Here is a 60,948-nt window from a genome sequence, read left to right on the forward strand (position 1 = left end):
GGACCAGGACCACCCTTTTGATCTCTTAATCTTAATTCCAATGTCAAGTTATGTTGTGTTAGATGTATAAATTGGGTTAACGAAGGGATGTCCGGAGACTTCCAGTTCCCTATGAGAAGGTGTCTAGCTGCAGCTAGGATGTGGAAAACTCCCAATCTGTATTTGACCTCTACCTCTTCTATTCCTATATTGAGAAGTGCCAAAGTTGGAGTTAACGAAAATGGTCGATAAATAAAAGATGCTATTTTTTCTTGGATTTTTGACCAAAAAAAATCCAGCTTTGGGCATTCCCATAAAACGTGAGTCAAAGTGCCCAATTGGCCACATTCCCTCCAACACAGATGTGATTGTGAAGGGTAGCACGCTGCTAATTTCCTGGGGGTAAAATACCATTTGAGGAAACATTTTTGGAGCGTTTCCCAGTGAGTGAGGCAGTGGGAGAGTTTAGAAGCAAGTTGTGTGGCTCTGATGATATGTTTTACTTCAATGTTATTGTGGAGATCGTGGGACCAAACTTTAGTGTATTTAGCTAGTAATAGGTGCTTGTCTACCGTGAATGATCTATACCACATTGAGATTCCACCTCTTAAGGGGATAGTGCTGTTTAAAAAGGCATGAATATATTTGGGCAATGGGGGGAAGTTAACTTAGTTGCTTTGATCCAGTGTTTGAGCCTCAGGTATGTGAAGAGCTGGGATGTGTCTAATTTAAATATATGTTTGAGTTTGTCAAATTCCCATAATTTATTACCCTCGTAGATCTCGTTTAAGTACCTAATACCTACCCTGGACCAATTAGAGAAATCAGTATTCCCTATAAGATTGGCTATTGTTTTTAGCTCCAAGCGGATTTGGGAGCTGTGGGCCGGTTTCAGATTTGAATATTTTTTATAAAACTGCCAGGACTTTAAAGTAGCCTTACGTGTGATTAGTGTGGGGGTGGGGAGGTTAGCATCCATAAGAAAGCCCAATAGGGCATCTTTTAGAGCTATCGGATAGCTTGATTTTTCAATTTCCACCCATGCTTTCTCATGTGAGTTTGACCACCAATGTTTGGACATATCTAAGATACAAGAATGATAGTATAGCTCTATATTAGGAAGTCCTAGGCCCTCCTTGTTTTTAGGAGTATATAAAATTCCCATTTTGATTCTTGGTTTTCTTCCTGCCCAAATAAATTTAGAGATAAGACTATTTAAATTTGAGAAAAAAGATTTATTTAAGGGAATATTTATTGATCTGAAGACATACAGGATTTTGGGTAAGACTAACATCTTAAACGAGTTCAATCTACCAGCCCAGGATAATTCCACTTTAACTAGACCTTCCAAATCCTTCTTCACAGAAGCTAATAATGAAGCGTAGTTGGCATCATAGAGGCCAGCAACCGAGTTGGTCAATTGAATACCCAGATATTGGACAGATTTTGAGGCCCAAGGGAAAGGAAATTTATCAGAAATTACATTTTTCAAATCTTGGGATAGATTAAGATCTAACATCAATGACTTGGAATGATTTACCTTGTAATATTATACTCTGGAGAATAATTGCAGAGCCTGCACCGGGTTATTAAGGGAGGACATAGGTTTTGTCAGGGTCAAAATCACGTCATCGGCGAAAAGCCCAATTTTATGTGATTTTCCACCAATGTCAACTCCGTGGATGTCCTGGTTATTCCGAATGGACTCAGCAAGGGTCTCCATGATCAACGTAAAAATTAACTGAGACAATGGGCACCATTGCCGGGTCCCATTCAAATATGAAAGATCTCAGAGTAAAACCCTGACGCATTAATTTTTGCAGATGGGCATAAAAACAGCGCCATTATGCCCCTTAACATATTCCCAGAGAAGCCAAATTTTCTTAAAGGGAACCAGAGAGGATGAACTATACATACCTGGGGCTTCCTCCAGCCCCATACGCACGGATCGCTCCCACGCCGCCGTCCTCCACTGCCTGGATCCGCCGCCACCGGGTCCCGTCATTGCCGCGAGTCGGCAAGTCGGCCGGCGGACGCGGCCAATTCTCCGCATCACAGGGTGCTCTCCCCATACAGATACGCATGTGGCTGCTTACTGCGCAGCCGCACGCGTAAGGGTATGGAGGGAGCCCCTGTGATGCGGACAATTGGCCGCGCCTGCCGGAAGTGACGGGCCTAGTACCGGCGGATCCAGGAAGCTGAGGATGGCGGCGTGGGAGCGATTCAGGCTTATGGGGCTGGAAGAAGCCCCAGGTATGTAAAACATTTTTGCCCTTTTTCACCCCTCATTCCTCTCTGGTTCCCTTTAAGGTATGATCTAAAAAGGACCAATGGACCCGGTCGAACGTCTTCTCTGCATCCAAAGTTAGGAACAGAGAAGGCATCCGGCCGGCCTCCAGGCGATGTAACAGCGAGACCATCCTTCTTGTACCATCCGAAGTTAATCTATTCTTGGTGAACCCGACCTGATCATTTTTACAAGTAAAGGCAGAAGATTTAGTAATCTGTGAGCGAGAATTTTACCATATAATTTTGTATCGGAATTTAGAAGTGAGATAGGTCTAAAGCTGGCCGGGTTGGAAAGATCTTTGCCCGCTTTTGGTAGGACCACTACAGTGGCTAATAGATATTCTTGTGGGATATGACCTGAGGATCTAAATGAGTTAAAGAACTCTGCCAGCTGAGGGGCTAAAATAGTAGCAAATGTGGTTTTCTTTATCCGCCGGGCGGATCGCTCAGAAACAGCCGTATCAGTCTGCAGACAGACTGTACACACGCCGGACTGTCGTTGGAATGCCCACCCAGCGGGAGGTGACGACGGACCCGTCGTTGCCTCCAGTCCGGCGTGTGTACGGACCTTTAGGCACACGATTCATCAAGCAGACAGACAAATGATAGCGCTCAAGACTGCACATGAATTGAAAACCAACAGAGGCAATACAGAGCCCCACTGGGGCTAAATACATGCCTTGAATGCAAAATAGATGCAAATCATGTACTAATTCTAGTCTAAAAATTTTGAATGTAGATTTGAAGCAGTGAATGCAGCTAGCCAATAGTATACTTACGTTAAATTTGTACAGCGGGAGACATGGCAGCGCTTTCAAACAGAAGTTATACCTGAATTATCAATCTGCATGGATGTGCAGAGCTCCAGTAACTGCACAATATTACACACCTAGCACTCAAAACAGGTGCTAGGTATGCAATATTGTCCAGTTACTGGAGCTCTGCACATCCATGCAGATTGATAATTCAGGTATAACTTCTGTTTGTTAGGTACACTATAATAACTCATATACTATGTGAAGTTAGCATGGTGGCAGCTGCTAATCAGTGGCTGTTACTGCTGCTGGCCCCTGTATGTGCTACTGTAACTAAGGCACCGCATGGAATTGACAACTGTAGGGAGCTTTTGGGCCATCAGAAATGGGTTAACAGGCTGCATTTGGCACCCGGGGAACTTTAAAGGCACACAATAAGAAAAAGATTGGGGTGAGCCAACAGATTGCAATGATCTGGTTACACTAAAAGTCTTCCTACACAGTAACCCTCATCCTCATCTCCACCAGCCACAATTCTTTTCACAAGTGCAGGTTTATTTATTTTACTAGATGTAGCTTTACTTTATGCAGTATAGTACTTTGTATTAAACATTTTTTTTTCTATAAATATTTTTGCCTTGTGGAACAAATCAACCGAGTTTCCATTTATCCTTATGGGGAAATTCACTTTGATACAACAGTGCTTTGGATTAAAAGTATTTTTCCGTAACAAATGATGCCCGCAAACCACCAAGGTTTCACTACATTGTTTATTTGCTTGGTCTCTATACATATGATCATGTTTATATACCTAGCTAGTTTTGTTACACATTGGATATACAGAAGGATCTCATTATAGTAAACTCTGATACAGCAAAGCTCTGGTTGTACTAAATTCAGCCTAAAGCAACAGGTTGCTTCCAGGTCATTTATCACCATCCCCGTGCGAGTTAAAAAAATGTAGATCGCCATGAAAGCTGTTAAATGCTTTTCTGCATGCTCTTATAGAAAACCTGAGATGACAAATGTAAAACAGCCCCATAAGCACCACAAAGTCCCTCGCCGTACTCCTGAATGCCTCAGTTCTGTTAGCAGTCCCGGTAACCTGACTCAGTTGTGCCAGTGGGTCTCTTCTGCGCATGTGTGGAGGGGCCGCGCAGAAGAGACCCACTGGCGCAACCGAGCCAGACTACTGGGACCACTAGCAGGAGAGCGGAGGCACTTGGGAGGACAGTGAGGGACTCAGCAGTGCTTATGGGGCTGTAGGAAGCCCCTGTAAGTATCAAATCTTTTCCAGTTGTTGGCACAGGTACACTTTAACCACTTCCTACTAAGGGTTTTTTTTTCCGCCACCAATTAAGATTTCTTTGGGTGGTACATTTTGCTAAAAATTATTTTATTCTAAATACAGGAAAGTTAAGAAAAAAAAATCATTATTTCTCAGTTTTCGGTCATTATAGTTTTAAAATACATGCTACCATATTTAAAATCCACACATTTTATTTGCCCATTTGTCCTGGTTATTGCAAATTTTAAAATATTTCCCTAGTACAATGTATGGTGAAAATATTTTATTTGGCAATAAAGGTGCATTTTTTCAGTTTTGCATCCATCACCAATTAAAAGCCCATATTTTCAAAATTAACCGTAATATGCCCTCTTGATATACATATTAAAAAAAATCAGTCCCTATGTATGTCCTTTTTTCATTTTTTTAATAATTATGGAAAGGTTTTATTTGGGTAAGTATGAAAGTGTGGGAGGTAGTTAGTGTATGTGTATTTTATATAATAAAATAATAATAATAATAATAATATGTAGGTGTAATTTTGCTTTCTATCATTCTGAACACAGTGACAACTGTTCTCTGTAAATGTCATTTTCTACTCATAAGAAATGGAAAGATGAAAAAAAGCCTTTGTATTGCAGTTTGCTAGAGATATATGTGGCATTTAGAATTGGATATACATGTGGCATTTAGAATTTTAGTTAACTTTGATAGTTGTCCTTTAAGCACTCCGCTTTATATGTATGTCATGAGAATATATTACTGTTTTTGCAAATAAGAGCTTGTGATTATTGATAGGGTACAGTGAGAAAACAAAACCAAAAAAATACACCTTTATTTCCAAATAATATATTGTCGACACACATTGTACTAGGAACATAGGTTAAATATTGTGATAGCCAGATTTTAAATATATATTAATCTGCTTTTAAAACTACGTTTTCTGCTTACAATACAAGCTAAGGGGTTAGAGACAATGCAAAAAAGATGGCTCACCCAGTCAATGAAATGTTAAAAGATAGAAGGAAAAATCAACATACAATTCACTGCATGCAAGCTTAATACTATTCCATACTTTACCTGCTGCTTCAACTGCAAGTTTAACACTTGGGATGGTGGCGCGAGTTAAACCATTCAGCTCACGAGTTAGGATGCTGCTTACAAGTGGGTGATTTCCATTGCTTTTGGCAAACACTCTTCAGCACAATAAACCACTTATCCCCCTGCTGCGTAACCAATGCCTTCTAATGCACTTTTTTTTTTTTTTTGGGGGGGGGGGGGGGGCAATGCTTCAACCAATGAGGCCAGCATTGCCCAAAGGTCTGAACCAGAGCACGTGCCTATTGCGGATACCAAACTTATACAAATTGTTGGCTCTCTTAAGGCCCATACTCACGGGCGAGAAATGTGGCCTGTCGCCAGCACACGTGAGCGTGTGGGCGACAGGCCGGCGACAGCTTCTCGCCAGGTCCCTCCGCGTACACACGCGGAAGAGGGACCAGCGGCAAGGCGGAAGCTGTCGCTGACGTTCCTCCTCCCCCCGCCGGAAGCTCCATGTACCTACATGGAGGTTGCTGTCGCTAGTCCGCGTACTCACGCGGACTAGCGACAGTTGCGGCGGGGGGGCAGCGGCGACTGTCGCCATGCGATTGAAAGTTTCAATCGCCTGGCGACATGAGCGACGGGCGACAGTTCGGGGTGCGCGCGTGTGCGGCGGCCCATACTCACGGGCGACCTGTCGCCGCAACATGCGCGCGCCGCGTGTTGCGGCGACAAATGTCACTCGTGAGTATGGGCCATTAGTCTACTTTGAGGGGCAGGGTGTGAGACGGGAGTGCTGTAAAAACAAATCTGGAGTGGTTTTATTGCTGGGCCCTTCCTGGAAATTGCCTGGCTGCAATGCAGATCCTCCAGATAAACTCATAAGGTGCATACACACGACACAATGCCTGTCCCATAGGGAGCAACACACAACTGCCGTTTCAGATGGACCGGCAATTGGCCGTAGCAATGATCCTTCTGCTGCTGGGACGTGAGGCAGCATCTATTACTGCTTAGCCTGTGAGCCTTCCTGTATGTAGCTTGAGCTAGAATACATATTAAAGCTATAAATACTATGTGATCTCTTGGAGATTGGGGTATCCGATCTATTAACTGTTGGATTGGTAAATCAAGTTTCGAATCTCTGGTGCTGGTCATTGAGTGTTGAACATTAGTAGGTTTGTGCCTAGGCGACTGGACCACTGCATGGAACCTGTCTGGAGGGTGTGCTGTCCACTCCTGGTTTCTGTTCCATAGATATTAGGACATTATTATTATTTAGTATTTATATAGCGCCATCATCTTACGCAGCGCTGTACAGAGTATATTGTCACTTAACTGTCCCTCAGAGGGGCACACAATCTAATCCCTACCATAGTCATGTATGTATTGTATGTATCATAGTCCAGGGCCAATTTAGGGGGGCGCCAATTAACTTATCTGTATGTTTTGAGGATGTGGGAGGAAATTAGAGTACCCGGAGGAAACCCACGCAGACACAGGGAGAACATACAAACTCCATGCAGATGTTGACCTGGCTAGGATACGAACCGGGGACCCAGCGCTGCAAGGCGAGAGCGCTAACGACTACGCCACTGTGCTGCCCATTGAAAATGACTTGATCATTGAGATCACTGGTAAATCCGGGCTGCAGAGTAGTAACTCTAACTCAATTCATACAATTCTTAAAAGCGCAATCAAGAACAACAAAACATTTGTCCCATAGGACCCAAAGCACATAAACTTGTCAGATCAGTACATAGTTGCGGTTAGTGATGTGTTACAGAGGAAAAAGTTGTGTGATCAAAGATGCCAGACTAAACAGTTTTCAGTTTTGATTAAAATGCCTTCAGGGTTGGAGCTGTCTTGATTGGGTGTGGCAAGGCATTCCAAAGGGTAGTGGCAACATTACAGAAGGTTCTGGCTCCAAAGGTTTTGAGTTGGACTTCTGGGGGACAGGGCTGGTTCTTTTATGAAGCAAGGTAATACATTTGCATCAGGCTCAGAGATTACAGGGGCAGCATGTTTGTACTGTGTGTTTACACTAACAGCATGCAGTCAGAGAAGGAGAAGTGAGTGGAGAGTGAGGTAAAGAGGTCATCATTGGGGAATAAGCAGCTTGTTGTGCTGTGTGAGGAGTCTGACAGTGAGCGAGGAGGGGGAGGCAGGAGAGCAGCAGTGTTTCAGTTGACATGCACAGCAGAAGGGAGGAGGTGACACTGCTGTCCTGACTGAGGAGGAATGGAGATCAGAACCAGCGTTTGTTGCACCAATGGGTTTGGTGTGCAGAGACCACCCCTGGAGTCACAGGGAATCCACAGCAGACATCAAAGGTCCGCACCATCCAATATTCAAGTTTCTTTATTTATAGCGCTTATAAAAAAAGACATGAGTAAAAACAGGTCATGCAGACCTGTTTTTACTCATGTCTTTTTTATAAGAGCTATAAATAAAGAAACTTGAATATTGGATCGTGCGGACCTTTGATGTTTGCTGAGGAGGAATGGAGGACGGCCGACTGGCTGAGAGTGAGCAGATTGCTTGTCAGACTCCCAGTCAGCCAGCGTGCTAGTGTGTTGAGCTGCAGTATGTCATGTGAGAACATTAAATGGAGCTGAGTAAATTGGCGGGTGCTGTGCAATCATTAAAAATTGGAGGGGGATGGGTCATGCATCCTCACAAGTTTGGCTCAGGCTGCAAAAAGTCTAGAACCAGTCCCGCTGGCGGTGGTCAAGTTATTCGATCCTGTTCATCTGAGGTGTGATGCAGTTGCAACAAATCCATCAGGTGTCCAGGGCCCAGGTTGTGTAGAGATCTGAATGTTATCATGTCAATTTTGAAGAGGATTCTTTTTATGGGTAGCTAGTGGAATGAGCAAAGGGTTGGTTTTTTTGTGGCAATGGCGGCGTGAACAGTTTTGAAGAAGCATTCTGTACAAGCTGCAGGCGGTGTAGGTCTTTATTTGGGAAGCCAGCATAGAGGGCATTGCAATAGTCCAGCCGTCATGTGGAAGAAGGCATGAACTAAGGTTGGAATGGTCTTGAAGGAATGAGGTGCTTAATTTTTTGCAATGATCCTTTAGTGAAAAAAGGAACATTTCACAACTGATGAAATTTGATTCCTGAAGTTCAATTCTCCATCAGTCAGTACACCCAGAGCTGAGACAAGGTCCTACAGCACCCAAGGCTGAGACAGAAAAGTGCGCCCCTCCATCCCTCCCACCCCAGCTGTCACACACTGATTTCTATTGCAGTCACTGCCATGTATCCCCTTTTCTTATTTCTCTCTGCTTCAATCACAATAGGGGAATGATAGCTGAGTGAGTTGTGTGCACCCTCCTACCCTGCGCCATGAGGCTGGAGCCTCTCTTGCCTCTGCCTCGGCCTGGCCCTGAGTACACCTAGGCTGCGCACAGTTGGGCATGCAGAACATAACTTACAGAGAAATGCACATTTATGTTACCTGTAGAGTTGAGGACATGATCTCTTCAGTGACGCTGAGAATAACCCTAATTTATTCTGGTTCTTTTTTGTCTTCTTAAAGGGAAGGTTCAGGGAGGGTGGGTAAAAAATGAAAATCAATTTCCACTTACCTGGGGCTTCCTCCAGCCCGTGGTAGGCAGGAGGTGCCCTCACCGCCGCTCCGCAGGCTCCCGGTGGTCTCCGGTGGCCGCCCCGACCTGGCCAGGCCGGCTGCCAGGTCGGGCTCTTCTGCGCTCTAAGGCCCGGAACTTCTGCGTCCCACGCCGGCGCGCTGACGTCATCGGACGTCCTCCGGGCTCTACTGCGCAGGCGCAGAACTACTGCGCATGCGCCGTAGAGCCCGGAGGACATCCGATGACGTCAGCACGCCGGCGTGGGACGCAGAAGTTCCGGGCCTTGGAGCACAGAAGAGCCCGACCTGGCAGCCGGCCTGGCCAGGTCGGGTCGGCCACCAGGAGCCTGCGGAGCGGCGGCGAGGGCACCTCCTGCCTGCCACGGGCTGGAGGAAGCCCCAGGTAAGTGGAAATTGATTTTCATTTTTTACCCACCCTCCCTGAACCTTCCCTTTAAGAAGGTCTCGGACACGCCCCCAAGGATGGAGATCCAGCTTTTTCATATCGTCATGGGGCCATATGCAATTCATTTTTTCACCTGAGTTTTCTCCCAGGTGATACTTTTACAACTTGTAAATAAAATGCCATTTGCACCATCAGCCAGCAAACAAATACTCTAAATAATTTTGACAGCACCTTTTCACCTCAAGTTCATCGCAAAGTGCTAAAAAGTTATTTTAAATCGAAGATGAAAAATTATCTCCTAGGAGAAAACATGAATTGCATATGGGCCATGATCTCTGTGCCAAAGTTCAGAGCTGGGTGTTGTAAAGATAACACAATGCTATACCCCAGTGACACATGTTGCTATGGAGGGGGAAACAATGACAACAGCATGATGTATGACAGAGTGGATTCTGGCGGGCAGGGTCATAAGGGTTGACACTCGCCTGAGATGATCTAGCACTCTGGATCTTTTAGCAACACACTGACGTGACTGGGCATACTGGATTTAGCAGATTTTAACGTGTGTATAAAGCGCTGTTCCCACCTGGCGATTTTCCCGACGACCAGCGATTTTTACACAACGTCGCGAGGTGGGAACAGGCGCACAATTGTGAATGTTGCTTAGCATCGCACGATGACAAAAGACAGACACGGCAGATTGGATCTTTAAAGGAGTTATCAGGCAAAAAAATTAAATGAGTTTCACTTACCCAGGGCTTCTACCAGCCCCATGCAGCCATCCTGTGCTGTCGTAGTCACTCACTGCAGCTCCGGTCCCCTCCGTCAGATAGTTTAATTTTTTGCCATATATTTTTACGCATTGAACCACTAAAGCGTAAAAACTTATGTGTTAATGTTCCTGCACCAAGAAACAGCCTGTAGCGTGGATCGGGGGGTTGGCCCTAGAGCTGCGCAGCCGCACTCGCGGCTATGTGGACTGCGCAGCCGCAGCCAGCTCCGGCAGCCATATTGGTGCAGGCAGGAGAGCCCAACCCGGGTTGTGGGGTCGGGAGCGGCGGTGACCCAGCGGAACGGCACGGAGGGTGTCCTCCGGGCCTACAAAAGCGAACCATGTATTTCACGTTAGGACACCTACGTTTACCTGGGTACTTCTGTAGGTGTAGGTGACTAAGCATAAGAATGTATTCTTCTGTGAACTAAGACCCCGGCTTTTAACTTAGCAGTAGGTATGTGGTGCCTGGATGAGTAAATCTGCGAATGCATTTGTTTGAACATTTGCATGCGAGAGTGCGAAGGGGTAATTGATTTTTGCTGTTTTCTGGCCACACCCCCTTCAGCACCTCTCTCTCTTTAACTTATTTAATGTCCTAACTACAGGCGATGTGCCTGGATATATGGGTTTTTTTTTTTTCCGTGTAAGTCACGTGACCTCGCGCTTAACTAGCCAACAGGAAGAAGCGTTAGCGGCCTTCATCAAGGGGACATCGCTGGACCCATCAAGCGGCGTGTTTGCAGCTTAAAGAGACTCTGTAACAACATTTTCAGCCTTATTTCTTGTATCCTATAAGTTCCTATACCTGCCTTGTCGAGCCAGGGTGGAATGTGCTGCCTCAGCTGTGATAGGGAGAAGTTATACACGCCCCCTGCACGCTCTGTGTGCTTTGTTTACTACTCACAGACAGAGCTCTCTGAGGGGGAAGGAAGCTGCCCATCTCATGCTGAGAACCCCAGACTGGAGTGCAGATAATTCTCTATGTAATAAAAACTTGTAGTATACTGTAACATGAGATATACATATAAACTTCACTTCCTGGTTAGCGGCCATGCTTTTTGTTTGTAAACACTGCCTAAAACTGGCGATTAAAAGCCAGGATCGTGGCGGGGAGCTGTGGAAACTGCAAAGAGGGGCCCAGGAGAACATAATGAATAGAATGGTGTGCTTTTTATTGTGAGAATTTGAGAATAGAGATTGTCTTTAAAAGGAGTTATCCGGGATAAATGAAGTAAATAAACGCTACTTCCTGGGGGCTTCCTCCATCCCTAAGCTCCCAGGACGTCCCACGCCGCAGCTCTCCCCGCAGCCGTTTGCCGCATGCCCGTCCCAGTCTCCAGCGATTACGTCAGAACGACCTGGAGGCTGCTCTGTACTGCGCCTGTGCGAGCGGCGCTGTCAATCACCACCACGTGGGCCGGAGCGGACTGCGCAGGCGCAGCAGTTCTGCGCCTGCGCACTCCGCTCCGGCCCACGTGGCGGTGATTGACAGCGCCGCTTGTGCAGGCGCATTACAGAGCGTCCTCCAGGTCGCTCTGACGTCATCGCCGAGGACCGGGTCAGAGCTCCGGCGAACGGCTGCGGGGAGAGCTGCGGCGTGGGACGTCCTGGGAGCTTGGGGCTGGAGGAGGCCCCTCGGTAAGTAGCATTTATTTACTTTATTTAACCCGGATAACTCCTTTAAGGCTTTAGCCAAAGATCCTGAACAAGTATGCAGACAGAGTGCATCAGAACACCCCAATGTGCTTTCTTGTTCCATTTAACTGACAAGAAAATAACAGAATTGCACAGGCAATCACAGTAACAGAGCAGCATTTCAAGAAAAGTTCAATAAAAACGCCACAACCATATTGTAGTGTACCAAGTGTATATTTAAATTTACTGTATGCAATCTAACATCACATTTGGTCATAATTTATCGAATATACATAAATGATTGAAGTAGTAAAAGAACTCTTTCAAGAGAATAAGATCTTGTGAAAAAAGGAAAAATAAAATAAAATAATGCACAATAGAATTTAAAGCCAGGTCCAAAAAGGTCTAAGCTCTGAGTTTGCTCCTAATAAAGCAGATTTTTGTGAAATGTATATATATTATATTATTTATATATATTTATATGTATGTATATATTGACAGTTCTACAAGGAGCAAACTATTTATAGGAGTCTGGATGAAAAAAAAAAATGAAAAAAAAATAAGACTTACACTACTTACATATTCACAAAGCATAACATAAATTTCACGTTTTAAAATAGTCTCTTTTTAAACCTTTAAACAAACTAAATCTAATTTTGGACCCCACCAAATAAAAAAAAAAAAAAAAAAGTTTAGATTTTTACATTTAGGAGGTATTATGCTTTCAAAGAGATATATATGTATATAAAGAAAAGAAAATTAGCTTCCAGAAATTCCTATCAAAGATTACAAGCCTATTCTAGGCAGGAAAGGGGACTGTATTTATCACAATGTACACAGCAAACCCGTTTAGTGAGATATTAAAAAGCAGCAGTGACACTTTGCAACAGATATGCAGCAGCAGCAGTCAATCGTGACATACCGGTACTTGTTGCTAGTCTGAAACCATTTCTTAAGTTTCTCCATCTGTGCAGGGCTCATAATCTTGTTCCTGAAGAAATGACTTAAATGTCCTTTAGACTTGTATATAAATATCTGAACAGAGAATTGCATCTATTGGAGCTGCTCATAGCAACCAACCATTCATCTCTTTTTAGTGACACAGCACCACAATGGACAAAAAACAAATTGAATATCATTCTTTTAGGCATGTAATAAAAAAAACAGCCCTTTAAATAAAATAATAAGTAAGGGAACGGGTTGAAGGCATTCTATGCCTGCATGCATAATAACAATAACGAGTGGCAAAACATCTACCTGCTGTCCTCTCGCTTTTGCAGTTTATGTGCTGAACCTACTCTATGAAGAGAAGATGCTTGACATCATATAGTCAGGGAGATGTTACATAAAGTATGGAGGGACATTCTGTGTAAGCAGTAATGATAGTTTATGTTACTGCTCTCCTGCCTCTACACAAATATTGAAGATACTACAAGAAATAGGGTTACGGAGTAAACCAGCTCCTGTTCACAAGTAATTTGGACAAATGTGGAAAAGTTGGCTACATTGAAGTGGACAGCCCCCCACGAAGAACACCATTTTGTTTAGGGATGGTCAAGGAGATGCAAATAATTTCCAGTTGTTTACTATATTTATGTTCAGCACACATCCATCAAATAGCTTCTTATACTATAAAAACGCCTCAATCAATTCCAGTGTCTTGTAGCTTTACGAAGTGACCATCACCATAAGCACCCAATAGAAACAGACTCACCGGACGTATTAGCCACTATTAGACTGGCCAACTATGCACAAGTCCAGGAAGCCTAGGAGCCTCAGGATCCTGGTATCAACTTTGCCAAATGGACACCTCTCGCTTTCATTTTCTTTGGTGCAAGACCTCAGAAAAAAACTTCACATAGCATTATACTGTTACCATTAAAAACACATTTATTTTAAAATTGCACTCACATATTCCACGCTTTCAGATTCAGCACAGTTTTTTCCATGGGCTCTGTGCCAATTCTGAAAGCGTGGAATATGTGAGTGCAATTTTAAAATAAATGTGTTTTTAATGGTAACAGTATCACGCTATGTGAAGTTTTTTTCTGAGGTCTTGCACCAAAGAAAATGAAAAAGAGAGGTGTCTATTTGGCAAAGTTGATACCAGGATCCTGAGGCTCCTAGGCTTCCTGGACTTGTGCATAGTTGGCCAGTCTAAAAGGTGGCCATACATGGTACAATTTTTCATTTTTTTTCAATTAGATAATTTAGTTCGATTATTCCGTTAGATCGATAACGATTTTTAAAGCATGTCCGATCTGATTTTTTCCGCAAAAAAACAACAACAAAAAAACGGGATAATCGTTCAAATTTCTTGATCGAAAAAAAAATTATTTTCAACTTTCGTTTGATTCAATAATTTAGATCGAATAAACGGGATAATCGAACGTTTTTATTGTACCATGTATGGTCACCATAATAGTGGCCAATACGTCCGGTGAGTCGGTTTCTATTGGGTGCTTATGGTGATGGTTACTTCATAAAGCTGCAAGACACTGGAATTGATTAATGAGGCATTTTTAGAAGTATAAGAAGCTATTTGATGGATGTGTGCTGAAGATTAATATAGTGGTTTTCGAAAGATTAACCTGGTCTGGTGATAGCGCACTCTATGGGACACGTGCAATTTATGAGCAACACTATTGCGCTTTGAAATAATTTTAGAAATTTCCAGTTGATGCAGCACTATGCAAAATTATGCAGCTTGAAAATGAACCAATCAAATCCAGCTGAGGTAATAAGACAATTGGTCCATTTTCAAGCTGCATAAATTTGCATACACAATTTGCATAATCCCACATTGACTTAAAGTTATTGGCATCTCACTGACCCTCCCCAATTGTGTTTTCTCTATCTTGCGTAGAAAAAAACCATAATGGTGTTTTTCAGCAGGGTGGGCGCTGGAAGTCACAGACACAGAGCCCCAAGAAAACCCAGCTAGCAATTATAATGTTACAGGAGAGGAGGATCCAGTGAACACGTGATGTACACTTTAGGTGTTCTCAAATCTATATGGAAACCTTAACAAGTAGGCATGTTTTGCAAATCTTCATTGAAAGAGCATACAGACATGTAGCCATTTAACTGTGTCAATAACTACACACCATGTGTAATTTGTTCAGGCAGGTTAGGTCTACGTGACAGTATCTGTTAAATACAAAAAGGACCAGGAGATTGGTTAGAAATAGGCATCATTAAGGGTATAGCTCATGCTCTACATGGAAGGATGGGTTAGACATTTTGGAACAGAGTTCGGGATAAGGCTGAAGAGGTATAGGGAGTGGAAGGAAAATGGTCGGTGCCTGGGTTATATTGAAACTAGGGTTAGGAAATGTGTAAGTTGGGGCAGGACAAGCCAAACATGGATGGGAGAAATTTTTGATTTCAGAATGCAATTATCAAAAATATCCTCGATCCAGTAAAATGAATTTACATATGACTTAAGAAGGAAAGTTAATTAATGGCTTAAGAGAACTGTTCCTTCTCTCCAGAACTCCGTTCTCAAACTTTTATACCTCTGATCCCAAGTGGCACCATTTTAGAAAGAGATGCTAAAGCTCTAAGCTGACATTGGTAACGAACACATTTCAAGTCAAAAAGTAGAGGGCTACCATAGCAACCAGCTTACCACTGACAGTTACAGGAAGAATATGACTGGTGGCTACGAGCAACACCTTTTTTTTGTAGGTCCATCAAATAAACGTCTCAAATAACTTGCAGCAAACAGATTCCAACAACTGTTTGTAGGGCAGCTTTGTGTGCGATTGGTTGCTTCAAGTCACACGAGACATCTCCAGATAAGGTAACCGCCCTCGCTCAGTCTTTTATAGCAATAGGGATTTTGCTACAGTCTCCAAACTATTTACCAATTAAGTTATATCAAAATATCAGAAGCAAGGGAAAAAAAAAAGGTAAGAAAGTGGTGAGGGTGAAACATTACTCAAGCTCATCTATGACTTCATTACTTCTCTAAATAGATAGTCATTGCAATATTGCTCCCCCAAAAATATATATATATAAAATAAATAATAAAACTGTAAAGATAATTGCAGTTTGTACAAATCTGAACAATTCATTCCGACCTGATATTCCTATTAACAGAAGGGACAATAATAAAGCATTTTTGTTAAATAAGAAGTTTGCTCGAGCACTCAGAATTGCCTTGCAGTCTACATACAACTCCAAAACGGCTATCACAACTGGTTTTCAACCTAATATAAAAACAAGAAAATGTTACAATGTGAAAACACACAACATCCTGTATGCCCAAGCTCACATAGTCTCTGCACCACTGACAATGGTTCATTGTTACCAGCAAATTCGCACTAAGAGTTTCATGATGATGAAGGCATGGAAAACCCTCAGACTAACCCTGCTATTAAAAATGAGCTCCAATAGGAAACGCTTTACAGCTAGAAGATTTTACAGGCCCATAAGATTTAACAGTGACAATATCATCTGAATAGGGGCTCAGTTTTAAAGAGAACCCGAGGTGGCTTTGTATAACGTTAGTGGGGCACAGAGGCTGGTTGGGCACACTAACACCAGCCTCTGTTGCCCCATGGTGTGTGTCAAAGACCCCCCTGCTCGCCGCTATACCCCCGCAATGCTGGCGACACGCAGCGTGTCGCCAGCACAATGTTTACCCTAGCGCTGTCTGTCAGCGCCGCTCCGCCGCCTCCTCCGCATCGCCGCTACCCGCCCTCGTCCCTTCCCTCACGCTGATTGGAGGGAAGGGACGAGGGCGGGTAGCGGCGATGCGGAGGAGGCGGGGGAGCGGCGCTGACAGACAGCGCTAGGGTAAACATTGTGCTGGCGACGCGCTGCGTGTCGCCAGCACTGCGGGAAGGATAGCGGCGAGCAGGGGGGTCTTTGACACACACCATGGGGCAACAGAGGCTGGTGTTAGTGTGCCCAACCAGCCTCTGTGCCCCACTAACGTTATACAAAGCCACCTCGGGTTCTCTTTAAAGTCTAAGCCAGCAGCCCATAAAACAAGGCGCATTTAGGAACTAATCTCCAATTGAGACAAAAGAACTAGGCTGAGCTTACGTTGAATAACCAAGAGGAGAACTAATTCATAGTTTTCACCACACCGACCCTTTACCTCCAAGCAGGCTGTGTTGCCAAGTGTCCCTTATATATGCATAGCTTAATTAGTCTAAGAGCCACTTTACACAAAACCCACCACTTCCAACTGTGGTTCTAAAGCAATGACTAGTTGTCTTTGTAAGACTCCCATCACTCCAGTGCACGCCAATTGCTTTTTGTAAGGGCTTGGGAATGCACAGATGCGAGCAGCGGCACTGCTGGGCATGGGTAGTAGTTTGAGGTGCTACAACTGACTAGTTTAGCCCTTCTTTAGCTCCACAAGTGCAAACGGCACCAAGTGGATAAGGATGAAATTAACTGAAAAGGAAAAAATTCTGGGTAAGGCTTGCACTGGGGAAAAATAAATTGACAAAATATGCAAACTCATTGCAGCAGTCTGTGTGCCTGTATTTCACTAACCTTTTTGAGAGGATAGAAAGTGTCTGGAAGTAAAAGGATCAGGCTGCATATACACGGTTACATGTGCTATAAAGTATCAAGAAGGCTTACAAAGGCATTCAAGAGACTTGCAGACTGGCAGAGTCCTGTAGTTTCTGACAGTGCAACTTCACGGGGCAAAGTTTTCGATGTTGCTCAAACTCCTCCCCCTTATCACCCGCTTGAGGTAGTCTTGGTAGAAGTTGGAAGAGGGCACCCTTAAGTGCAGATGAATTACCTAATGCATCCCACCACCTCCCTCTGTACTAAGGAGTGAGAGTTGTACACTAGCTGCAAAACACACGCTCTCAGGGCAGCTACTAGCGTTATGCACAGTTCTTTGGATCGTGCAGATGTGTTTTCCAAAGGGAGTTCTTGGGGCTGCATCAAATATGACAGCTGCATGAATGAAAGCATTGGCTGAGCAAGTCTGACTTTTACAAACAAACAAAAAATTATATATATATATATATATATATATATATATATATATATATATATATATATATATATATATATATATATATATATATATATATATATATATATCAGTGTTCTCCCCAGAATTTTTTCCAGCCGGGTGGCATGAAAAAGCAGCCGGGTGGGGAGAGATGAAAATGCAGGGCAACTGTGCTTACAGCATAGGAGGAGTTGAGGAGGTGAGCCAATGACAGGCGGGTGGTCACCAAATCTAGCCGGGTGGAGCACCCGGCTAAAAGAGCCTGGGGAGAACACTGTATAATAAATATATATATATATATATATATATATATATATATATATATATATATATATATATATATATATATATATATATATATATATATATATATATATATATATATATATATAAAATAGGGCTTTAAACCCCAAATTCAATAGTTCAGCATTGATCACCTTTTGGCAGAAAGGACATTGCAAAAACATTCTCCAAAATGTCAGCAATCAAAGCCAGGGGCTTTATATGAAAAGATTTAATAAAAGTTCTCATTATTATACACTGTGCAGAATAAATCCCTGCCAGTGGCATTTAAATGTGTTGCATTTGATTGTGAAATTATGCAATGATAGCTCAAAAATTATGTTTTTGTTCACTGTGTTATGACTGAAAATAAAGGTTTAGAAAAACTAGAAGTACAGGCACACAGAAAGGCCCCACAAACCCGGTCAGCTGAGGGCATACTTCAGGACTGCTCAGTAAATCTATTGATGGAAAAAAAAAAAAAAAAGAGCCTGTGGGCAGTTTTGTCAAGTGATAAATGTGAGGAATCCGGAGGAGTGAATGGTGCAATGTATCCTTACTTTTATCACAAGGAGAAAACACAACCTAGAGTATTCTATTCTGCCAGACTATAAAAAAATACCATTCAACCATAGGCTGCTAAGTACTTAAATAACAAAAAGAAAAATAAGCAGCAATTTCATTGTCTAACTGAACTAAAGACAGCTCCATTGCAACAGGACATGCTGGCCACTTCTGTTCAGTTATCCCTTTATATGAAACTAGAACACAGTTGCTGATCCCAACAGTAGCTCATGATACGACAAATAACGTGATTTAAGCGCTCCTTATTCAGGGACAAGACTGAATAATCATAGGCTGCTTAAAACACCTGACAAACAATAATAACTTAAAAATGTTATTACACAGTGATGCATTTAAATACCAAAAATCTCATTTCTATAAGTGGGCGAAAAAAAAAAAAAATGATCTAACGCTAGCGCTTCTTTTATTCCCAACAATAATTCCCACCTCAAACTTGCTTTTCCAAACTAACAGAGCCTAAAGCAGAGCAGTCGGATCAACACGGTGAGGGGGAAAGAAAAAAAAAAAGGTTTATCAATATATTAAAAAAAAATTAATGTGTCTCACTCCTCTAGTAGTGTAAGGAACATGACATTCATACCTTGACTCAACATTGCTTTCCATTCTAACAAGAACTTAACTGATACACGTATTGACGTTACATTAGTAGTTCTTAGACTTTGAAAAGACCAACATAACTATATATCCTATAAATAAAAAATATGTTTCTTTGATAACTGATTGGAGATGTTTAGGACTCTGTAAATTTCAGCCCAACGGCTGCATTATGTACAGTCCTGTGCAAATTACTGAAAAAAAAGAAAAAAAAACATTTTTATTTTTGCTATAAGGCTTTGACCCTACAGTTTTCACAGCAACGTCTATTGTCCAGCATGGTACCATGTTTTTGCAAGCCTTCAGTCCAATGAAGTATCCAAATGAAACATCCTGCCCAGCTGCAGCACCCTTGAGTTTAAATGCCCGTTGGCAGTCATCAGTCGTCTATCGTCATACAAACATCTCCTGAGCCATCCCACCGAGGCTGGCTCTTCTGTTGCTCCCATTGTGAAGGATCGTTCTGATCTCCCCAGCACGAGGGGTCTGTTTGTTCTGACCACCGAGAATGATCATTGGGATCTTCTCCTTCATCCACCAGGTCGTCATCTGCATCTACTGTCTCTACAGGGTCATTGTCATCGTATTCTTCATCTCTAGCGAAGTCTGCGTCCGTCACTTGTTCTACACCGCCTTCTTGGAGTCCTGGTTGGGATTTATCCACACAGTCTACACAAACTCCGTAACGCCGGGATCCGTGCCGAATTCCAACGCTTGCAGCCAGCATGAAGATCTTTTTACACACCATGCACTTGTATTTCTTGTCTTTTTTATGCACCTAAAGAAAGAATAGACAACCGTCAGAATTAAAGAATACTATACTACTGGAATATTCAAGTAGGGAACCACACAGATCTAGGACAGTAATGTGCTAAGTGCAGAATCTCTAACAGCCACACTGCCGTCAGGATTTTTAGAGTAGGAAATTTTGTGCACTACAAAAAACAAAAAAAAAACGTTTTCCAGGCCCTGGTATGACAACCCTTGTGGTGCTTTATTATATAGTATTGAAAACAGGCATATGTATTCTAAAACCAATGAAAAACACATGACGAAGTTGATGAGCAAAGTATGGTGGCCTGGTGTCACTAGTTAGAAGTGCTCCCCTATTTATCCATCTGGCCAGTTGGTGTTTTCGTCAGATGGCCTCTGGTACAAAGGAGGCAGAAGTTGCTGCCAGAAACACAGCAAGCACACTGTAAATAATATTTAGAAACAAAGAAAAAAGCAAAAATGTCCGTGCACCTTCTGTCTTGCAAAACAATTTGTATTGGTAAAAATGGTGACAATTCACATTTGCAGTACAAACTTTTCTTGATATATTCAATCACTCAGGCACTAGGTGGGAGAGCGATGGCCGTTTCGCGTCTGGATGACGCTTGGTCACGCTGCGTACCACACACACTGTGTGGTACGCAGCGTGACCAAGCGTCATCCAGACGCGAAACGGCCGTCGCTCTCCCACCTAGTGCCTGACACCCACCTCCCAACTGCACAACCTGCCTCACGCCGAGGGACACGTAAGCTACACCCAGCGTTTTTTCCACAAGTATGATTGATTGAATATATCAAGAAAGGTTTGTACTGCAAATGTGAATTGTCACCATTTTTACCAATACAAATTGTTTTGCAAGACGGAAGGTGCACGGACATTTTTGCTTTTTTCTTTGTTTCTAAATACAATTGTCAGTTTCCTTTATATGGTGTGGAGCACACGTCTGAAGGCACATTCTGGTACAAGTAGTGGATATAGCAGGACTGCATAAGGGAATTTACCTGTGTGTACCCTTTAGCTCACAAAGCAATTCTGTGGGAAGTGCCACACCATACACCCCCTTTCTTCTGAGTTCACACTGTAAATAATGCCTGGAAGGTAATGTAGTGGCACACAGACTTAAGGTGCGTACACACATGCGACTATAGTCGTTTGAAACGAACGCTTCCCGATCGTTTCAAACGACGATCGTTTCAAAAAAAGCAACCAATGACCATGAAGTCTAACGACGGACGAGCTAGATCATTCAAAACGAATGATCTAGCTTGGCGTTTTTTTCCCAACGACGATCATTTGCAAAAGTAGTATATCGTTGGAAACGATCGTTCGTACTAGGCTTGACATGCGCATTTCACTATTTCTCCATAGAACTTTATGCGCAAGCGCAATCGTTGCTTTATTTGTTGTAACGTTCGTTTTAACGATCAGATCGTTACACAACTTTTACAACTAACTTTACTTAGGTCGTTCTTTCTTCAATTAAAAGTTCGTTCGTCGTTCATAACGAACGATCGTTGTCGCATGTGTGTACGTAGCACTAGGTGACCAGTGAATTTGGGTGCCTTTGGGAATCAAAAGACATATAAAACAGACCATTTATGGCCCATAGTAGGACCTGCACAACCCACAAGGGAGTGGGTGAGACAAATACAGTATTTGAGGTAGTCTTGGTAGAGGTTAGAAGAGGGCACCCATGAGTACGGATGAATTACCTAATCCCTCCCACCACCTCCCTCTGTTCTAACGAGTGAGAGCTGTATACTAGCTGAAGAAAACCACTTCTCTTGGCAACTACTAGCTTTATGCACAGATCTTTGGATCATGCAGCTGTGCAGGTGGTTGCCATAATGTGTGCTTTTTGATACTAATACATTCATTGTTATCCTTAAGCAGTGAACCTATTTGCTGCTCTATTTTCTGAAATATAGTATAGAAGCAGGATATAAGCCTGATTGGAGCTTTATGCATATACTCCTGGAACAATTACCCTTATGCACGGTTTATGTACTGTTTATTAAGCCAGGCCTGGCGGTCTGTATGAGAGTGGCGATTTGGAGAGTGTATATACTGTATAGTGCAGGAGCGCTTATGTCAGATACACTTTTTATTGGTTTTATAATCCATGCCTGTTTTCAAAAGTATACAATAAAGCAACACAAGTGTAAGTATACCTGGGCCTGGAGCATTATAATTTATGGTAGGACATTGTGATATGTAATGGTCTCTGTTCCATTTATTGGGTGCTGTGATGGTAACCAACGAGCTGGTTTTTAGTGAACGCGTGCCAGAGTTATATGCTCATCTCCCAACTAAATAGACTAGATTAAGGCCACGCTCCGTAAATACATTTTCCAACCTATAACTTGTGCATCAATGAATAGGAGGTAGCCTTAATCTTCATTATTTAAGAGTGGGGTTTTATTTTGATTGTACATCAAAAACATGTACTATATGAATGCAACTTCTTTGTGATTGTTTAGCTGTGAGATTTATGTATATGGCATTTATACGATTACTCATTAATGCAAAGTGTTTTTAATTGAATTGGTTAAAACCGGTTTTTAGGACGTTTTTGATATACTATGCCAAGAAATCCCCCACTTTACAGTGAAGAGGTTCAGTGTTACAGGCAGCATATTATTATATTTGGTGTATGCCAACCCTCCGCAAACTTAAAACCACTGCAGATGTTGAGCTCGTTGATAAACATGGACTGACCGCTGTAACGCATCTCTGCGCTGTGGTAAAACGTGAAACAAAATGCAGCTATTGTAGACAAGGCCTCAGGGCGAGCACACAGATACTTGCACAGCTATTAGGCCCTGACCAAGCTTAGCAGAACCCAGAACAGTTCCAGAGATGATCAAAGGCTTCACACTTTCATCTTTAGTGTTTGTTTAGAATATGGTGGGCACTCCAATGTTGTACTTTTAAATATAACAGCTCTGTTGAGTAGAAAATAAATGCATAAGAACATGTTCCATACACCTGCTTTCCAATGCACTCAGCAAAACGAGCAAGGTTTGTGCGCACCACATTCAAAGGGGTACAGTAATGTCTGATGGCATTAGCTGTTCTGACTTCCACTCAGGCAGGCCAAAACTAAGTATCAGTCAATTATTCTATATAGTTACACAACAGCTTAGGCTTAAGCTCTGTATAGGCATGCTGCTCTACTCTCTAAGCAACATATATTGCTCTAAGGATGAAGGACAAGCAGGCCCCCCCCCCCCCCCCCCCCCTGCAGAAACATCAAAGAAAGTTCCCACAACTGCACCAGTTGAGAACAACCGGTCCTCCAAGATTGCTAAAGAGCAGACCAAGACTTCACACTCACACACTTCACACTAGGTTTGTGGCCAATACAATCACAACGGTTTGCTTTGGCAAAGGAATATCTAAAGTAAAATCTCAAAAGGGCTGGACAAATCGGCTCCTGACCGGCTCACAGAGCTCTGCTGTCATAGCGAGGGGCGAGTGGCACAATCGGCGATAAGCAGCCATAAACAGGGCATAGATTCCAAGCAATGCAGTCCAGAATAGGTTAAATAGCACCAGCTACCTAGCATGTGGACTGTGTTCAGCCCTATAGTTGACAACCATTTTACTTGGGGCGATGGGATTCCCAAACAAAACTAGTGGCTAGTGCAGTGTGAAAGGAATTAGACCAGACATGGGCAAACTTGGCCCTCCAGCTGTTAAGGAACTACAAATCCCACAATGCATTTGCCTTTATGATTCATGACTGTGGCTGTCAGACTCCTGCAGTGCACTGTGGGACTTGTAGTTCCTCAACAGCTGGAGGGCCAAGTTTGCCCATGCCTGAATTAGACACTGTGTGATGTACATCACACACTTCTACTTCAGGTAGTGTTATGTAATAAGGCTGGAAATGTACACATACCAAGGAATGTCTCTTGACATGCTCTCTTCTGGTAAACAGCTTTCCACAGATGTCGCAGCTAAAAGATCTCACTCCAGTGTGAATGAGTAAGTGTCTTTTAAGAGTTCTTCTGTATTTTGCTACATAGTTGCAGTGAGGACATTTCAACTTATTCATGTTCAGGAGCCCAGTTGATGAATCCCCTAAAAGAAATCAAGAGTTCTACAGATTACCAAATAATACAAGCATTTAACAGAATATAAAAAAGGCTCTGACCTTGACAACTTAAAGTGGATCCGAGATAAACTTTTATTCACTGCATAATTGTGTTCCTTAAATATAGTTTATAGGGCATTCCTCAAGCCAAATGCTTTTTTTTGTTCGTTTTAATACTCTAATTCCCTATAAACTAAACAAGCCTCGCCCACAGCTTCTCCAAAACGCCAAGGCACTCAGACCCATGTAGCAAGGGCTTATGGGAGCTCAGTCTGGGCAGGAGGAGGAGGCGGTTACTAGGAGGCAGGAGGAGGAGGCGGTGACATTTCAGAGGCAGAGGGGAGTGAATTTTTCACAGGCTTGGGGGGTGGAGATGCAGTTGCAGATTACCTGCATAATGATGACAAACAGAACATGGCTGCTGTCATTGTACCACAGGAAGAAATAATCATATACCGTTGAAGCTGTATGCAGCCAGATTTGCAGTGTAAACTATCTAAACTTTAAATACGATATATAGACAAGTTAGTTGTTATAGTTGGTTTTTCATCTCGGCTCTGCTTTAAAGAACAACTAAACAATAAGACCCTCTCCAAAAAAAAAACAAAAAAAACAAAACACTTTACTGAAAAGCAGGTCTTAACCCAAAATACTAAGAACCTCTTATTCCTAGGAAAAATAGAAAACGTATCCTTTTTTTTCACCTCAGCAAACCTACATTTACCAGCTGTAAATCGACCTTAAGCCGGCTATGTATATTCTGGAAAGAGTGGGGAAGGATAACCTGTCATGTCTCACCCTTTTGTGATTTGCATTTTGTTACACATTTATTCATATTAATTAATTATGTCACTAATAATTATTACAGATTCTGTACTTTGTACTGATTCAGTATTTTTTGCCAACTCTGTATTTTGTATATTTGTGTATATCATGGGCTATATTATTTTGTACCCCATGTTTATTTCTTACTTTGTACAGTGCCACGGAATATGTTGGAACTTTATATATTAAAGAGTAACTGTTAGGCATTAAATACAAAATTAATTTTCTAGTGCAGGCTGTTACAATAGTCAAGAGGATGCTAACCAGGCAAATCCAAACTTTAAAATCAATCTTACTGCGCTTCTTCTCTCCCCCATGCCCCCAGGCTCTAAGATGGTACTTAGACTAACACAGACGCAAAAAAGAGAAGTGACATGCTATGCCGTTATCAGACTGATTGGCTGAAGCCTCTGTCACTCACCTCTCTGCGCTGTGATTGGCCGCCTGCTCTCCCCTTCACTCTATGTTTCAGCAGTGTTAGTGCGCAGGGAGGGGGGCCAGAGGCTGTCTCCTGTCACTGTCCTTGGCCCCCCTCCTCCATAGGTATGTGGGCTCCCTCTCTGCTGCATCTGCCGCCCGCAGAATTCTCCCTCTTCTTGATGCTGAATATTGGGGAAGGATAAAGGAGCTGCACACAGACTCCCTGAATAATGGTCCCAGGCGCTTCAGTTCCCTTCTATACTCTCTGCACTGCCTCCGGTGGTAGTGCAGAGAACAGATGGGAACGCCAGCACTTGGATACATTATTAGGTGAATCTGTGCCTGCTGCCTTTATCCTCTCCGCTGTACTCTGAATCAGTGCGGGGAGGAGGGGGATGTGGAGGAGGGGGATGTGGAGGGGGGGGGGGGGGAATTCTCTAACCTGGAGGGCATAAGATGGCCCCTGCCAGGAAAATAATATAAATTGAAAATTAAAAGAAACCAAAACGTGTAGAGTAAACATTTATCTACTTACATATGTATTTTTTGTGGGGGGACCATATGATGGCTAACAGTTCTTTAATAATAATAATAATAATAATTATTGTTGGAGTGAATACAGCTGACTTCTTGTCCCTGTTACATGGTCACAAAAACAGAGAATTTGGAAAAATCTTCCCATACTTATTTTAGCAGTGGGACAGCACATTTACACTGTTATACAATCTATAAACTGCCTATTTACATTACATGAAAGTGTCAGTATTGTCCCATGAAAAGATCTAAAATATTTACAAAAATGTGAGAGCGGTACCATTTTGTATGTAGATTGCAATGGCCAATTCACACTGAATACATTTCCATGAACCACAGGTGCAGGCACTGCATTTTTCAAGCACAGAGCTGTACAGAGTTTTGTATGGAAACGCACACATTAACCCAAAATGACTAAATAACAGTGTGATGAACCATACGGAAGAAAAAATATAATTAAAAATGGAGAAATCCAAGTTTTTCTAAGCATTTTTGTAGGTGGATAAACCCTACCAGATCATACAAAAGCAGTAAAGTGTTGTACCGTGTTAGCCATGAGTAAAAGCAAGAAGTTTTGAATCAGGATGATACCATTTATTGGCTAACTTAGAGATGGATAAACAGTGAGCTTTTGACTTCTAAAAAGCCTTCGTCGGACTGGACTGGATCATACAAAACATAGTGAAGGTAAGGCCTCATTCACACTACTGCACTTCTGTCTGCTTTTCAGCAATGCGTATCAATCTGTAACACATTGATGTGCTGATAAAAAGTGGGCAGAAGCGCACTAAAGGGCTCATCTCGTCTACAACGCAGAGCTGCACGGATCTGCGTTGCGTGTCACTGCCGGGGCAGAGCTTGCGATCCCAATCACTATACTGAATGGGATCGCGGGTCGAATCGCCCCGAAATGCAGGCAGCCATGCACTGCGATTCAGTGGTGAATCTCAGTGCATGTAAGGAAACAGCAGACAGTGCAGTTTCCATAAGCACGGGTGAAAGCGCACATATGGAAATGAGCCCTAAGTGTGAATGAGGCCTAACATGTAGGTATTATGAAATGGTGATAAAACCATGTTCATCAGGACAGTCTTATTTATTACACGTAGGAATAGGTACAGCAGTTTAATAACTGGAATTTAAAAACCATTTTTAGACCCCAACAAATAAGAACAGTACACATGTTACACTGCAAGTGATTCCTGCCATGTTGCTCTTTCCAGCTCCAGCAAAATGCTTTGGCTAAGTTATCTCAAAAGTTCCTTTCAATATACGTCTTTGCTAACAATCCTGATTCTGGCATTGTGGTGGAGCGCTCTCGTGGCACGCCTGCTTGTGCCAGTGAAATCACTACTGAGCACCAGTCAACGCCTATTAATGCCAGCAAGCCCCTTCTAAATGCATCAGCCTGCAAAAAGATCAATACTAAAATCTGAAAAATGATCAAGTGGTGCGAAGTGGCAGACCAAGGAAATAATTGACAACAGGGAGATATTTATTCATTCCCTGATCTAAATTTGTATGTCTAGCTCTACTGCCACAGTGTATCTAGTTCAACACAACACACACTAAAGGTGCCATACATCTAGCAATGATGGGCAGATTCGACCAAGAGACATCACTCTCTGATCAAATCTGATCGGAGAGAGATCTGTCAGCTTTCCACACACCACAGGCCGATTCCTGATCGATTTCAGCATGAAATCTCTCAGGAATCGGCCTAGTGACACCACCTCGTCGCCACCAGCATGTAAAATGTGCACGCTTGCCTTTTGGAAGAAAACAAAAAAAATAAACGCAAAATTACCATTCTCCCACGTTTCTCGTGGCCACGCCTCTGGGAATAACCCAAACTTAAACTCTTTTGAGGTTCCTGAAAACAAAACAAAATATACAATTACATCAAGCTGGTTTATAAAATGAAACAAACTACAGGTACATTCTGGCCAGAGATGAAAGGTTAGAAGGTTAATCACGCATTACTGCTGGTTTGATTACATTGCTCTACTAGAGACAGGAGTTACTATGTACAATACGAGCTCAGTAAAGTCCGACATGCACTATATAACTGCAGCACAAAATAAACATGGCAGTTTTGGGTGACAACCTCCTTGGCGGTAACCCCGAACGTAGTTCGGGGTAAGCCGCGCAGGAGGTTTTCTCCGATTTGTTTAAATTTTTTTTTTGCTGGACGCAGCTAGCACTTTGCTAGCTGCGTCAGCACACCAATCGCCGCCGCCCCGCGCTCGATCGCTGCTATCCGTCGCGCTACGCGCCCCCCCCCCCCCCCCCCCCCAGACCCCGTGCGCTGCCTGGCCAATCAGTGCCAGGCAGCGCTGAGGGGTGGTTCGGGACTCCCAATGACGTCCCGACGTCATCCCGCCCCGTCGCCATGGCGACGCGGGAAGCCCTCCAGGAAATCCCGTTCTTTGAACGGGATTTCCTGATCGAAGCGGGCGGGGGGATGCCGCTGAGCCCTGGGCTCGCTACATGATATAAGAAAAAAAAAAAAAAAACCTGCTGCGCTCCCTCCTGGCGTAATTTTTTATACCGCCAGGGGGGTTAAAGGGAAGGTTCAGGGGGGGATAAAAATAAATAAAAATCCGCATCCACTTACCTGGGGCTTCCTCCAGCCCGTGGCAGGCAGGAGGTGCCCTCGGCGCCGCTCCGCAGGCTCCCGGTGGTCTCCGGTAGCCGACCCGACCTGGCCAGGCCGGCGGCCAGGTCGGGCTTCTTCTGCGTTCCATAATGCGCCTCACGGCGGCGCGCTGACGTCACCGGACGTCCTCCGGGTTGTACTGCGCAGGCTCAGTAGTTCTGAGCCTGCGCAGTAAAGCCCGGAGGACGTCCGATGACATCAGCACGCCGCTGTGAGGCGCATTTTGGAACGTAGAAGAAGTCCGACCTGGCCAGGTCGGGTCGGCTACCGGAGACCACCGGTAGCCTACGGAGCGGCGCCGAGGGCACCTCCTGCCTGCCACGGGCTGGAGGAAGCCCCAGGTAAGTGGATGCGGATTTTTATTTATTTTGAACAGTCCCTGAACCTTCCCTTTAAAAACACACCACAAGTGGGAGGAATATGGAGATTGACATATTTACTTCCTCCTAAACAATGCAAACTGCCTGGCTGTCCTGCTGATCATTTGTCTCTAATGCTAGGTACACACCATACAATTTTGTGTTAGATAGATGGTTCGATAATTTCCGTCATGTCCGATATTTCCGATCGTTTTTCTGGTCGATTTCTCATTGAAGTGAATGGAAATTGATAAGAAAAGATAAGAGAATAGAGTAGAAACTCAAGCAGACGGAAAAAGCAGACCGAAAAAGCGCATCGTGTGTACCTAGCATAAGGCCAGGAATCTACTTGAGCACTTTTGTCAGTGTTAGCTAAAGTAAATTTATTGAGGAGGGACCCCATTTCATCGACTGCATTTATGGCAAATAACTGTCTGTCCTGCAGCATTTCTGGAGCGATTGCACTCCAATACAAAAGATACAAGCGCTCAAAATCACGTTTGAATAACTTTTCAAAAGCGATTTTGGAAATATTTGGAGGACTGTTAAAAAGTTTACCTAAGGAGAGGGAAGGCTCGGGTCCTAATGAGCTTTCCCTCTCCTCTCCCGGTGCCCTCGGTGTTGCGCTGGCTCCCCCGTTCACATCCCCCGCCATGGGGGACTTCGGAAGCCTTCGGGAGCCGAGTGCTCATGAAGACAGGCGGCTCCATACTGCGCATGTGCGAGCGCGTCATAGAGGACGCTCGCACAGTGTAGAGCAGCCCGTCTTCAGGAGCACTCGTGCTTCCGAAAGCATTTCTGAAGCCTCCCTTCGGCGGGGAAACAGTGCTATTTGACTGAAACGGTTGCATATCGCTACGGGGGAGCCAGCGCAGCAGCGGGGACCGGGAGAGGAGAGGGGACGCTCTATGGGACCCATCTCCTTAGGGGAGTATCTGACTTTTGTATTTCATTATGGGTTCCCATTCACTTGAATGTTTGGCTTCTGGTTTGTAGCCCCACCCCAGCACAAGAGGTCACAGGCGCGTCTCTAACTGGAGCTAGAAATGCACCTGTTACCACTTGTGCTATGGGGAGGGGCTAAGGGCTGGAAGCCAGACATCTGGATACCAGGTGAGTATAATTAACTTTATCCTCACAGAAAAACTGCAAATCCAAATGCCCAGGAATCGTGGCACCAATCTCTCCACAAAGCGCTCGTAAAGCGATACCCAGTGGATCTCTAGCCTTGTACCTTTAGCCTCAGACCCTAAACAAGCACGCTGATCAAGTGCACTGACTGATGTCTGACTGGATTACCTGCATGCATAAAAGATCAGCAAGACTGCCAGGCAATTGGATATTGTTTAAAAGGAAATAAATATGGCACCCTTTCGCTTCAGCCATCCTTTAGAAACGATTTCAGAAAACATAGGCTGCCCAGCTCTCAGCTATGCAGTCTGAACTCAGGAGAAAAAGCAGGACATGTTCTGATACAGCATATAGCAAAGCAGGGAAAGTGGGTGCCCACAACAGTCTGGTAATTAGGGCACCGCCATAGACCACTATGTAGCTTAAATCCAAATAATGGCAAGCGTATTTCATTGAACCCCTGATGTCGGTAGAGGTAGTGAAAAAGTGGAGTTCGGCTGTTAGCGTTAGGTGGGGGTGGGTAGTAAGTGGGAGGGTTAGTGTGAGAGATAGATTAGGTCAAGCGATAGAATACTTGTAACATATCTGATATTCTACTACTATTGGCATTATTCAGTGCCCAAATCTGCAAGCGTTTTTTTTTTTTTAAATGTGCACAAAACTAGAACAGTCAGCTTTCTACAACTTGGATCACATGTATAAGCACATCTGCACTCATGCTAGATGGTCACCACAGCTGGTTTACATAGCCCAGGTGTTCATCCACATGTCGAGAAAAACTACTCTCCTTAGTTATACTGCTAGTTAAAGCTATGGAAAGTCAATGTGATGCTAAAAATTCTGAGTTGATGGTCATTTTATGTAACCTGGAAACTGGCCAATCAAATGCAGCAGCTTATAATGCTGTTCCATTTCTAAGCTACATAAAATCTACATCAAATCAGCATTGTCATCACATTTACATCTTTCCAGAATAAAAAATTGTACACACACACTAGACTTAACTCGGCGCTTCCAACTGCCCCAATGCTTTTCCTGAAGACCTAGGGTCACGGACACACACACACACACACACATCCCCAAATTGTTGCCTAAAGGTGCGTACACACGTCCAACTTTTCCAACCAACTATCATTTAAACTTGTCTTTTGAACAAAAAGTTGTGCATGTGTACGGCCTGTAAACAACTAGACAACCAACCTGCAGGTCAACTAACCAACTATAGTGCAAGATGGCCACGTGTGTACAGTCATTTGAATGACTTGTTTGTTTGAATGCGGGGTATGGTGCGCATGCAGTATTTACATGAATTGACCACATAGACCACATCTGGCCCATGATACATACATTTATTGTATTCATAATTTCATTTATTGTAAGCTTCATTTATATTTAAAGGGAAAAAGGAAATTTGCAAGTTACCAAATGCAGGGCTATCAGAGCAGTAGGTTACACAAAGGGTGCTGTGAGGGTGCTATAGTGCTGCTTTGTGCAACATAGGATGCTGTGACAGGTAGCGGTTACGATCCTTCATTTAAAAAAGCACCAACATATCGAGTTTACAGCCTTCAAAAGTACTGAAAAGCCACAAAATGGGCACCAGCAGTCAAGCTGACTGAATTGAAGAAGCTGCTGACTTAGGAAGACCAGGGCTGTGGAGTCGGTACAAAAATCTTCAGACTCCAACTCCGACTCAGTTTTTGAAACCACGACCCCAACTTCGACTACCCAAAATTGCTCAGACTCAGACTCCTCGACTCCGACGCCTTACTCTAATACTTAACAGGGCTGTGAATTTTGTACAAAAATCATGCGACTCCGCTTTCTGACACAACTCCGACTCCAACACCGGGTGCCCAAAATTGCCCCGACTCCAACTCCGACACCACAGCCCTGAGCAAGACAAATGTTTTTGACAAAGGTAAAATGTAGCATGTATCCAATGAACTCAATCAGAATCCTGGCTAGTCTTTGTAGTGTCTTTCACGGCTGAGAAATGATTGGTGGCTTGGGCCAGCAGGCCAATATTTGCCCTAATTTGTCTAGAATCAGACCGACATGAAAAATATGCACATTTTGCTTCAAAACCCCCCAAACGACACCTGCATTTTGCCCCAATTAAAGGGAACCTTAACTGAACGGGGGGTAAAGAGTTTTACTTACCTGGGGCTATTACCAGCCCCCTGCAGCAGTCCTGTGCCCTCGGCGCCGCTCTGGAATCCTCTTGTCCCCCGCTGTCAGTTTCGTTTTTGACGACTCACCAGTCGCCAGCCGCCATGCGTATTATTGGACGCATTCACCAATGCAATTAGCGCTATTGCGGACCACAACGCGTACAAAAATATGCGTTGCCGCATTCCGCACGCGTAGATGTGGCAACGCGTATTTTTGTACGCGTTGCGGTCCGCAATATGCACTAATTGCATTGGTGAATGCGTCCAAAAATACGCATGGCGGCCGGCGACTGGTGAGACGTCAAAAACGAAACTAAGTGACAGCGGGGGACCAGAGGATTCCAGAGCAGCGCCGAGGGCACAGGACTGCTGCAGGGGGCTGGTAATAGCCCCAGGTAAGTAAAACTCTTTACCCCCGTTCAGTTAAGGTTCCCTTTAAGAACTGTAACCACAAGGTCAGTTTTGTTTCTATTCACGGTTACATACAGACTCAACTATAATACAATAGTCTTGTCACTAACTGTCCCTCAAAGGAGCTCACAATCTAATCCCTACCATTGCCATATATCATGTAGTGTAAGTACTGTAGTCTAGGGCCAATTTTAGGGGGCGCCAATTAGCTTATCCGTATGTTTTTGGAATGTGGGAGGAAACCGGAGTGCCCGGAGGAAACCCACGCAGACACGGAGAGAACATACAAACTGTTTGCAGATAGTGCCCTGGCTGGGATTCGAACCAGGGACCCAGCGCTGCAAGGCGAGAGAGCTAACCACTACGCCACCGTGCTGCCCATATATTTAGAAGCATTATGCCATATATTTAGAAGCATTATGCGCTACTGCTGATTACAATTTTGCTAGACACGGAGTTTGATAGTGTAACTATTTGGTCAACCACTGCTCAATGAGGAAGACTCTATGATATGCATCTAATTGACTGACGACTTGTGATAATCGCTGATGGGGACTGCCGCTGTGTAGACAACTGTAACGAAAAGGATATGGAGGCTGCCATATTTAATTCATTTTAAACAATACCAGTTACCTGTTCCCCCTTCCACACCCGGTCAAGTTGTACTCACTAAATATAACCGAAAACACATTGCCTCTAACTATAAATACTACACCACCTCATTTCCTCCCCGTTCCTTTCGATTGTTAGCTAGCGAGGGCAGGGCTCTCTTATCGTTTGGGGTCTTGGAAGTTGCTGTACATTTTGTTCATCACGTTAACATTGTAACTTTAATTACTATGTCTACCAATTCTGTACCAATAATGTGAAGAGATGGGACCCAGTAGTGTCTTCAAGTATGTATTAAGCTCATTTAAGGCATAAAGCAGGATACAGCTTATACAAATAGGGCAGGCAATTACGACGTTTGCCTTAATGGGCATGTGGACTTTATAAAGAGAGAAGCTCCTCTCGAAACGTCGTTGTTGCCTGCCCTATTTGCTGTATGCTGCTTTATGCCTTAAAGTGGATCCGAGATGAACTTTTACTCATTGCATAATTGTGTTCCTTTCCTATTGTTTATAGGGCATTCCTCAAGTCAAATACTTTTTTTGTTTTAATACTCTAATTCCCTATAAACTAAACAAGCCATGCCCAAGGCACTTTCAGACAGTAGCAAGGGCTCATGGGAGCTCAGTCTGGGCAGGAGGAGGGGGAGGTATTACTAGCCAGAGATTTCAGAGGCAGGGGAGAGGAGGAGGGGGATTAGGTTTTTTTGCTCAAGATGCAGATAAGCCTGCCTCTATGTAATGTTTACAAACATGGCTGCTGTCATTGTATTACAGGAATAATCAATCATAGGGCTCTTTTCCACTATGAAATGTGATCGCGATTGCGATTCCGATCGCAATCGCGTTTCAATTTCCACCATGCGATTGCGATTGAGCTACTATACTCATAGTCCAGCTCAATCGCATACAAAACGCGGCAGGACGACGATTGCGCTTTGACCAAAATCGCATCGCAATCGGATCGCACTAATGGAAATTGCTGCTGCAGTTTCCATTAGTTTAATGTACCTTGCGATTTGCGATCAGAAGCAAAACGCAAATCGCAGGCTAGTGGAAAAAGGCCCATATTCTGTTAAAGCTGTTTGCAGCTAATTTGCTGTGTAAACTATCTAAACTTTAGGTAACATACATAGACAAGTTACTTGTTATAGTTAGTTTTTCATCTCGGATCCGCTTTAAATAAAAGAGCTTCATACAAACTTGAAGACTGTGCTGGGTCCCTTTCCCTTCGCATTCCTGCTGCTGTTCCTGGGGACAGAGGGACACCTACCTGAGCATGTCGGACTTGGATGGTTGGGTGCTGCCTGCTGCTCCATTGCCGCACTATGTACCAGTGTCTATATTTTGTGTATACCAGTCTGTATTACTATGTACCCTATCTTTTTCCCCTTACTCTGTACAGTACCACGGAATATGGTGGCACTTAATAATGTAATAATAATAATAAATAAAATACAATCCCCACCAACCAGCCTTAGGACATGGTGACCAGCAGAGGACAATCCTGTAACTTCTGGCCACCAGCTTATTATGGCCATAGGCAATGCGAGGTGCCAACCCCTTCAAGTGCAAAGCACCGCCCCCACTGATGGACACAGGAGCTCTTCTGATAACAGCAAAGGTTTAAAGTGCAATCCGATAACCTTGAGGGCCCTTTCACACTGTCGGTGCGTCAAATTGACACTATCGCAGTCTAATGCAACCCCATGGGGAAGATCATACTTCTCACATTGGCTATCATTCATAAAGCATTTCCGCATGCGAAAATGCTTAAAACAGCTGACTTTACCGAACACTCGGCAAAGTCAGCATTCATAAAGGCTCTTTCCGCATGAAAAAATGACACTACCGAGCAGAGTGATAAATCACCACCTTGTGCGGTGATTATCGGAACAAATGTAGCAAAATGTTAATTCATGAAGATCACCGCAAGCGGTGTGAGGTCGGGAAGTACCGCTCACTCTGATGTGGCGATACCAATGTAAGTAAATGGAGACACACAGACCTCCCAGGCAGCTGCAGCAGAGCGGAACACGGAGAGATGTATCAACTCGGCAGCTTCCGTGTCTCCGCAAGCCTACCGCCAGCCTAGTTCGGGGAATCTCCGCACTGCTACCGCACATGGATACATTTTTATGAATGCCCACCCAGAAGTCTAAAATACCGGCAGCGGTGTTTTTCCGCATGGATTTCCCTTACTGACAGCTCCTTTATGAATGATAGCCATTGTGGTACACTGCGCCGGTAGTCCCTAATCTAACGTTAGTGCAGAACTACATTACTGTGCGGGATCTGGGGCAACCTGCGTCGGCCCTCAATTCATGTTAGTATATGGCAACAATATGATAAGTTTCAACGCACTTCTGCATACCCTGAAGTGACTACAAGAGCGCATCACTTCCTGCTTTGCTGGTGGCAAGACAGGGAACAGCGCTTACTAACACGGTGTTCCCTGAAGGCCTGTTCCTGGCGGTGCAGTGGGCACGACGCACCCCACCGCTGCCACCAGTTTGCAGTGTGAAACTAGCCTGAAACATGTGGCAGATAGGAATTCCCAATACAGCTTATGTGTACTAGAGCTTCAGAAAACCAATTCTGCATTAAATCTTTAATCCAAATGTCGGCATAAATGCATTGACGTCTGCAAGAATGAGAAGGCTTTTTTTTTTTTTTTTTTTTTAATAAATGCATTCAGGTCTACTGGCAGGGGAAAGTTACGTTTTTAAAAAATTACGCATCAGAATTCAATTTTGATAAAAGTTTGAAATGTATCGTTACAACTGCAAATTTCACTACAAAATTACTACTACCCACGTGTGATATTTGAGCTTATCACAAGGGGCAAAACAAGCTCCCCTTCAGGGCCTGTTTCCACAAAGTGAAAAATTGCAATGCAATTATTTGCATTGAAACCGAAACCAATGAAAGTCAATGGAGTCTTCTCCATTGAATTTGTTTTTTTTTTTTAATATGGTGCAATGCAGAAAAAAATATGGACTGAATGCTGCAGAATTCTGTATCACACATTCATTTTCCATGTAATGATTGATGGAAACATAATAATTTGCATTAAAATTCACATAAGACCGTGAAAATTTGCATAAGGGAAAAATGTATGCAAAACGTAATATTGTACTTGAATTAGACTCATAGAGAAAAATATCCGATATCTTCCTTGCCACCCCTCAGATGCTGTATGCAGGTCCACAGCCTTTATCTGCTTGCACATATCATATTACAGGTACAACAGTAGGTGTGGCCTAATTGCACAATGAAGCCTAACTGAACAAATAAGAGCCCTCAGGTGTGCTTTGTGCACTGCTTAATTAGAATGGCCAACCCTAACAGACAACTCAATATACTCAGAAAGCAGATGAACTGAACATTTATAAATAGGCATCAGATACGCTACACAATCTATGGATGAATTCTTAGGTAATTTGCTGAAAGCATTTAGTCAGGAGTCAGTTTGGCTGCTCTGGCTCTTCCCTCCTGGGCAATGACCTTTTCCACACAAGGTCAGAAGGCTTTGATATGGGCAGCAAAGACCTTTTTTAAGGTCAGCCCTCTAGGTTGTGCAATTGCTAGAGGGAGAGTCTGCAGGACTCCCAAGCCTCACAGAATTCTGTTTTTTTTGGGGGGGGGGCAGACTAAACCCCAACTTTACTGTATTTTCTCTTTCTAATAGGAAACATGAGTGTTACGGATTTATGGAAGTGTCACCCTATATTAGACATGTTATGTATTGATGTGGCCGGTTATATATTATTGGCACTGCCTTTATGTTAATACCATGCTGATCTTTTTTTTTTCTTTAGAGTTCTTGTGTCTATATTGGAACCGTATCTGTTTTTTATTTTGTTTGTTTTGAGTATCTGGTTTTGTATTTTCACTAGACTTGCTTTAACATAGCAGGTGTAAAACACCATGCTGAAGTTAATGCTATCAGCAGCCATGATACAAGGGAGCCAAAATAACTAGAGCAAAGCTCACCTTTAAAGAAAACCTGTACTGAAAAAAAAAGTTGCCCTGGGGGTACTCACCTCGGTAGGGGAAGCCTCTGGACCCTATCGAGGCTTCCCCCGTCCTCCTGTGTCCCACGGCGGTCTCGCTGCAGCCCACGGAACGCAAATGCAACAATTGTCGGGCAGTGCAATATTTACCTTTTCTGGCTCCACTGGGGGCGCTGTTGCGGCTCTTCCCACGGAGATAGGCGAAAATAGCCGATCTCCATTGGGTCCGCTCTACTGCGCAGGAGACTTGCGCCTGCGCAGTAGAGAGGCCCAATGGAGATCGGCTATTTTCGCCTATCTCCGTGCAGAGAGCGGATACTGCGCCTGCGCTGGAGCCAAGAGGTAAATATTTACATCGCCGCAGCTCCGGGAGGATTTTTGCTGCCGCTGTGGGACCGAAGAGGAGGACGGGGAAGCCTCAATAGGATCCGGAGGCTTTCCCCACCCGAGGCGAGTCCCCCCCAGGGGAGGTTTTTTCATTACAGGTTTTCTTTAACACTTGTGATCATTTCCAAACTGAACACAGAAGTATTACATTCTTAATGCACATTTCTGGCATCTTGTTTGGGATTGCCTGGTGGTTAGCCGTTTCTCAAGTATCACAGTTTTTGACTTAAAGAGACTCTGTAACAATTTTTTCAGCCTTAGTTCTTCTATCCTATGAGTTCCTATGCCTGTTCTAATGTGCTGGGGCTTACTGCAGCTCTTCCTAATTACACTGTCTCTGTAATAAATCAATGTATCTTTCCTCTGTCCTGTTTGTCGGGCTAAGGCTTTGATTGTGTGGAATGTGCAGGGCTGCTTGTGATTGGTAGAAGCGATACACACCCTCTGCAGGCCCCCTGCATACTCACACACTATGCTTAGCCTAGCCTATTAGAAGCTGGTTAGTTTGTTTGTAAACATTGCCTAAAACTGTTAATTACAAGCCAGGATTGCAGCAGAGAGTGGCAGAAACAGCACAGAGGGGCACAGGAGAAAATAAGGAGTAGAATGGTATGCTTTTTAGTGTAAGAATATTAGAGTACAGATTCTCTTTAAGTAAATAACAGTGCAGGTAGACCCTAAACTCTGCTTATTTGGTATATTAGAGGAAGGCTTTACCTCAATGGGTTTGTATGAATTATGATATATTACCAAATATATAGGAATAGAGGTTGCCCAACACCAAGCAGTTAGGAGTGAATGGACCAACTCTCCTTCACTGTCTTCAGACAACTTTCCTGCTCATGCAGCCCAATTTAGATATACATTTAATGCATTAGTACACTTGTTATTGGCCCGAGTGACTGCATATATACTATTATCTTCTACGTTTGGGGGTGGGGGTTGAGTGACAATGCATTTCTGTTCTCCTTTGCTTGTATTCCTTAATGGTTTTATATGTTTTTGTTAAAATTTCCCAAGATCCAGTCACGAGTTGATGACAATCACCCTCATAGGCCTCATTGTTTGGGTGCCAAACCATTGTGTACCAGATGCATATCTTGAGATAAGATTCACATCTATGTGGACATCTTCAGAAGTCTTGGTATTATAAAGGACGACTGAAGCGAGAGGGATAGAGAGGCTCCGATAGTTATTTCCTTTTAAGCAATACCAGTTGCCTAGCAACCCTGCTGATCCTCTGCCTCTAATGCTGGGTACACACGGCAAGATTTTCCGTGCGATTTTCCCACCCGATTGTTTTTTCCGCATGAGTCTGCACAAGATTATCTTCCCTTCATTCGTTTTTCTTATCTTTTTCCATTCACTGCTATAAGAAATCGAGCGCAGAAACAATCGGGAGCAATATCGGACATGACGGATTTTATCAATTGGATCCATCTATCGCACAGAAAATTGTACCGTGTGTATTAGGTATAATACTTTTAGCCATAGACCCTGAACAAGCATCCAGCAGGTCAAGTGTTTCAGTCATTGTCAGATCTGACAAGATTAGTTGCATGCATGTTTCTGGTGTTATTCAGACACTACTGCAGCCAAATAGATCAGCAGGGCTGCCAGGCAACTGGTATTGTATTATTCTCAATATTTAGTATTTATATAGCGCAGACATCCTCCACAGAGCTGTACAGAGCATATATAGTCTTGTCATTAACTGTCCCTCGAAGGAGCTCACAATCTAGTCCCTACCATAGTCATATGCCTATATTGTATATGAAAAAATAAATCTGGCAGCCCCCACATTTTCTCAGTACAGTTGTCATATAGAATGATTGCACACCTGAGGAAAAGCAGAGTTAGTACCTGCTAACGATGTTTTCAACAATCCTTCAGGGCAAGGTGAGACGTCGCCCCTCCCAGACGCAGGAACAGACAGCACTTCCCCTATAAAAGAATCAAATGGTTAGTCCACCCTCAGTGCGTTTAGACAAGTACCCGACAGGTGAACAATCCACTAACCCACAATCAGTGCCACTATCTGACAAGACAACAACACCCGGGTGGGATCGTTGCCCTGAAGGATTGTTGAAAACATCGTTAGCAGGTACTAACTCTGCTTTTTCCCCACAATCCTTCAGGGCAAGGTGAGACGATAAACAAGTAATATAACCTTAGGGTGGGACCACTGCTTGAAGAATTTTTCTCCCAAACGCTTGGTCATGAGCAGATAATGCGTCAATCCGGTAGTGGCGAATGAACGTAGAAAACGTTGACCATGTCGCCGCCTTGCAAATTTGTTCAGGAGATGCCCCTGCTCTATTTGCCCATGAAGCCGCCATGGCCCTAGTCGAATGTGCCTTAAAGGAAGCTGGCGGATCAACATTCATAACCTTATAAGCCTCAATAATTGCTAATTTAATCCAATTAGCTATAGTCGATTTAGAAGCTGCCTGGCCTGAATTTTTACCTGTATGTAAAATGAATAATGCATCTGACTTTCTGATATCCGCCGTTCTGGCCAGATATTCTAATACACATCTTCTAACATCTAAGTAATGGAAACTCTGTTCTTTCTCATTCCTCGGATTCACACAAAAGGTTGGTAACACAATATCCTGGGACCTGTGAAATTTTGACATCACCTTAGGACAAAATTTTGGATCTGTCTGAAGTACCAACCTGTCCTGAAAATCTTGAAAGTAAGGACTTTTAATTGACAGGGACTGAATCTCACTAACTCGCCTCGCCGTAGTAATTGCTATTAAGAAAACTACCTTATAAGTAAGAACTTTAAGCGTACAATCTCTTAGTGGTTCAAAAGGAGCCTTGACTAGACCCTGCAGAACCACAGACAGATCCCAAGGAGACACGTATGGTTTGAAAACGGGAAGTTTTCTTGCAACTGCTTTCATAAATCTTACAATTAAAGGAGAGGTAGAAATAGGCACACCAGAGAACGCAGTAAGCGCTGCCATTTGTACTCTCAGAGTACTGACCGACACGTTCTTTTCCCAACCTTCCTGGAGAAAATCCAGAATTGCTGGGATAGACATGCTATCAAACTTAGAGTTTTTCAGCCAGACATGAAAAACTTTCCAATACTTTAAATAAATTTTCCTTGTTACCTCCTTGCGGCTTCCAATCAATGTTGAGGCTGCTTTATCTGACACCCCCATGCCCTTTAACAAAGTCAGTTCAGGATCCATACCGCCAGATTCAGTCGATCTGGATGTGGATGCCACAGATCTCCTTGGACCAACAAATCTGGTCTGAGGGGCAGTAACCACGGTTGTTCCACCGTGAACCTTTTCATTACCGCAAACCAAGATCTTCTTGGCCAAACAGGAGCTATCAGAATCATTTTCCTTCGGTCCTTCCTCCATTTCTCCAGCACTGCCGGGATCATGTTCAGGGGAGGAAAAACATAAATCAACGGAAAGTCCCACTGGTAATTGAACGCATTTATCCCTAATGCATTGTCTGTTGGATTCAACGAGAAATAACTTTGTATCTGCGCATTCTCTTGAGATGCTAGCAGGTCTACTGACGGAACACCCCATCTTTCCGTGATCAGCAGAAAGACTTGTTTGTTCAGTGACCATTCTGAGGCTAGAATTTTGTTTCTGCTCAACTTGTCCGCATCTAAATTCAAAGTGCCCCTGAGATGAACCGCTCTCAAGGACAACACATTCTCTTCTGCCCAGAATAAAATCTCTGCCGCAGCTTCCTGTAATAACCGGGACCTCGTGCCTCCCTGTTTGTTTATGAATGCTACTGTCGTAACATTGTCTGACTGCACTAATACGTGTGTCTTGAATATTATCTCTTTTGCCTGAGTCAGTGCCAAACCCACAGCTTTCAATTCTCTCAAATTCAAAGAGCTCTGGGACTCCTGTCTTGACCATCTGCCCTGAAATGCTGCATGGTCCACATGAGCACCCCATCCCCACGAACTTGCGTCCGTGGTTAGAATCTTCTCTGTTGGATATTTCCACAGATTGCCTTTCAGTAGATTGGAGTCCTCCAACCACCACTGCAGCGATGACTTCACTAGTGTTGGAATGGACACCCTGAAGTCCAGACTCCGAGGTTGTCCATCCCAATTTTCCAACAGGAAATTTTGAAGCTTCCTGAGATGCGACAATGCCCACGGTACAGCCACCATTGTTGATGACATTATTCCCAACACCTGTGAAATCATTCTTAATGAAGGTCGCCATTCTTTTTGAAGGGTCAGAATTGCATTTTTTAATTTTTCCCCTTTTTCCTTTGGAAGATAGAACTTTTGATCCAGCGCATCTATCGAAATGCCCAAGAACAACATTCTTTGGTTTGGTAGTAGGCATGATTTTTCTTGATTTATTATCCAACCTAATGACTGCAGATGATCTGAAACCGCCTGCAGGTGATTCTTTAATTCTGCCACTGAATTGCCCATTATCAAAAGGTCGTCTAGATAAGGAATTACCATGATCGACCTTTCTCTTAAAGGAATCAAAGCTTCCCCCAGAATTTTTGTGAACATTCTTGGTGCGGAAGTGATCCCAAACGGGAGGCATAGGAATTGAAACTGCATCAGTATTCCATTTACCTGAAGGGCAAACCTTAAGAATTTTTGGGATCGTTTGTGAATTGGCACATGCCAATAAGCATCCCTGAGGTCTAATGAGACCATGAATGCCTCCGGAAATAATAGTTCCCTTATGGTGAATATTGATTCCATCCTGAACTTCTTCTTCCTGATAAACGGGTTCAGTTTCTTTAAATTTAGAATCAAACGAAATTTCCCTGATTGCTTTTTCACCAGAAAAATCGTTGAATAAAACCCCTCTCTTTGTTCCTTCTTTGGAACCCTGCCAATTACATTCTGCTTTAACATGTTCTCTATAATGTTCAACATTTCTGGAACTAAACTTAAGTCTTTTGGCGGTCTTGAGATCACAAACCTTGAGGGAGGGGGTGAGGCAAACTCGATTTGGTAACCAAATCTGATTGTTTGCCGAATAAATGGACTTTTCACCCACTTTGACCAAGTGTGGCAAAAATATTTTAGTCTTCCCCCGACCGCCTGATACGAGTCATTGTGGTTTTGACTGCCCCTCTGATGGCTTCGATCTGAATCCTCCTCTTGTGGATTTATCACTAAACCACCTTTTATTCCCTTTTTGATCTTTGTATGACCCTTTTTGGTTTGCCGCTGGCTTGCGAAAATATTTCTTATTAGACACTTTTTGTTTCTTTGGAAATGTCTTCTTCTTATTAGAAGTTCTTTCCAACGCTAGATCTAAATCTGGCCCAAATAACAGATCTCCTGAAAAGGGGACTCCACATAATCTATTTTTGGATGCTAAATTACCATCCCAAGTCTTGAGCCACAAGGCTCTCCGAGAAACATTTACCAGGGCAGTAGACCTGGCTGTAAATCTAACAGTCTCTGCGGAAGCATCCGCCAGATAATTTGCCGCCTTATTCAGAATCGTAATTGATTCCATCAGCTGCTCTACTGAAGCCCCTGCTAAAATATTTGCCTTGAGCTGGTTAATCCACAGCTCCAATGTTCTAGCCACACATGTTGAAGCTATAGCTGGTCTAAAGGTAGCCGCATTCGCTTCCCATGTTCTTTTAAGGTAGGCATCAATCTTTTTGTCTGCAGGATCTTTAAGATCCCCTAGATCCTCAAATGCCAAATCGCCCTGTTTCGACACCTGCGAAAAAGGAGAGTCCAATTTTGGACATTTGTCCCATAACGCCGAATCCTCACTCGTAAAAGGAAATCTGCGTTTCAATGCTTTGGAAATAAACAGCCTCTTTTCTGGATCCTTCCATTCTTTCAGAATTGTCTGTTTGATAGCATTATGCACCGGAAACGTGAGACCTTTCTTTTCCTCCATACCTTTATATAATTGGTCATGAAGGGATAAAGAAACCGCTGCCTCATTGTTTAATTCCAGTGTTTCATTAATCGCCGCGATCAGAGCTTCGGTATCTTCAACCCGAAACCTGAACCGGGAAGGCATATCAATTTCTACCTCTTTTGAATCTGAATCAGCTGAACTTTCATTCACATCCAACTGCTCCTGACTTTCCCCCTCAATCGCTGGAGTCACAGATACAGTACTCTGAGATGTAGAAGCTGCAGCTACAGACAAAGAGGATTTAAATGAAGCTAATGAGGAATTTATCTCTTCTCTAAAAGCTTGCAAGGTCTCTTGGACCGACGGCCCACCTTGTTCCCCCAAAATCTTATCAGTGCATTGCTGACATAAAGTTTTGGCATAGGGCAATGGCAATTTCACATTACATACAGGGCATCTCTTATAAGTAGGAGGAGGCCTCACTGCTTCAGTTGTTTTGGCCTGCAATAACATACAAAGCAGTATAAGATACAGATAGCCCAATAAATATGCATGCAATCCCCAGAAAGAGACCCTCTGCCTCACCTTCTGGGCGGCTGGATTACCCTCAGTCTTATCAGCGGCAGACATCATGCAACGATATCCTGCCCAAAGACTGCAGTCTGTCCACTGCAGAGTAACAAAAAAACGCCGCCACCAGCCTGCACGCGCTCTTTCCTTTAAACACTTCCGCCCACGGACGTCACGCAAGGCGGAACTGGAGCCGGAACCGGAAGTGACAGAAGACCCGGACCAACAGGCTCAAGAGGCAGCCTCCGGCATACCCGCCGGAAACTACGCCTCCACCAGCCTCATGCAAATCTACCTCCGCATCCAGCACACGTGACTCACCAGCGTCCGGTCCTCTCCCGCTCCGACTCCTCCATAGGCGGAAAGGAAAGCCGTGCCTTCCACTCTTGCTCCACCACATTCGGCTGAGAAAGGTAGGCAACCTCACAGACACAGCCCAGTGTGAGGTGAAGGCGAGACGACCTCAGTACCATCGTCTCCGCCACCCTAGGAAATAACACCTGCAGCCCAGCACACAGGCTTAATCCCAAGGGGAGATGCCGACCTGCCTGGACGCAGGAACAAACAGCACTGAGGGTGGACTAACCATTTGATTCTTTTATAGGGGAAGTGCTGTCTGTTCCTGCGTCTGGGAGGGGCGACGTCTCACCTTGCCCTGAAGGATTGTGGGGAAAATTAGGCTTCAGGGTCATATGTATGGGCCATAGGTTACTGGGATTCCCACCGGTCCACACATGCACACCAAGTCTATGCACACTGGCTGCATTGCTCACTGACTTGCATCACTGCATAATCTGTGCAGTAGGCTCAGATCATGCTGTAACGTGCTGCAGCCTTTGCGTTGGCATTGCAGCAATCTGGATACTTCCGGCGACACGTGTCGCATCGCGTGAACTGTGCAAGTCTCCACAGACTTGTTTGGCCCTTGCTTCTGCTGCTCTTCTCTATTAGACTGCCCAAAATGAACACGTTTACGCGGAGAACGATTCCTTTTAAGACTATCCCGTTATTTCTCTCCCTTTCTAGCCACACTGCCCCACATACATTTTGTACTCACACCTCAGCTCACAGTGTACCAGTTACCGCAGCTGATTCTGTGCAGCAGTACATTTGTACTAAGCAAGCTCAGGAATAGCGCATGCCCAATACAATGAATCGCTTTTGCGCAGAGTTCAGAGCCTGAGCACTATGACTATTGTGCAGAATGCAAACCCAGAATCTATTCTGGGGTCAGCACCATTTCAACTATGGAGAGCTAGAATTTTAATCTTCTATAAAACAAGAACCTAAGGAAGTTGGCATGAGAAAAAGGCAGAGGTTTTATACAATGCATTCTTTCCAGGGATATGTTCTTCTTAGGCTAGTTTGCTGTAAAATCTATGTGTGGCAAGCGTAAATTCAATGAAAACAAGAGTACCTTATGGAATGAGGAGTTTTCTCTATTGTAGCATTGGGCATTTTGTTACATACCGTATATTTTGTTACATATGTTTCACATTTATATTCAATGCTGACATTCTGCTGTGCTTTACAGACTGCAAAAGGCCATTCACATCTGTCCCTGCCTCGCAAAGCTGCTTGCAATGTATTACCTCTGCCACATCAAACACAAGCTCACGCTATAAGCGGTATTGACAGATATATCCGTCCATAAATATGCTGTGAACAGTATAAACGTGCATACACATCAATACTCTCCTGCACCCTTGCTTGACACATTTTGGCAAGTTACAGGGAAAAAAAAAAAAAGTTATACAAATTAATTTTATCACTTTTTGCACAGAAATCCTGGGAAATTGAACGCCAGGGAGGTTAACCTACCAGTATGTTTTAATTTGCATACAGCCATACAAGGCATGCTGCACGGTGGGGATCAGGACCTGATAAATCGGGGACATTTCAGGGCCTACACTGTACAGACACGTCGCTATCCTGCACACTAGGTACGTGTTCTGTTGCTGAGCCAACAGAGAAGTGCACAAGTGATGTCATGCATGGCCAGAATTAGTAGGGAGAGCAATGCCCTTGGCCGGAATTGACCCGCCAGGCTGATCGTGGCATCTGGTGGCATGAGGAGCCTGTACACGCCAGAATCTCGGCAGAGGCGATTGTTATCGGCCAAGTTTCACCTAGCACATGTACGGAGCTTTAGGCTATGGTCAGACGGGTTGGATAGTCGCCTGTCAGCTTCCCCAAAGACAACCAGGTGTCCACAGGATAGAGGAGTTGGGGGTTGTCAGTGATACCCCCAATTCACCATTAATGGAGTGGTCTGCAATTAGCTACCAGACATGAAAAGTAACAGTTTGGATGATCAATGTCCGTCAACCATTAGCCCCAACCAACCAACCATGCAGTTTGCCGTATTTGTTGCGCATACCACAGCCAAATAACAGTGAGTCCCAAATCTCTGGGTAGCTGAGGCAGGCAGATATCGCACAGTCCAACCACTGTGCAGAAAAAAAAAAAAAATACCCTAAGCATCCCCTGGAGGGGACACAGGCTAACAAATGGCTGGATGGATGGATAGTGGCTGGAAAGTGTACTGGTTAAGGGCTCTGCCTTTGACATGGGAGACCAGGGTTCAAATACTGGCTAGGTCAAGTACCTATTCAGTAAGGAGTTCAAGGCAAGACTCCCTAACACTGCATGGTGGCCTCCTGAGCGCGTCCCAGTGGCTGAAGCTCTTGAGTGCTTTGAGTCCGAAAGGAGAAGAGCGCTATACAAATGTTCGGATACAAATGTTCGGATTATTACAAATGAAAAAATAAAAATAAAACAGGGAGCTAACCCCCTCAATTACATACACATTTTAGATTTTCTTGAGTCCAAAACAATCATCCCATTTCATTCTGGTTGAACATTTGACCTGTGTACAGGGCACCCAACGATCCATCTGGTCTGAATGTCACTAGCCCGAGCCCAAAATTACAAACATCGGCTAATTCAGGCGTCAGCAATAGCCAGAGCACGAATTGTGCAGGTGGCTAAAAAAAAATAAACGAGATTATAAAATAGGCAGGAGTATAGTAAAGAGCAGGGTGAGTGTCGGCTTCTCCCTGCACCCAAATTTACGCCTGCTGTTTAACATATCGACAGTTCTCAAACCTGAGTGATCCCTGCAAAGTTCCAATGCGTATCAACCTGGAATTTACATTCGGTGAATTTCAGCTCATCAACAATCAGTGGCAATCAGCGAACTGTATGTTCTGTATGCAAATTTCAATCCAACCAAAAATGGTTATGTGCAGTGGCTAACCAACATTGGAAACAGACAATATACCTGGCAGCTGTTGAAATATAATCGACTGCTGGTTAAAGGACAACTGTAGTGAGAGGAATATGGATTCCCTTCACTACAGTTGTCCTTTAACCAGCAGTCGATTATATTTCAACAGCTGCCAGTTATATTATTGTCTGTTTCCAATGTTGGTTAGCCACTGCACATAACCATTTTTGGTTGGATTGAAATTTGCATACAGAACATACAGTTCGCTGATTGCCGATGAGCTAAAATTCACTGAATGTAAAATTCCAGGTTGATACGCATTCGAACTTTGCAGGGATCACTCAGGTTTGAGAACTGTCGATATGTTAAACAGCAGGCGTAAATTTGGGTGCAGGGAGAAGCCGAAAGACACACACCCTGCTCTTTACTATACTCCTGCCTATTTTATAATCTGCCATATTTAATTCCTTTTAAACAATACCAGTTGCCTGGCAGCCCTGCTGATCTATTTGGCTGCAGTAGTGTCTGATTTAAGCCAGAAACAAGCATGCAGCTAATCTTATCAGATCTGACAATGTCAAACACCTGATCTGCTGAATGCTTGTTTAGTGTCTATGGGTAGACTTATTAGAGGCAGAGGATCCATATCCTTTTCACGCTACAGTTGTGCTTTAAAGGATACCCGAAGTGACATGTGACATGATGAGATAGACATGTGTATGTACGGTGCCTAGCACACAAATAACTATGCTGTGTTCCCTTTTTTTTTTCCCCTTTTTTGCCTGAAAGAGTTAAATATCAGGTATGTATAAGTGGCTGACACAGTCCTGACTCAGACAGGAAGTGACTACAGTGTGACCCTCACTGATAAGAAATTCCCCTTTTTATCGCTTTCTTGCTCTCAGAGGCCATTTTCTGCTAGGAAAGTGTTTTAAAGTTGGAATTTCTTATCAGTGAGGGTCACACTGTAGTCACTTCCTGTTTGAGTGCTAGGCACTGTACATACACATGTCCATCTCATGTCACGTCACTTCGGGTATCCTTTAACTGATCCGCACTTCCTCATGAGGATTCACTCCTTCATAATTTCCAAACTACAATGTGTATGCAGAGCTGGGATTTCATGGTTGACATACTGGAGAAGCACAGCTTACCTGCAGCATCTTGGAAGCACGACACATCCTCTTCTGCATAGGGCACAGGTTGCTGCAGCAATGAGTTGCCATCTACCTGCAGTTCACTGTTTGGAGGGACGTTATACACAAATCTCTTGGATGACTGGTTTTTCCTCCCAGGCTTACTGCCCTCTTGCATGCCAAGTAAATTAGCAGCCATATCATTCCACACAAACACCTTTCCCTGAGCAGGTGGCTCAATTTCGGTCACTTCTGGAGAGCTGTCCTGAATCCATGTGGTGTCGTTGGCCTGGAAGTTGTCAGCCTGGGGCTCTTCCAAACTAAATCCGTCGGTTTCAAGTTTTGCATTGCTTGCCAGACTTGTAAGATTACGGGTAGCCCAGAAGCTGGCAGATTTCTGATCCCGCGAGGCAGCGCCATCTTTGCCTTTTCTTTTGTTATAGTTTACTACGACCGCTTCCGGAGCTTCAGATTTTATGCTGATATTCAAGGCATCTTTGATAAAATTACGACAAGACTGAACCACCTCGGTCATCTGGAGATAGCTAGCTACAGTCATTACTTCAATGGCATTTTGGCTGGTGAGTACAAGGTTACCAGAGTACATGAAGTCTAAAATAACTGAAAAACCATGAACAGCAACAACATCCAGGTAAGTAACAGTGGTTTGGTCACGGTTTTCTTTATTTGTAAAACAGTACAAGGTTTTAAAAAAACGGCTGCCTGCAACCAGGATGTTCTTGTGAGCTCTGAAGACCTTGCCATTTACCACAATGTTGACATCACAAAGAATGCCTTTTTTCCTCTGGTCGTTGAGTTCTTGCAACAGTTGATAACAGTAGGAATTTTCATTTGGCTTTGTACTATAGTCACTGTAGGTCTCTGGCACTTCCTGCTTTATTTCAGGTTCCTATAAGTAAAAACAAACAAGTGAGTACAGAAGAAAACAATAGGCTATCTTCCTTTTTGTAAAAGCATGAAAGAGAAAACACTTGTCAGTCTGATTTATCTGGTAAAATGTCTTGTTCAAGTTCACAGCGCCCTTAAGTTGTTTCTAGAATTAATTCATGCATATGACTCTACTGTTATATCCTGAAACATAAGTGTTTATAGCAGTGCAGATACAGTTTCCTACCCTGAACAGGTTTCTTCTGTCATATCCAGCCATAGGAAAATCCAACACAACATAGAATGCTACTGTGAAATGACTGATATTGAATGGCTAGCTTACACTGTAAAAACACTTCTGTAAACTCTGACACATTATTACCAATAAAGTACCCCCACCCCCCCCCCCCCCCCCACGCTGATGAAAGCTTTTTGCTTACGTGTGCTATAAAATAATTACAGCAGTTTTTTTTTTCTTTTTCTTCTCCATGAGACACAGTGTTGGCATGCATGTTTAACCTCCCTGGCAGTGTGATGATTTCTGGGTTTTAGGGTCTTTTTAAAATGGTTCAGACCCTAAAATCAGGGGGAAAAAAATCATGCCGCCAGAATCTCTGCAGCAGCCCCTGCTCTCACTCACCTCCCTGGGCTCCAGTGCTGCAATTTCACCTCCGTCCTCTGGGTGGCGCTGTAACTCTGTAGTGAGATTGATGACGGCGATCTCACCAGAGTGATACAGAGCCTCAGAGGACAGGAAGGAGAACGGCTACCGACATCTGGTTCCCCCCAGAGGTGAGTAAAAGCGCCCTCTGCGTGCTATACTCTGCATTGAGCTCCCGTCGGCTGGCCCGAGTTACACACGTGATTACCGCCAGGGAGGTTAATGTGCTATTGAGATTGCCCTGGGAGACAAAAATGGTACTTGGTTCACTTTAAGAATCTGAAGTGAAAGGGACATGGAGGCTGACATTTATTTCATTTGAAACAATGCACATTGCCTGGCTGTCCTGCTGATCCTGTGCCTCTAATACTTATAGCCATAAACCCTGAACAAGCATGCAGATCAGATCTTATGAGCCAAGTTTGACCTGATTAGTCACACACTTGTTTGAGGTGTGTGATTCAGACACTACTGCAGCCAAAGAGATCAGCAGGACTGTCAGGCAATTGGTATAGTTTTAGACTATGTTCACAGTGGGCATTGCGTTCCCTATAAGAGCGTGAAAGTAACAGGTAAGCGGCGTTGCACGTTATCCCCAGGATGCATCGTATACAGTCAATGAAAAGTATGTTTCGCTGTGGCTGCTAACGCATGCATAATGCAGTAACATTGCAACGCAGTGTGTTAGGATCCTGCCATGCAGTTATAACGCCAAGTTCCTGCCACACTGGACATTGCAGCAGTGTTCTCCCCAGAAATTTTTTCCAGCCGGGTGGCATGAAAAAGTAGCCGGGTGGGGTGTGACAGGGGAATTCAGGGCCGATGCAACTCTGCTTACCGCAAAGGATGAGGAGGAAAAACGATGACAGCCGGTGCTTACCAAAATTAGCTGGGTGAAGCACCCCTGTAAAAGTGCCTGATGAGAACACTGAATATTGGTCACTGTTATAGTTGCATTTCATACTAGGGGTGATCATTGCATTTAATAAGTCACAAATCATACAAGGGTGTTTGTTGCATTTCAAAAGGGGGGGGGGGGGGGGGGGGCTGGAATTTTTGCTTTTTATATGGATGTTATTTGCTGCTGGTGTCGAGGGGTATTGCAGATAGTGTACAGGGGTCAGTATTATACTAAATTATCTGCAATACTGCTGGACCACAGCAGTAAATAACATCCATATGAAATTACATGCATGTGAACTCTGCAAGAATCACTCCCCACCCACACACTGCCCTTTCAAGCCGCCTGCATACACCTTCAACACAGGATCTGTGTTCCATATTTACTTTTTTGCATCAGTGGGCAACTTTTAACAGACTTTGCCCAACTACCAGAGCCAGATTTGTGCTTTTTACTGCTCTAGGCCAACTTTTTACAATTGTAAATCAAGTAAGGTATAAGCACTTATGGGCAATGAGGCAGGCTGACACGGACAGCATTCAGCACCATCCTCCATCTCCAGCAAGTCAGCTTATCTAAATTGTTTGTTTGTTTTCCCAGGTCCCCTAGCTTGAAAGCTCTGCAGACTGAAATATAGCAGATAAAAAGTGCTCCTGCTCATTAGTGGACACATAGATCTCAGTCATACCAGTTCCTGTGAGCATCAGAGCGGCATAAATCAGAGCAGCTTGTGTTGAAGAGAAGCTGGAGAGGGGGGCGGGGCGGCAGAGCTCAATGCCATGTACTGCCTGATGTTATCTGTGCTCTGAGTCGGCCTCGGAGCTGTGTGGATTCGGAAGGGATGGGACAGGCTGCTGACATTCATGCAGCCAGCCCAGGACAGAGGGAACACATTAGTTTCGCTGGGTGTGAGAGAGAATCTGCCCGCAGCTTCAGGCTTTCTCCACACAGAGAGCCTCCCTCCCCCCACACAGCAGTAGCCTTCCTGCACTACGCTATCACACTAGATGTGTATCGGACAGCCGCCTCTCCACTAGCTGAGCTGCCTGCACGTTAACACATGTGAATGCAATGCAGACACAGGCAGCCAGCAAAGTGGGGCGGACTAGCAGAGTAATACTGTAGAAACACAGCACTAGGGAGAAGCCGATGCTGACACACTCCACAAGGCTTAAAACTCAGCTCACTCCCGACCCGTAGTATGCAGAGCATGGTCCCGCCCCTTACAACCTACCCAGCCAATCGCTGTACCAGGAGGAGGTCACACAGGCACAGAAGTCTCCTGCAGTGTATAGCGGAGACTTTCGCTGTTGTCTGAGACGGCCACTGATAGCAGGCAATGAAGTGCTCATGGCTGCAGTTTTACAGCACCACTTTTTTCTAGTTAAACGGGCAGGAAAGCAGGTGGGCGGGCATTCAAATCAGCCGGGCGGCCCGCCCACTTAATTAGGCCTGGGGAGAACACTGTGCAGTGCCCCAAGCCATGTTACAAAGCAGCCGTTATTCCACACCTCAATGGCCCACTCTGAATGTAGCCTAAGGCCTCTTTCACAGAGCGACATTAAAGTCGCACGTTAGAAAATGAAGTGTTTTTTTTTTTTATGTAACGCATGCGCTGGTTTCGTTCCATCACTGTGCGACGAAAACGGTGCACCAAACGCACGGCTAAAGAATGTACTATAATGTCCAAGTTATGGGACCTTAACGTCGCATCAAACGCACCGTCCCACTGTGAAAGACAAAACAAAAGGATGCAGCGCCGGCACTAGCTATGTTCCGTGTTTAATCCATAGGTTGTGATACATAGATTGTGGTACGTCAGTTACGTGCAATATAAAGGTTCACATACCGTTGGGTGGAGGCTGCGAGCTGTGAGCTGGTGGTGGGTGCTGGGCACAGAATAAGCCTGACGACCGTTTCGCGCTAGCAGAGCGCTTCTACGGAGCCTCCGTAGAAGCGCTCTGCTAGCGCGAAACGGCCGTCAGGCGTTATTCTGTGCCCAGCACCCACCACCAGCTCACAGCTCGCAGCCTTCACCCAACGGTATGTGAACCTTTATATTGCACGTAACTGACGTACCACAATCTATGTATCACAACCTATGGATTAAACACGGAACACAGCTAGTGCCGGCTCTGCATCCTTTTGTTTTTTCTGACAGACTATGTCTATTTCCAGCCTGAGCACGCTGCCTGTGCCATAAGGTGAACCTGCCGCAATCCTGCGGGCCCTCCCCATTGCAAGTAGACCTAACTGCAGTGCCGACTCCCCTTTCCTTTATATCTCTTTATTCCACTGTGAAAGAGGCCTAAAAGGATATAAATATGGCAGCCTCCAAATACGGTACCTCTCACTTCAGGTTCCATTTAATGAAGGCAGTTTACAAAGCAAATCCGGTTTTGGCTGGTTTCTCCACAATTTAGCTGCAGGCATTTTGGTATTGTTAACCAGTAATATGACTTCCACAAGGAAGCAATGGAATTTGCCAAACACTGGCAGTGAAGTGACTGGGAAGCACTGGCCAGATCCAGCTAACAGCAGAAAAGCTCCAGTAAAATTGCTAATCAGAGATGGATTTTTTTCAGTGCTCCTATTGTGAACCCAAACTTGCTGCCACCTTCTATATTTTCATCTGATGACTAATGCTGCCTAGGTGGAGAGCAGACAGCATGAATCATCAGAAGGAAAGGGATAAGCAGTGATCATGTGGAAGTCAGCAAGCAATCTTAAACTGGCAATACACTAATCAATTATCACTAAATTTTGTTTTTGATTGATATTACGATCAATATTAAGGGCAACAAGCAGATGAAAGATACAAAATGTTGCCATTTAGTCGGTCATAAAATAAATTAACCAGATTGATAGTTATATTGATAAAAAAAAAAAAAAATGATTGATAATAGCGTATGGCCAGCTTTAGATGAACTTCAGGTATTTGTCGTATAGTAGGATAAGATGGAAGATAGGTGTTCTAGGCACGATTCACGCTGTGTACTAACCTACATTTCACCAAAGCACACAAAATACATGCAGGAAAATACTCTGCTTTAAAGTGGCTGTGGACCTTGGAGAAAGTGCATGGCATCCATATAGGTGCGGCACTACCGAGTAGCCACACAAAAGTAAATGCAAGCTTCACCACCCCAAAGCCCAAACAAACCTCCCTTAAGGCTCGTACACACGCCGTACTAAAGGGAACGATGGGTCCGTCAGACCCTCCCGCTGGGCGGGCGTTCCAGCGACAGTACAGCGTGTGTACAGCCTGTCTGCAGACTGATAAGGCTGTTTCTGAACGATCCACTGAGCGGATCGTTCAGAAACTGCCTTATCAGTCTGCAGACAGACTGTACACACGCTGTACTGTCGCTGGAACGCCCACCCAGCGGGAGGGTCTGACGGACCAGTCGTTCCCTTTAGTACGGCGTGTGTACGAGCCTTAAGGGTGGAGCGGCGGGTGTGACGTCACAAGGGAGTTAGATCAGTGGGGAGAACAATGCCTTCAGTCATATCAATCCACCATGCAGATCAATGGCCAAAGGGGGGGGAGGGGGGGGGGGGCTACTGTACACGCTGGATTTTCAGCAGAGGTGGTAATTAACGCCTGCCTTGGCGAGTTTCACGTATCGTGTGTATGGGCTAGAGGCAAGGAGCACACTTGTTTGTTCCGCTTGCGTTTTGCCGCATAGTACATGCCGGAAATGATCGATTCACCACATCAATCTGACAGGAAATTGCATCATGTACAGCAGGCAATAGGGTGCGTATACAAACCCAATTTTAATTGGCCAATTTCAGCACTTAAGTAGTATGAAGTCCAAAAGCTCCTATACTACAGGGAAGTGGTAAAATTAGCCAGTGATTGGAAAATCAAAATTTGCTGTGTGTACCAGGCTTTATCCTCAGATAAAGTTCCATTTCATTGTTAAATCCGGGCACACACCATGCAATTTCCCATCAGATAGACAGGTAGAATGGATTACTTCCGAGAAGTCCAATCTGATTTCCAATCGTTCGTCTGATCCATTTTGTATAGAAGTGATCAGAAAATCAATCGGAAATAGTGTTGGAAATCAGATCGGACCTGACGGAAATAACCAATTAGACGTGTGTATCTGACTGAAAATTGCATTGTGTGTACCAGAGAGGTTATATGGAACCTGAGATGGCAGGTTTTATTTTGATTCTATACTGAGCGTTAATGCCATCAAGCTGAACCTTAACTTGGCACAGGACTAGCCATATTCAGAACATTAATGACCAATAACTTACAGCTAACTACTCAATCAATTATCAGGTAATTAATAATTTGTTTACAAATCTTACTAGTCCCATGCTAGGTTCAGGTGAATGTTTCTTCCTGCACAGAAATAAACTAACTAGCTAACCTAAGCCCTTTAAAAAACGGGCTCTAGGTCTTTCACTGCCGCCCTGCACACGTGCGCAGCTGCCCGCCTCCTGCCCCAACAGCTGTGTCAGTGCAGGACATGCACAGTAGCGAAAAAGCACTGACACAGGGAAAGGACTCAGGGACACTTGTATTTTATATATAGAGATTATAATGCAGGATAATGCACTGTAATGTTAAGCCTATGCAACATTTACAGTGAGACATTAACGTCACGTTGTAAAGGTTCCGTCATGGTGGTAACTCACTGCTTGCAGTGCGTTACCTCTAAACGCGGATGTTAACAGATACAGGGAGGCATACTTTTCATTGACTGTATGCTCCACTGTATGCCACAGTAACGCAGCTTTAATATTTTTTTTTTGCGTTGCGACTTTAACGCCGCATTACAACATAACGTCCCACTGTGCATATGCCCCTGAAGTTGAATCAGCGCTCACTTCCAGGGGTAGATCCAAATACTTCTGATTTCATGCAGCTTGAAATTGGACCTATCAGATTTCACCTTGGCTGGATTCGATTGGTCTACTTTCAAGCTCCATTAATTTTAATACAAAACTCACATAATCATGCGTCAACTCAGAATTATTAGCATCTCATTGATCATCCCTACTGCTCAACATTATTCATTATTAAGTGATAAAGTAAAAATAGGAATATTCATTTCATTTGAGAACCACTGCTATTTATCAAATGCCCCTACTGTATCCTGTTTTACAGTTTATACACATTACCCACTTAACTAAGCATACACTATACATTGTATGGTAGAACAGGTGTCCCTTTATCTATTCTACAACTTCATACCACTAAACATTAGGAAGGATTTTTGAAGACTTGTTCAATATAGATCAGTGGGTGTATTCCTGGAATTCTGCTTTGATGATCTGCTGCTTACAACTGCCTACGATCTAATCTACAGCTTCCATGGACATTGTTTACAAAATAATGAGGGCGGGCACGTGATTACTGCTGACACTATCTTCATTACAAAGGGAAAGGTGTGCTCTCTTTAACAATGTGCTAATTAACGATACTCTCGGCACTTCGGAGCCGCTTCCCCGGGCTATTAGCACACAACACACAGCAGTACGAGATCTATATAAAACAATGACGTCACGTGCCGGGGTGATGACACCGCGGAGTGCACAGCAGCGGCCCGCAATGACCCCGCCGCCACGTAGCGACACGTCCGTCCCCCGGGAGATGGGGACACACTTCCGGCCGTTGCTCACAGTGGGTCAGACCCCCCTCAGTCGGAATATGTAGGTCACCCCTTCCTCCTCCTCCCCGGCAGCAGACACAGAACAGCACCCCCTCCTGGCGTCAGGCAGACACAGTAATCAGCTTACACTGAAGGGTGGGGTGCAGATCACCGCAATCTCCAAGGACAAAGGGTGGCCAGTCATGTGACCACCCCTAATCTCCCTGCACCCCTGCTATTACACCAGGGATCCCCGTATGTGTGCACATGCGACATTCTACTGCAGCTACTGGGGACACTACAACCTCCATAGCTGGGGGTGCAGGCGGCTGTCACATGACACAGCTTCCCTCCCCCACAATACAGCATACACCTGGCTCCCCCAACCATCTGCTCTACTATTAGCTGTATCTGGTTATTCATTACTGCAGGTGACAACCTAACCTGAGGTCACCCAGAGGACTACTAGCCTCAGCATTTCCTGTCAGCTATCACCTGATAGGACTACTCTTCCTACAGTGAGGCAGGTTGCCCAATACCCCACTCCCCTGGAAGACAGACAAGGACAACTCCCTTCCCCCATCCTGACTTATTCCCTGCCAGCACTACATGGAATGCCCACAGTTATGTGGTACTACAAATCCCAGCATTCTCTATGCTGACACACTACTGAGAATTATACTCCTAACCCCAACGTAAACATGCACACAGATCAGACCCCATGTGGTGGTACTACACATCCCAGCATACTTCCCCATATACATACAGTGAGAAGGGCAGGGCACGCTAGGCCTTGTAGTGCTAGTCACATGAAGGACGTATAACACCTTCTCAAGGTAACACACCATGGTGTCACCATACATAAAACCATGCTCGAAAGGCTGGGACTTGTAGTCCTATGCTGGTCCGACTCTCACATATTATTAGCTGCCCTGTCTACATACAGCCGGGAGAGGTTATGCTGAGACCTGTAGTCCTATCCTCCAGCACCCATACAGCTAGGAGATGCTGGGACCTGTACAGACCACATACAGCTGGGAGAGGCTATGCTGGGACTAGTAGTCCTATCCCCAGGACACATACAGCTAGGAGAGATGCTGGAACCTCTAGTCCTACCCCCCAGGACACATACAGCTGGGAGAGGTCATGCTGGGACTTGCACCCATACAGCTAGGAGAGATGCTGGGATCTGTAGTTCTATCCTCCAGTACAAATACAGCTGGGAGAGGCTATGCTGGGACCTGTAATCCTATCCCCAGGACACATATAGCTGGTAGAAGTCATGCTAGGACTAGTAGTACTATCCCCTAGGACACATACAGCTGGGAGAGGTCATGCTGGGACATGTAGTCTTATCCCCAGCACCCATACAGCTAGGAGAGATGCTGGGATCTGTAGTTCTATCCTCCAGTACAAATACAGCTGGGAGAGGCTATGCTGGGACCTGTAGTCCTATCCCCAGGACACATACAGCTGGTAGAAGTCATGCTAGGACTAGTAGTCCTATCCAACAGAACACATACAGCTGGGAGAGGTCATGCTGGCACTTGTAGTCCTACCCCCAGGACACACACACAGCTGGGAGAGGTCATGCTGGGACTTGTAGTCCTATCCCCCAGGACACACACACAGCTGGGAGAGGTCATGCTGGGACTTGTAGTCCTATCCCCCAGGACACACACACAGCTGGGAGAAGTCATGCTGGCACTTGTAGTCCTACCCCCAGGACACACACACAGCTGGGAGAGGTCATGCTGGCACTTGTAGTCCTACCCCCAGGACACACACACAGCTGGGAGAGGTCATGCTGGGACTAGTAGTCCATTCCCCCAGGACACACACGGCTGGGAGAGGTCAGACCTCCCCATACCCCGGGCTGATGACTGACCTGAGCGGTGGCGGCGGGCTGCTGGTGCTCCGGGGCCTGGTTGTGGCGCAGCAGCAGAGCCCTCCGGTAGTTGCGGGTCCCCCGGGCCAGCTCGTCGTACTCCCGGCCGCGGCAGGAGGCGCAGGACATGAGGCCGCTCTCCTGACAGAAGCGCAGCCAGGGGAACTCGTGCAGCCAGGAGCCCTGGAAGGAGCAGTGCAGGGAGGGCAGCAGTGACTGGGGCCGGAGGCCGAAACGGCGGGGCCCGGGAGAGTCGTCTTCCCCGTCCCCCTCCTGCGGCTTCCCGGCCGCCGCATCCTCGTCCTCCTCCTCGTCTTCCTCATCCTCCGCCTCGCTGCTGTCCCCGCTGCCCGCCTTGTGAGGCACCCCGGAGTAGGCCTCGTTCTCCTCCTCGTCATCCTCCAGCAGTCCCTCCGGCTCCAGCTCCACTTCCACCTCCTCTCCGCCATTCAGCTGCCGCCCCATAGCCCAGGCCGCGGCCTCCTCCGCCGAGCTGACGCCATTGTTGTTGTTGTTGTTACCGGCGGCCAGGCCTCCTCCGCCTCCCCGGAAGGCCAGCGTCCTGCGGTTCATCTCCGCCATGTCCCCCGCTGTGAGGCACCGCACAGGCTTCTGGGAGCCGCCCGGGTACGCGCTGCTGCTCTCCTGACTGGCGGCCGAGGTCGAATGGCAAATGAACAACGGACTGCGCCCACAATGCACCGGGGCGCTGTCCGGAGAGGGGGAGTCAGGGGGGCGGGTGAGGTGGGGGTGGGGGAGCAGCTGAGGGAGGCCTCCTCTCTGTACACAACACAGACCTCACCCCACTCCCAACACTGCTGCACCCTGCCTGAGGGCAGCTCCATCCTGCCAGCCTGCCCTGCACCCCATCTTCTCTCCTCCCCCCTGCTGCACCCGGGGAGGGGAGCCCTGACTGCCAGCACAGGGGAGCTGTACACACAGCACAGGAGAGGTGTATACTGACATACTGCACAGGGGAGCTGTATACACAGTACAGGGAAGGTGTATGCTGACACACTGCACAGGAGTATACTGACATAGCACAGGAGAAGGTGTATATTGACACGCTGCCCATGGGTATATTGACACTTTGGAGAGGTGTATTCTGACACATAGCACAGGGGTTCTTTATACACAACACAGGAAAAGGGTATACTGACTTACTGCACAGGAGAGGTGTATACTGACCATGGGTATATTGACTCATTTCACTGGAGAGGTGTATACTGACACAAAGCACAGGGGTTCTGTATACACAGCACTGGAGAGGTGTATAATGACACACAGCAAGGGGTTCTGTATACACAACACAGGAGAGGTGTATACTGACACACTGCACAGGAGAGGTGAATACACAGCACAGGAGAGGTGTATACTGACACACTGCCCATGGGTTTATTGACACTTAGCATTGGAGAGGTGCATTCTGACACACAGCACAGGGGTTCTGTATGCACAGCACAGGAGTATACTGACACACTGCACAGAAAAGGTGTATATTGACACATAGCACTGGATAGGTGTATACTGACACACAGCACAGGGGTTCTGTATACACAGCACAGGAGAGGTGTATACTGGCATACTGCACAGAGATCTGTATACACAGCACAGGAGAGGTGTATAATGACAGCACAGGAGTATACTGACACATAGCACAGGAGAGGTGTATAATGACACTGCCCATGGGTATATTGACACTTAGCTTTGGAGAGGTGTATTCTTTCTGACACATAGCACAGGGGTTCTTTATGCACAACACAGGTAAATTGTATACTGACTTACTGCACAGGAGAGGTGTATACTGACACACCGCCCATGGGTATATTGACACATATCACTGGAGAGGTGTATACTGACACAAAGCACAGGGGTTCTGTATACACAGCACAGGAGAGGTGTATATTGACATAGCACTGGAGAGGTGTATACTGACACGCAGCACAGGGGTTCTGTATACACAGCACAGGAGAGGTGTATACTGACACACTGCACAGAAGAGGTGTATATTGACACATAGCACTGGAGAGGTGTATACTGACAGACAGCATAGGAGTATACTGACACATATCAGTGGAGAGGTGTATACTGACACATAGCACAGGGGTTCTGTATACACAGCACAGGAGAGGTGTATTCTGACACACTGCACAGGGGATCTGTATACACAGCACAGGAGAGGTGTATACTGACACTGGACAGGAGTATACTGACACATCACTGGAGAGGTGTATACTGACACACAGCACAGGAGAGGTGTATATTGACACATAGCACTGGAGAGGTGTATACTGACACACAGCAGGGGGTTCTGTATACACAACACAGGAGAGGTGTATACTGACACACTGCACAGGAGAGGTGTATACTGACACTCTGCCCATGGGTTTATTGACACTTAGCATTGGAGAGGTGCATTCTGACACACAGCACAGGGGTTCTTTATGCACAACACAGGAAAAGTGTATACTGACACACTGCACAGGAGAGGTGTATACTGACACACACTGTACAGGAGAGGTGTATACTGACACACTGCCTATGGGTATATTGCCACATAGCACTGGAGATGTGTATTCTGACACAGCACTGGGG

The 60,948-nt window shown here is 44.7% G+C and overlaps 1 protein-coding gene across 2 annotated transcripts; it reads right to left on the reverse strand.

Annotated features, from left to right (window-relative positions):
- Nucleotides 1-19,420: 19,420 nt before the first annotated feature.
- On the reverse strand, nt 19,421-59,207 carry ZBTB10 (zinc finger and BTB domain containing 10). 2 transcript variants are annotated; one of them, XM_068237531.1, is made up of 6 exons: nt 58,354-59,207; nt 48,422-49,313; nt 39,477-39,557; nt 27,676-27,741; nt 23,895-24,076; nt 19,421-19,993 (listed from the first exon to the last, which is right to left on the reverse strand). In XM_068237531.1, exons 1-6 carry the CDS (start codon nt 58,933-58,935, stop codon nt 19,595-19,597), a joined length of 2,202 nt encoding a protein of 733 aa, XP_068093632.1. In that variant the 5' UTR covers nt 58,936-59,207; the 3' UTR covers nt 19,421-19,594. The 2 variants fall into 2 exon arrangements, with proteins under 2 accessions (XP_068093632.1, XP_068093633.1); XM_068237532.1 differs by lacking the exon at nt 39,477-39,557.
- Nucleotides 59,208-60,948: the final 1,741 nt, after the last annotated feature.

Source organism: Hyperolius riggenbachi, chromosome 5, assembly GCF_040937935.1.
Source record: "Hyperolius riggenbachi isolate aHypRig1 chromosome 5, aHypRig1.pri, whole genome shotgun sequence".
In the NCBI taxonomy this organism is placed as follows: Eukaryota; Metazoa; Chordata; class Amphibia; order Anura; family Hyperoliidae; genus Hyperolius; species Hyperolius riggenbachi.

Bases quoted from the DNA above. Each gene is read 5' to 3' on its own strand.
- ZBTB10 (XM_068237531.1), bottom strand. From the start codon at position 58,935: ATGGCGGAGATGAACCGCAGGACGCTGGCCTTCCGGGGAGGCGGAGGA. The intron at 49,314-58,353 runs GTCAGTCATCAG...TTTTACTTATAG, and splicing joins AGCCCGCCGCCACCGCTCAG to GAACCTGAAATAAAGCAGGA. The intron at 24,077-27,675 runs GTAATTTTGCGT...GATTTCTTTTAG, and splicing joins ACGAGAAACGTGGGAGAATG to GGGATTCATCAACTGGGCTC.